Source organism: Arachis hypogaea, chromosome 9 (assembly GCF_003086295.3).
Source record: "Arachis hypogaea cultivar Tifrunner chromosome 9, arahy.Tifrunner.gnm2.J5K5, whole genome shotgun sequence".
Taxonomy (NCBI): Eukaryota; Viridiplantae; Streptophyta; class Magnoliopsida; order Fabales; family Fabaceae; genus Arachis; species Arachis hypogaea.
The window spans coordinates 108,725,275-108,796,060 of record NC_092044.1 but is presented as its reverse complement, the minus strand read 5'-3'; the positions used below and the strand labels follow the sequence as shown (position 1 = coordinate 108,796,060).

The 70,786-nt window shown below is 36.4% G+C and overlaps 6 protein-coding genes across 9 annotated transcripts; 4 read left to right on the top strand and 2 right to left on the bottom strand.

Annotated features, from left to right (window-relative positions):
• Positions 1–22,231: 22,231 nt before the first annotated feature.
• Positions 22,232–23,196, bottom strand: LOC140175207 (secreted RxLR effector protein 161-like). Its single transcript, XM_072202152.1, has 2 exons — positions 23,116–23,196; positions 22,232–22,648 (listed from the first exon to the last, which is right to left on the bottom strand). Exons 1-2 carry the CDS (start codon positions 23,194–23,196, stop codon positions 22,232–22,234), a joined length of 498 nt encoding a protein of 165 aa, XP_072058253.1.
• A 4,763-nt stretch (positions 23,197–27,959) lies between these two features.
• On the top strand, positions 27,960–29,791 carry LOC112711617 (uncharacterized). 2 transcript variants are annotated; one of them, XM_025764311.3, is made up of 5 exons: positions 27,960–28,182; positions 28,615–28,694; positions 28,789–29,190; positions 29,275–29,321; positions 29,403–29,791. In XM_025764311.3, the coding sequence occupies exons 2-5, from the start codon at positions 28,649–28,651 to the stop codon at positions 29,583–29,585; spliced, it is 678 nt and encodes a 225-aa protein (XP_025620096.1). In that variant the 5' UTR covers positions 27,960–28,182; positions 28,615–28,648; the 3' UTR covers positions 29,586–29,791. The 2 variants fall into 2 exon arrangements, with proteins under 2 accessions (XP_025620096.1, XP_025620097.1); XM_025764312.3 differs by having other exon boundaries at positions 28,040–28,182; positions 28,795–29,190.
• A 6,582-nt stretch (positions 29,792–36,373) lies between these two features.
• LOC112709483 (probable polygalacturonase) lies at positions 36,374–38,150 on the top strand. The gene is made up of 5 exons (XM_029289318.2): positions 36,374–36,780; positions 36,852–36,972; positions 37,053–37,227; positions 37,314–37,384; positions 37,462–38,150. Exons 1-5 carry the CDS (start codon positions 36,457–36,459, stop codon positions 38,148–38,150), a joined length of 1,380 nt encoding a protein of 459 aa, XP_029145151.1. The 5' UTR covers positions 36,374–36,456.
• Positions 38,151–38,626: 476 nt separating this feature from the next.
• LOC112711616 (heat shock protein 83-like) lies at positions 38,627–41,219 on the top strand. The gene is made up of 4 exons (XM_025764310.3): positions 38,627–38,836; positions 38,914–39,055; positions 39,150–39,430; positions 39,523–41,219. Exons 1-4 carry the CDS (start codon positions 38,693–38,695, stop codon positions 41,068–41,070), a joined length of 2,115 nt encoding a protein of 704 aa, XP_025620095.1. The 5' UTR covers positions 38,627–38,692; the 3' UTR covers positions 41,071–41,219.
• Positions 41,220–42,891: 1,672 nt separating this feature from the next.
• LOC112711614 (uncharacterized) lies at positions 42,892–44,256 on the top strand. The gene is made up of 2 exons (XM_025764309.3): positions 42,892–43,030; positions 43,142–44,256. The coding sequence occupies exon 2, from the start codon at positions 43,142–43,144 to the stop codon at positions 43,928–43,930; it is 789 nt and encodes a 262-aa protein (XP_025620094.2). The 5' UTR covers positions 42,892–43,030; the 3' UTR covers positions 43,931–44,256.
• A 398-nt stretch (positions 44,257–44,654) lies between these two features.
• On the bottom strand, positions 44,655–49,369 carry LOC112711613 (protein REVEILLE 6). Of its 3 annotated transcripts, XM_072203430.1 has the most exons (9): positions 49,174–49,281; positions 48,501–48,846; positions 47,488–47,545; positions 46,698–46,821; positions 46,453–46,623; positions 46,229–46,330; positions 45,758–45,867; positions 45,482–45,541; positions 44,655–45,141 (listed from the first exon to the last, which is right to left on the bottom strand). In XM_072203430.1, exons 2-9 carry the CDS (start codon positions 48,710–48,712, stop codon positions 45,043–45,045), a joined length of 936 nt encoding a protein of 311 aa, XP_072059531.1. In that variant the 5' UTR covers positions 48,713–48,846; positions 49,174–49,281; the 3' UTR covers positions 44,655–45,042. The 3 variants fall into 3 exon arrangements, with proteins under 3 accessions (XP_072059531.1, XP_025620090.1, XP_025620091.1); XM_025764305.3 differs by having other exon boundaries at positions 48,501–49,369; XM_025764306.3 differs by having other exon boundaries at positions 44,655–45,136; positions 48,501–49,369.
• Positions 49,370–70,786: the final 21,417 nt, after the last annotated feature.

Below are 70,786 nucleotides of genomic sequence, written 5' to 3'. Positions count from 1 at the left end.
GAAGTGCTCCGATTGTGCTTGGAAATGGCTTGTTTTGAAAATGGCACTTTGTGGTTTTGTATGAAAAACATGGTTTTAGGGATACTTTGATGGAACATAACTTGGACTACGGATCTCCGTTTTGTGCCAAATCTGTTTATAAATATAATTGGATCCGGGATGTCCATGACGTTCGAAGAACGGGTGAAAAATGATTTAAAATGAGAAAGTTATGTCCGTTGGAAGATTGGGGGTTGAATATGTGAATTCTGCAGATTTTAACTTAGAAAATTTTTAACAGAATGACCCCTCGCGCGTAGGCGCACTTGGCGCATACACGCCATTCTTTTAGAAAAGCGCCATCCATGCGTGCGCGGGCGCGCCGATGTGCTGCACCCAATCCCCAGCCATTTTCCAGAAAGTTGTGCCAGAATTGTGCCAGATTTGTGCCTAGGGCACGAGAGCACCCACACGTACGCGTGGCTGACGTGTGCGCGTCAATTGGCTAATTTTCAATCCATGCGTTAGCGTGCATGACGCATACGCGTCGATGAGTTTTGTGGCCATCCACGCATGGGCGTAGAGTGTACCTACGCGTGGCCCTGTCTGCATCTCAAAGTTGATTTTTGAGTTTTAAAAGCCGAATCTCATGCTTCTAAGCCTCTGATCTCACCACTTATGTCTTAAATCATTATGAATTGCCTAGCTATTAGAAAAGGAGCTAGGGGATGTGGTAACTTGCGAGTGAAGCAAGGGAAAAATGAATGAATAATGAGGATCAAAGATGATTATGTGAGAGGCGAAGGATGGTGGTGGAAGTGCTTGTTATGCCATGTGCCGAAAGGCCGTAATTGTTAATGAAATGGCTGGTTATGGATTTAACCGTGAGCCGGATGGCTAGATTATTGCCGTGTTACGGCAGAGCCATGATTATGGCTATGTATAAATGCATATATGATGTTGAATGAATTGTGAATGTTGCACTTCCATTATCGGAGATGAGAGTTTCCCTGGGAGGAAGCAGTGGCTAGCCACCACGTGCTCCAGGTCAAGACTCGAAGCTCTTTTGACCCTATGTCGTAAGGGTGGCCGGGCACTGTGAAAGCCCCGGATGAGCTCGCCCCCGTAAATATTCACCAGTGAAGGTGATGGATATAGATTATGATTATGATCAAGTTTATGATGAGTATAACTCGAGTTGGGGAGACGCGACAGAGGGACAGTCCAATGGTTAGCTACCAGGACTTGTCGGGTTGGCTCTATAACCGACAGATGATATCATCAGCCACTAGGGACAGGCATTCATCATATGCATACTATATGAATTGTTTGAGATTGCCTATTTGACTGCATATTACTTGCTAATTGTCTAAATGCCTTATTTGTTCCTATTTGTATATTCCTTGTTTGATATAACTGTGTTTGCTATATTATACTCCTGTTGGTGGTTGGGAGGTCTGAAGGAATTGGAAAGTGAAGTATTAGTTAGACTGAAAGATCTTTAGTCATATGCCCTTTATGGTTTAGCTTGTTTATAAGCTTTGAATTATCTGGAGGAAGTTCTAGGATTGCCTTCGGCTTTCCTCTATTATTATGTATTATATATGTGGAAGCTGTTACCATGCTGGGGACCTCTGGTTCTCACCCATGCGGATTTTGTGGTTTTCAGATGCAGGACGTGAGGTTTCTCGCTGAGGCCTGCTGGAGACTTCTGGATTAGCGAAGATCCTTTGTTCTCGGGACTATGTTTTGGTTTATATGTTTTGCTTAGATACTTTTATCTCCATTAAATAATACAAAACTGAGATGGCTCCTCTTATGGGAGATTTTGGAGAATAGGTTTTATGTATTTGTGTCCCTTTAGGTTTCCTTTGGGGTTTTCCTTATTTTATCATATGTATATATTGCTATGCTCGGATCGGTTATCTTCGCAGCCAGATTTTGAGTCTTGATATTCCTACTTTTGACACTCCTTTGTATATATATAATCTCGCGTTGATTTATCCCTTGTTCGTTACGTTATCGATCGGAGTGTTGCGCTTTCGAGTTGCGATTTTTGTTTACCCTTTTTTCTACAAAGGCTCCTAGTTATAATCAATCATTCATACTATTATACGTACTAAATTTTTATTTTAGAGGTCGTAATACCTTGTCATCTCTGAATTATGACTTAAGCATAAGACTCTGTATGGTAGGGTGTTACATTATGGTATCAGAGCAGTTCGTTCCTGTAGAGCCTGAGGGATGGACTGACTATGCTTCTGTGCATTCTCTGTGTGTGTGTTATGTGCTATTAGTATATCTGCTTGATATAATTGGCATAAACATTCATGAGCATGCATTTGGGACTTTGAGGCACTAGACTTCCGATATTGAGACTGATCAACTTAATATCGATTGTTGGGTGTGTATAGCGACCAGATGGCACCTCGTGGATGCGGTAGAGGCCATGGTAGAGGTCGTACGAATGCTCGTGCGCCAGAGAATAACTCTAATGACCCGGTGAACTTTATGACTGCGTTGGAGAACATGGCTGCTGCTATGCAAGCCACTGCTGAGCCTCTTGGTCAACAGATGAACAACCATGGTAATGATGGAGGTGGAGTTCAGAGCCCGATGACACTGGCAAACTTTTTGAAGGTTAATCCGCTTAAGTTCAAGGGAACTGCTAGCCCGACTGAGGCTGATACATGGTTTCAGGCTATAGAGCGAGCACTGCAAGCACAAGTGGTACCTGAAGGACAGCGTGTCGAGTTCGCTACCTATATGCTCACTGGTGAAGCGTCGCATTGGGGGCAAGGTATCCGACATCTTCTGCAGCAGGGTGATGACTATATCACCTGGGATGTCTTCCAAGAGGAGTTCTATAAGAAGTACTTTCTGACTTCTGCCAGGACGGGTAAGGAACTTGAGTTACTACAGCTGAAACAGGGTACCATGTCCGTATCAGAGTATACTGACAAGTTTGAAGAGCTGTTCAGGTTCTCTCGTATGTGTCAAGGGACTCCGGTGGAATATGAGGAATGGAAGTGTGTTAAGTATGAAGGAGGACTCCGGAGCGATATCTTCAGCTCAGTGTGACCAATGGAGATCAGAACTTTCTCCAAGTTGGTAAACAAGTGTAGTGTTGCTGAAGAGTGTGTAAAAAGGGCAACCGCTGAGAAAGGGAGTCACAAAGGATCATTCCCACAGAACCGAGGGAAGAGCTTTGCACCTAGAGGTCTGCCTTTCAAGAGGGGAAGCTCTTTCAGTTGGCCCAACAACAACAACTCCCAAGGGAAGAAGTTTGGGAAGCAGCCTCAGAATGATCAAGCTTGTACTAGATGTGGGAGTCACCATCCGGGAGCACCATGCAAGGCTGGATGGGGTTTGTGCTACAATTGTGGAAAGGCGGGGCATAAAGCCGCAAGTTGTCCGGAGAAACAGAAATAAGGTGCTGGGAAAGCACAACAGACTGGTCGGGTGTTCACCACCTGAGCTATAGGTGCCGAGGGATCTGAGACACTCATTCGAGGTAACTGTGAAATGGCTAGTCAAACTTTAAATGCTTTATTTGATTCAGGAGCATCGCATTCATTCATTGCATTTCAGAAAGCCCATGAGTTAGGATTGAAGATTGTAACTTTAGGTTATGACCTAAAAGTGTATAATGCTACCCATGAAGCCATGGTAATTAGGCTAGGATGCCCGAAAGTTTCCTTTAGATTCAAGCAGCGTGATTTTATTCATAATTTAATCTGCTTACCGATGATTGATCTTGATCTTATCTTGGGATTGGACTGGTTATCCGAGAACCATGTCCTGCTTGATTGTTCTACAAAGTCGGTGTACTTTATGTCGGAAGATACAGAAAGGCCGGTCGTGGTGAATAATTATTACTTGAATTCGATGATGGTGAACTGTTCTGGAATCGAATGTCAGGGTATCCTGTTGTTAACCACGGGCATTTCGGGTGATGATCAAAGGTTGGAGAAGATTTCGGTTGTGTGTGAGTTTCCGGAAGTGTTTATCGATGATATTGATGAGTTTCCACCTAACCGAGAGGTTGAGTTTGCTATTGAGTTGGTACCCAGGGCGGGACCAATCTCAAGCGCTCCTTATAGGATGTCACCGTTAGAGATAGACGAGCTAAAGTCTCAGTTAGAGGATTTGTTGGATAAGAATTTTATACGACCAAGTGTCTCTTCGTGGGGTGCGCCAGTGCTACTGGTAAAGAAGAAAGATGGGAGTATGCGGCTCTATGTGGATTACAGGCAGCTGAACAAGGTTACAATAAAGAATAAGTACCCATTGCCGAGAATTGATGATCTCATGGATCAGTTACAAGGAGCTGGGGTTTTCTCCAAGATCGATTTGAGATCCAGTTATCACCAGATAAGGGTGAGGGGTGAGGATATCCCTAAAACCGCTTTCAGGACTCGTTATGGTCATTACGAGTACACTGTAATGTCTTTTGGGTTGACAAACGCTCCAACAGTATTCATGGATTATATGAATAGAGTTTTCTGTCCGTTTCTAGATAAATTCGTTGTTGTCTTCATTGATGAGATACTGATTTATTCCAAGACTGAGGAAGAGCATACGGAACACTTGAGGACTGTGTTGCAGATTCTAAAGGAGAAGAAACTCTATGCAAAACTGTCTAAGTGTGAGTTTTGGAAGAGTGAGGTGAAGTTTTTGGGCCACGTGGTGAGTAAGAAGGGAATAGCCGTAGATCCAACTAAGGTGGAGGCTGTGATGGATTGGAAGCAACCAACCACCGTAACGGAGATAAGGAGTTTTCTGGGCTTAGCTGGCTATTACCGAAGGTTTATCAAAGGCTTTTCACAGATAGCTTTGCCAATGACAAAGTTAACCCGCAAAGACACTCCGTTTGTTTGGACTCTTGAGTGCGAGGAGAGCTTTCAGACATTGAAGGAAAAGTTGACCACTGCACCTGTGTTAGTGTTACCTGAGCTGAACGAGCCATTTGAGGTGTACTGTGATGCCTCATTAAAGGGTCTAGGGTGCGTGCTGATGCAGCATCATAATGTGGTGGCGTATGCCTCACGACAGTTGAGACCGCATGAAGTTAATTATCCTACGCACGATTTGGAGCTTGCTGCGGTCATGTTTGCGCTAAAGTTGTGGAGGCACTACCTCTATGGGGTTAAGTTCCAAGTTTTCTCTGATCATAAGAGCTTGAAGTACCTCTTTGATCAGAAAGAGCTTAATATGAGGCAGAGAAGGTGGATGGAATTATTGAAGGACTACGACTTTGAGCTGAATTACCATCCGGGAAAGGCGAATGTAGTGGCGGATGCGTTAAGTCGGAAGTCATTATATGCGGCTTGGATGATGCTTCAAGAGGAGAAGTTGCTCAAAGGATTCGAGAGTTTGAAAATTGGTGCTCGAGAAGTATCCGGAACTTTGTGTTTGAGCCGATTAGAAATCTCAAGTGATTTTAAGTCCGAACTCCTAAAGGCTCATCAAAATGATGAAGCGTTATGGAAGGTGTTATCGGCCATTGAGCAAGAAAAACAGTGGAGAGTGTCAGAAGAGAAAGATGGGTTATGGAGATTCAAAGGTAGGATCATTGGGCCAGATGTTGGCACTTTGAGGTAAGATATTTTAAAGGAGGCACACAAAAGCGGATTCTCCATTCACCCGGGAAGTACTAAGATGTACCATGATCTAAAGGCGATGTTCTGGTGGCCGGGTATGAAGAATGATGTGGCGGAATATGTTTCAAAGTGCCTAACTTGTCAAAAGGTAAAGATTGAACATCAAAGACCTTCCGAGATGTTACAACCTTTAGAGATTCCACAATGGAAGTGGGAAAGTATTACAATGGACTTTGTGTCAGGATTGCCAAGAACTAGGGCTGGTTTTGATGCTATCTGGGTGATTGTGGACCGACTGACGAAGTCAGCTCACTTTTTACCCATTTGGATGACTTACACCCTTGAGGAGCTAGCACGGTTATACATAGAGGAGATTGTGAGACTTCATGGTGTACCTGCTAATATAATCTCTGATAGAGATCCTCGTTTCACTTCAAGGTTTTGGGGTGCATTTCAGAAAGCTTTTGGAACCCGATTAAGCTTGAGCACGGCTTACCATCCTCAAATAGATGGTCAATCCGAGAGGACGATCCAAACACTAGAGGATATGTTGAGAGCTTGTGTTTTGGACCAATCGGCGAGTTGGGATCGGTATATGCCATTAGTGGAGTTTGCATACAATAATAGTTATCATGCGAGCATCGGAATGGCTCCGTATGAGGCCTTGTATGGGAGGAAATGTCAATCTCCGCTATGTTGGTATGAAGCTGGAGAGAAAGGCTTGTTGGGACCGGAGATGATAGTTGAGACAACTGAACAAGTCAAGAAAATCCGTGATAGGATGCTTACGGCGCAGAGTCGTCAAAAGAGTTACGCCGATCAGAGGTGAAACCCTTAGAATTTGAGGAAGGAGACCATGTTTTCCTTAAGGTTACTCCGACTATGGGAGTAGGTAGGGCGATTAAAGCAAAGAAGTTGAATCCTCGATACATTGGTCCATTTCAAATCCTGGAGAGGGTTGGACCGATGGCGTATCAGATGGCTCTACCACCTCATCTTTTGAACCTGCACGACGTGTTTCACGTGTCGCAGCTTCGGAAGTACACTCCTGATGCTAGCCATGTGTTAGAACCTGAGTCGGTTCAGTTAAGGGAAGATTTGACGCTTCCAGTGGCTCCAGTTAGAATTGATGATACTAGTATAAAACGGTTGCGTGGAAAGGAGGTTTCATTAGTCAAAGTAGCATGGAGTCGAGCTGGTGTTGAGGAACACACTTGGGAACTTGAGTCGGAGATGCGAACGGATTATCCGCATTTATTCTCAGGTAATTACATTTGAATTTTGTGGGCGAAATTCCCAATTAGGTAGGTAGAATGTAAAACCCGGTTAATTAACGGCTAATTAACCCATAAATGATAATTTATTCTAGAAAGCCCAAAATGTGATTTTTATGGCTAAATGTGATAGAGGAGATTGAGACGAGAATTTTGGTACTAATTTTATAGAATTCGGACCAAAATTGGACCAACGGGCCAAATTGGGCCAACCGGACCCAAAGTGGGCCCTTGGCCTAACTAAACAAAACAAAAATCCTAGTTTTCAGCACTCTCTCTCCTCATTAAACACACATACACACTGAAATGGTGGAGAGGAAGGGAAGAACACTCTCTCAAGTTCTCTCCCTTGGTTGATCGTCAAACCACCATAACTTTTGATCTAGAGCTCCGATTGCCGCACTGTTTGCGGCCACGTGTTCACCGCGAAGAGCTCTACAAAACCCATACAATCAATCTTGAGGTAAGCCACGTTTTTCTCTTCGAATGTCCAGCCTTATTTTCGAGTTTCATGAGCAAAAATGTTGAGATTTTGGGCTCTTTGATATTATAAGACCCAACTCTCTTGAAGGAGAAGGTTAATCTTGTCTCCTTAGATCTTGGGTGTGGTAAGATTCTCAACCCTAGTGTAATTTGTGGTTCTATGATGTTTGGGTTTTGAGATGTTGTGTATGGGTGTGATGATTGTGGCTTAGGTTGTGTATGTGTGAATGTTGGAGCTTGATTGGTGACTTTGAAAAGCTTGAAAAGGGATTTGGTGGTGAAAAATCTATTCTTGGAGGTATTGAGGCCTTGAGAGTTTGAGGAAAAAGTGGTTTGGAAGTGCTCCGGTTGAGCTTGGGAAATCGGCTAAGGTATGGTCTCGGTTTCTCGTATCTAATATGTAATGTAGTAGGAAATACTTAGGCTAGATGCCCTAAGATATGCATTGAATTGTTGATGTTGTTGAATGGTTGATATATATGATGTGGTCATATATGTGATGATGATTATTGATGCCTTGATGGTATGATGTATGAGAAATATGCATGTTGTGATATGTACTTGATGATTGATTATGGTTGAATTGTGGGTGAAACCATGTTGATGGTGAGTATGATATTGATTATGTACAATGATGGTTAATTGGAATTGGTGTTGTTGAAAATGGGCATGAGAAAGAGTATATGATATGTCAATGTGTTTGAGTTTGAGCCACTTGGGTGAAGTGGGTTAAAATGATGGGATAGTGATTTTTGTGAATTGTGGTAAAGTGTCAATGTGTGAGTTGAGGAGGCTTGATGTTGAAATTGATATATTTTGATTGATTTCAAAGAAAAGGGATGAAATTGGCATGTTTTGATTGATTTTGAAAAGAGTTGAAAATGGCTTGTTTTGAAAATGGCACTTTGTGATTTTGTATGAAAAACATGGTTTTGGGCATACTTTGATGGAATATAACTTGGACTACGGATCTCCGTTTTGTGCCAAATTTGTTTAGAAATGAAATTGGATCCGCGATGTCCATGCCGTTTGAAGAACGGGTGAAAAATGATTTAAAATGAGAAAGTTATGTCCGTTGGAAGATTGGGGGTTGAATATGTGAATTCTGCAGATTTTAACTTAGAAAATTTTTAACAAAATGACCCCTCGCACGTAGGCACACTTGGCGCGTACGCGCCGTTCTTTCAGAAAAGCGCCATCCACGCGTGCGCGTGGTGTGCACGGGCGCGCCGATGTGCTGCACCCAATGCCCAGCCATCTTCCACGCGTTAGCATATATGACGCATACACGTCGATGAGTTTTGTGGCCATCCACTCGTGGGCGTGGAGTGCGCGTACGCGTGGCCTTGTCTTCATCTCAAAGTTGATTTTTGAGTTTTAATAGCCAAATCTCATACTTCTAAGCCTCCGATCTCACCACTTATGTCTTAAATCATTATGAAATGCCTAGCTATTAGAAAAGGAGCTAGGGGATGTGGTAACTTGCGAGTGAAGCAAGGGAAAAATGAATGATCAATGAGGATCAAAGATGATTATGTGAGAGGCGGAGGATGGTGGTGGAAGTGCTTGTTATGCCATGGGCCGAAAGGCCGTAATTGTTAATGAAATGGCTGGTTATGGATTTAACCGTGAGCCGGATGGCTAGAATATTGCCGTGTTACGGTGGAGCCATGATTATGGCTATGTATAAATGCATATATGCTGTTGAATGAATTGTGAATGTTGCACTTCCACTGTTGGAGATGAGAGTTTCCCTGGAAGGAAGCAGTGGCTAGCCACCACGTGCTCTAAGTCGAGACTCGAAGCTCTTTTGACCCTATGTCGTAAGGGTGGTCGGGCACTGTGAAAGCCCCGGATGAGCTCGCCCCCGTAAATATTCACCAGTGAAGGTGATGGATATAGATCATGATTATGATCAAGTTTATGATGAGTATAACTCGAGTTGGGGATGCACGACAGAGGGACAGTCCAATGGTTAGCTACCAGGACTTGTCGGGTTGGCTCTATAACCGACAGATGATATCATCAGCCACTAGGGACAGGCATTCATCATATGCATACTATATGAATTGTTTGAGATTGCCTATTTGACTGCATATTACTTGCTAATTGTCTAAATGCCTTATTTGTTCCTATTTGTATATTCCTTGTTTGATATAACTGTGTTTGCTACATTATACTCCTGCTGGTGGTTGGGAGGTCTGAAGGAATTGGAAAGGGAAGTATTAGTTAGACTGAAGGATCTTTAGTCATATGCCCTTTATGGTTTAGCTTGTTTATAAGCTTTGAATTATCTGGAGGAAGTTCTAGGATTGCCTTCAGCTTTTTTCTATTATTATGTATTATATATGTGGAAGTTGTTACCATGCTGGGGACCTCTGGTTCTCACCCATGCGGATTTTGTGGTTTTCAGATGCAGGACGTGAGGTTTTTCGCTGAGGCCTGCTGGAGACTTCTGGATTAGCGAAGATCCTTTGTTCTCGGGACTATGTTTTGGTTTATATGTTTTGCTTAGATACTTTTATCTCCATTAAATAATACAAAACTGAGATGGCTCCTCTTATGGGAGATTTTGGAGAATAGGTTTTATGTATTTGTGTCCCTTTGGGTTTCCTTTGGGGTTTTCCTTATTTTATCATATGTATATATTGCTATGCTCGGACCGGTTATCTTCGCAGCCGGATTTTGAGTCTTGATATTCCTGTTTTTGACACTCCTTTGTATATATATAATCTCGCGTTGATTTATCCCTTGTTCGTTACGGTATCGATCGGAGTGTTGCGCTTTCGAGTTGCGATTTTTGTTTACCCCTTTTTCTACAAAGGCTCCTAGTTATAATCAATCATTCATACTATTATACGTACTAAATTTTTATTTTAGAAGTCGTAATACCTTGCTATCTCTGAATTATGACTTAAGCATAAGACTCTGTATGGTAGGGTGTTACACAATGTCAATAATTGACTGCAAAGTAGGGAGGCGTTGGAAGTATGGGCAAAGTAGTCGACAAAAGAGCATGGATAGTGGGCCTATTTTGGACTTTGTTTACGCCCATGTAACAGTGGGCTGATCAGGATCCAAGAGGTGCTCAGCAAACAGACGGTAAGAGGGGAGACGGGCCGAAGTCGAAGAGCTGAGGAGTTTTGGGCTTTGGGATATGCAAGGACACGTGTCCAAAACTCTATGTATGATTCCGTACGGAATGCATTAGCATATTCCTCACGCACATCCACAGAAGCTTCATGGTTTGGAGAACTTGGCTTACACACTACCACAATCCATTGCCACTAACATTTAGAATTTGAATACAGAATTATTTGGGTGCTTGTTAAAGCAAAAATTTTTCAGAACAATGATGTGCTTTAAAACACTTGATATAAAATAAGACCAAGGAGAATAAAATGGTATAGAAAAGATTCAGAATTCAGAAAAAGTTGTGGTTCATTCTACATGTAAATATTAGGCTAATTTTTTTAGTAATAAAAAAAATTATGTATAATCCAGTATCATAGTTAATTGATATTGTTTTCTTATATGAATTTTAATTATTTATTTCAAAATAAATAAATAAGACTCTCAGATTTTTTAAAATTGAAGATCAAATTTTCATAGTATACAAATTAAAAGGTTTAATTTGTAATGAAATAAAATTTTGTTCGATGTAAAGTAAATTGGAAAGTCTGATTTGCATGTTTTTAAATATTTTCAATGTTAAAGTACAAATCTAACCCTCAAATTTATATATTTAAAAATTTTAAAATAAAAAAAATCAAATCTAACTCTCAAATTTGTAAATTAAAAGAAAAAAAATAAGTGATATCCAAACAAAAAAAACCACCAAATATCCACATTATTAGAAGATATCAGCTGCATTTCAACACGCAAAAAATAAAAAGCGTAAATATTATAGTCTTTAATTTCGTATGCTTTATCAATTTTTAGGTCACTATATTAAAATTAAGCAGTCCCAAGTTAACTTGCGCCGTTTGAAGAAATTCAAGTTATCATCTGGTATTTATAAAAATGACGTTCTATTAATATATACTGATGAAACAATATACAAGTCTACGAAAAAAGGAGAAACAATGAATAACAAACTGGAATAAGGTATGGAAGCTAGGATGGGAGAACATGATGATTACCAGAACATGAAAACAATTTTTTGATCCGTCGAATCAATTTATTCTTCATTCCTTAGTTGTTGCTAAATAGGTTTTGAAACTTCGAACCCTTGGAAATGCAATTAGATTGCTATGTTAGTGAAGGAAGACTTGATACTGAATTCTTGATATATTATACATATGCAAATGAATTCAAGGATAGTTGTTTTTTATGTGGTGGGAAATTTTAGATGTTGAATTGGTCTTGCTTGCAAGAAAGAACTTTTGCAATGAATTAACATCTTGTAGTGTAAGTGAAGGTGGTAGGGTGTTGATTTGGAAGGAAGTTGTAGAATTATCTTCAAACTAAAGAATAAAGTGATGTGCCTAAAATCAGAATCTAAATGGATAGGTGAAATTGATCGGACGTACAACGCATATCATCATCAATCCAATTCCCTTTGAGTTCTTCTAAGATTTCACGATTTCACAATTTTTTATGTGCTATTAGCAAGATATAATTATCTGTCAAAGCTGTTAATAATATTAGAGACAAATTAAGATAAAATAGATGTAATTGTACATTCTGAAGCACCACTAAACCTTGGATGCATGCATGCAAGGGCAGGGAACCTATTGACATTGGTCAATTTGGATAAATGTTATAAAACTTTATATTGCACTAGTTTGTCCCGCAAGTATATGCAGTTGCTGCTATTTCTCCATTACAAAACTTAAACCCAAAACTTGATGACTTGGTTATCACTAGTTGACAATGGATGCAATTATAGGGTTGTTTATGGAATCACCGTCCAATCTGTGAACAAGGGAGCTCCAAAGGTCCCCAAATTAGCAGCCTAATACAAAAATGAAGCCTGAAAACCAAGCATGAAGTAACATGTGTTGAAATTAAGATTGATGGTCTCAGTTTGGATTTAATAGGGATTTAGATATCTCATTTAAGAATAATAAGGACCTAGTTGTCCCAACAAACATTCGATTTTTTTTTGCAAATCGAAGGTGGTTCCATATCTAATGGTCTGGGAGCGAAACTCATTTCTCTTCTGAGTACCAGTTTTATTTTGCATCAAAATTCATGCCTTTGACAATGAACAAGAAGAAAGAACCAAGCTTTGCAAAAATTTAAAGTGAATAATAAAATTTAAATGTCTTGAATAAAAGGAAAATCTAATTAAATAAAGGAAAAGTATTTGAAAAAATAAAGTACAAATTGAAAGGTAAAGACTGGAAAGGATAAAAGTTGCTGAATTTAAAGGAAAGGAAAGGACATTACAAGAAAGATAAATTGCATGCAAAGAAAGTTACAGGGAATTTAAATGAAAAGTAAAGATATGGAAGGAACTCTTCAAAGAAAAAGACTCTGACTCAAAAAGTCGCTCGAGATGTGAGTGAGTGTGAGTGCTTTCTCTGAAAAGATTCCAACCTTTGTTCCTTCGATCTTTCACGTATTTATAGAAGTCTTCAATCAAATTTAGATATAACTTCCACGTGCGTTAATCCCTGAATAACTGTTCCCGCTCTCCTTGAGTGCCGTCTGTAACTGCCACTAACCATCTTCACTTATTAACTTTTTTACTTCTTCGATGGTTCTGGTTCACTCTTTTTTTATGAGTCCTAGTCGATCAAAATCCTCTCCTTCATCGATTGACCATCTTTGATGAATCCTATGTAGTTAATCTTCATTTCTTTTTTCAACACCAGTAACCTCTTCTTCGATCAGCTAACCTCCGTCGAGTCTACCTCTTCGATTTTTATATTTGCGTCAATCGATTAATAGAAAGTACCTAACGGAGTACTTTATTGGCTCCAATCCAAAGTTAATTCTGACATATATTTGGAGGTTTATCGATTCTAATATTTTAGCACATGGCAATGATCGAAGTCTAACTTGTCGAATATTGGCTTGTCAAAGAATTCAATAAAATCTTTATTGAAAATATTATTTTCGATATAACAAATGCCCCCTAAATATTTTATTTTTTGACTAGAAGGAAGAAAATATAAATACTTACTATTATTTAATATTTTCGAGAGCGGTACCAGTTATTTCTTCATCTTCTTCCTCAAAATTTTTCGCGACATAGTTAATCCATTTTTAGGAATGGAGTTTCAACTGCTTTACCTCGATCAGTTGAAGTAGAAGGAACACGATGCAACTGTCGACCATTTTGGTTATCATCAATTCGATCTCAAAAAGATGGTATTTCTAACATGGCTTCGACCAAAATAACTACATCGAGCCTGTTGCGGTTGATATTCTCTCATTTTCTCCATCACCAAACTCTTGTCAATTCTTGATCCATCCACTTCAATAGCTCTTCTTTGTCGAAACTGATCTTCAATGGCTTGATCAATTTGAAACTGACCCCAAATAATTACTTGATCAATTTCATATATTGTACAAATTTTCACAAATAATTACTTGATCAATTTTCATATATTGGTTAAAAAATCAGTTAGAGGATTATAAATTGAAAATTAATAGTATACTTTTATTCTGTGACAATATGAGTGCAATAAACATTTCTAAAAATCCTGTTCTGCACTCTAGAACTAAGCACATTGAAGTTAGATATCATTTTATTAGAGAACATATGCAAAAAGGTACTATTGATATTCAATTTGTGAAATCCAAAGAATAACTCGCTGATATATTCACTAAACCTCTGTGTGAAGATAGGTTCTGTTTATTAAGGAACAATTTGGGTATGTTGGATTTAAGTTTTGTTTAAAATTTGTGATTTTGATAATTTTGTTTGATTTTTGTCTTGTAGGAAATAAGGAGACAAATCTGGGAAGGTAGTGAACAAGTCAAGAAACAGGGGGAGACTGATCACAGGCATTACTGAACATAAGGCCTACCAAACTCCTTTGGACTTACTCCTTGACTCTCGCCTATTTTCAGTTTTAAGGGGGAGTTCATGTCAAATCAAAATTTTTTCCCTTACTCTCTCCCTTGATTCAAGGAAAAGATCTTTCAGTTACTTTTTTAATTTTAAAATTTTTTTTTATGATAACCGCTCCATTAAATGACCATTATTCTAATAAGCCTCTCTGTACTCAGTATTTAATGCGGTTGTAACCTCTCTCCACACTTATCTCTTCGGTCTTCTCTTCATCTTCTCACTCTATACTTCTTCCACCTTCATCATGAGAAAGAAGTTGACTACAAGAAGAAGTAACCAAACCCCTTCCTTCAAAATTCTTCCATCCTCTTCTACTCCTCCAAACTCACACCCATATTCGTATACATTTTGTCTCATCTTCTTCACCATCCCCCTCTTCACATTCAACCGAAGCCACGAGAAAGAAAGTCATTCATCAATGTACCTCCTCACGCAAGAAAATTGGAAAAGAGAAAGGACCTATGGCCGAAAAAGAAGAAGTGTCACAATCCTCTCCACCTCCTTCACCCCCACGGCGATCAACTCCTCATCCATTTGGCCGAAGCTCTCAGTGTTCGAAGGGATACATTCTTCACAGCACTAGAGAACCATCAAACTTGGATTCTCTAGACTTCAAAAATAAGTTCGATAAGAATCACTCTCACTTTTATCTGGCTTGGTTCACCTCTTGCGCTGCCTACGAGTTTCATTCTCAAGTTCTTGTTAACCGCCATCTATGTGCCTCTCACATAGTGAATTTGGAGACTCTGAATGCAAAAGAAATTGACTTCACTGCTCTTTTTGACTATCTCAAGTGGACTCCACTATTTAAGATTCAAAAGTCAGTTTATCCAAATCTAGTTTGCGAGTTTTACGCGAACATGATGTATCATGATGGAGCGATCCATTCTTATGTCAAGAAGGTGCATCTGACTTTGAACAGAGAAACGATTAGTGCTGCCTTAGGGTATACAGATGAAGGAGCCACAGCATATATGTCAGAAAGTGGGACTCTCAAGTTGAAATTTCTTATCAGATTGCCCTAACTCAAGTCTATGAAAATTTCTTTGCACTTGATGGGACTGTTCTGACTCATAAGACTCTTGGTCCAGTGAGAGCACTACTTCACCACATTATCAACAACATTCTGATGCCACAAAGTGGTTCCTATCAGAGAGAAACAGTTTGTGATACCGTAGTTCTCTTTGCTATTCTTACTTCCTCATCTATTTCCTTTGCATACTTAATAGTGCGACACATGTGGGAGTGTGTTCGCATTGATAAAAAGGTAAATCTGCCTTATGGTATTTTTCTGACATGTGTTTTTGAATATTTCATTGTTGATTTAATGAATGAGCCTGTAGAAAACAGGGTGTCTACCATCAAAGGAGGCGGAGTTTCTGGAAACATGAAAGGAAATAAGGGAAAAAGCTCCATGCACACCATGTCATCAGATAGTGATCTTGAAAGTCGTCCTCCTGAGCCATCCAAGCTTGCTGAATCAATCAAGGACGTTCTAAATGAGCTTTCAAATATGTCCAATTTGATGGTGCGCTCTTCTAAAGAAGCTCACAAGCAGGCCTACGAAAATGAAAAGGCCTGGAAAAAGTGTAATGAAAGGATTAACCTGCTGCTTAAGAGCTTTGAAAAGGACATGGCTCACTCCGACAAAGATGATGATCTCTTCGACTCTGGTGTGAATTTTTCTGATGCCTAACTGATTAGGCTCACTGCTGCCCACTCTTTTGGACAATTTCTAGTTCTTTGCTCCTTGCATTTAGTACTGTTTTTTTAACTGGTTGTTGATGGATGATTGTACTCGGCTACTTTGAACTCCTTTGTTTCGTTTATTAAACAAACATTATGCATATTCATCATGATGTTTTTCTAACTATTTTGTAGGTTCCCCTCTTGATGACAAAAGGGGGAGAAAAATAGAAAAAGGGGCTAATCTGTTATTTATTGCTCTAATACTCTCTTTATTGCTCTAATACTCTGCTTTCAGTTTCTGATGTTTATTGCTGATGATTATTACTTGCCAATTTTGTTTAATTTAATTTGTGGGATGAACTTTATGTTGCTGGATATTCTTGTTTGGTTGAATGGTTTGACAGGAAATATTTTTTAACAGGAATTATATGTTTTGACAATGTTGAGTTAAAGTATGTTGAGTCTTGGTTGCAATGTACTTTGAAAAGTACTCAGTCATACTTTATGTTTAATTCTGTGAGCAGAAAGTTATCTAAAAGATAACAAATCAAGTTTTGATATCTTAATACATCTGCTCAAAAATCAAAGTGTTCAACACTTTTTAATATACCATATGTTGAATACATTTTGGAATGTATTAAGCTTATTACAGGTAATGCTCCCACTAATAAAATAGCACATATTAAGGGGGAGCTTTGTAACAAATGGAAAGGGGGAGGATTCAAATCTTTAAGGGAGTACTCTTAATCCTTACCCTTTTTCAATTTAATTTTTAATAATGTTTGTCATCAAGAGGGAGATTGTTGAGTTTGGAAAATTTCAAATTCTTATGATGATCAAACATTGTTAAAAATATTAGAAATTATTAATTTGATTTTAAAGCTTCAAATTATTTGGTTAATAATTTCTGTTTTGTGTGCAGATTTTGGTAATTGGGCATAAAGCAATTTAAGGCCCAAATATGTTAAGAAAATATATTCAGTCTTGCACAAAAATTCTACATGACATATGGCTGAATTATTCATATGTTGGTTGGGCCAGAAAATTATTGAGCAAGCCCAATTAATCTTTGTTAAAAGACCAACAAGGCATGGTCCAAAATTGGAAGAAGAAAGAAAGCAATGATGCATGCTTTCCTCGGTTACCCACTCCCCTCTTTGATGGAATTCAAATTTAAATTAACTTGATTTAATTGCATTGGTAACAGGAAAGAGAAAGTTGAAATTGATTTGATTGCTTTTATTGCCACACACGTTACTAGGCATGGGGGTTTGAAAAGTGGAAATTTAACTCATTTTAATTTCTTTCTTTACTTCCATTGAAAGCTCTTTTCTCTCTTCTCTCTATTCTCTCTCTATGTTTCGGTCACTTCATCTGTCAGGAAAGAAGATTGTAGAAGCAAGTAATCAGAAGAATGAAACAGAATCTATGCACAAGCAAGAGGCCAAGGTGATGATGACCCTTGCAAAAAGAAGATCTACAGTATGGCATGGTTGAGATCTTTACCACTAATGGCAAGATGTAGTGAAGAAGTCTCAAGATTTTCATACCTAAAAATGGTAGCAATCCAATTCGGTCAGAGAAGAAGATCCATGTGGTATGGCTCATTTCTACTATTTGTTCATCCATCACAGAAGGTAACTACTGTAGCTACGTGGAGGAGGAAGCAAAAGTGGAGCAGATAGATCTGTCAAGGATCAAGTGTTCATCAAGGGTCTGAAATCCTTCTTGGGGACCAAGTCAAGATGGAAGACTCAGATTGATGAAACTTGATGAGAAGGGATGAGAGAGAGGTAATTTCTTGTTGGTTTTGCTTTCGATTTCCCTCTCTCCTCTCTCTGTCCGAACCGGTTTTAATGTTAAGAAGAAAAAGTTAGCTCGGTTGAACCGTTTCAACCTTGGAAGCTTCCCCTTCTATAATAAGGGTGAACGGCCAAGGATTGAGATAAGGAGTGAAAGCACAGAGTTCTCATAGCTACCCAAGCTAACAGAAATTCTTCTCCTTCAATGTGTTCCATTTTGTATTTTCTTTAGTTTTGTCTATCTGAGCCTCATGGTAAAAAAGATAAACAGTATGAGGTTTGTAAGAAAAAGCCAATGAGTAGAAAAAGATATAGTGTACAAAATTAAAGAAAAAGTCATAGATGTTCTAGAGGTCCTTTGTACATCTGTGTTGTGTATCATGATTCTGTGGGAATCTCCTTGCAAGTTGGGTTAGCACTTTGCAGTTGAAAACTTGGTAGGTGACAAAGTAAAGTTCAGGATTGAGGATAGATTCTGGACTTATCCCAGATAGGAAGGGTAGTTCCTAGGGAGAATTGGTGTATGTAATCAAGATGATTATAGTGAAATTCCATCATTGTTGTGATAGAGACTGGATGTAGGCTGCATTGCACTTAGCAGCTGAACCAGGATACTTCTTGGTGTGATTTTCTCTCTCTCTCTCTCTCTTCTACTCTATTTCTGATTCTGTTGCATAGGAGACAAAATTAAAAAATATCTCCTGACTAATTACGAGATAAAAAGAAAATGTCTTTTGACTAGTTACGAGACAAAAAGAAAAAAAATCTCCTGAAGCTTTTTCAAAGGGCAAAAAATAACTCTCAACAAAAAGTGGGCTAAGATTCAACCCCTTCTTCTTTTAGCTACTGATAACCATCAGAAAGTTGCAGAGAATTTAAATGAAAAGTAAAGACATGGAAGGAACCCTTCAAAGAAAAAGACTCTTGACTGACTCAGAAAGTCGCTGGGGATGTGAGTGAGTGTGAGTGTTTTCTCTGAAAAGATTCTAACCTTTGTTCCTTCGATCTTTCATGTATTTATAGAAGTCTTTAATCAAATTTAGATATAACTTCCATGTGCGTTAATTCTTGAATAACTGTTCCCGCTCTCCTTGAGTACCGTCTGTAACTGCCACTAACCATCTTCACTTATTAACTTTCTCACTTCTTCGATTGCTTCACTCTTTCTTGATGAGTCCTAGTCGATTAAAATCCTCTCCTTCATCGATTGACCATCTTCGATGAATCCTATGTAGTTAATCTTCACTTCTTTTTTTGACACCAGTAACCTCTTCTTTGATCAGCTGACCTCCGTCGAGTCTGCCTCTTCGATTTTCACATTTGCATCAATCGATTAATAGAGAATACCTGATGGAGTACTTCATTGGCTCCAATCCAAAGTTAATTCTGACATATATTTGGAGGTTCATTGATTCTAATATTTTGGCACTTGGCAATGATCGAAGTCTAACTTGTCGAATATTTACTTGTCAAAGAATTCAATAACATCTTTCTCAAAAATATTATTTTCAATATAACAGAATGGTTTAGCAACACGTAAAATAATGTATCGTTAATAAAACTTGATAGAAGAACATGATTCTTTGGTGGAAATTATAATTAGATTTTTTTTAATTGTGAGAAACAAGTGATCCTTTCATGAAATGGACAGAACTCATAGTAGAATTTTATTTTTTTTGGACATTATATTATTATTATACATGTATATATTGAGTTTGGAAAATCAATAATTGATTAAAATTTATGAACAAACATTATTATCTAGTTATCAATTGCTTGTGTAATGTATTTGGTTTAGTGTGCAGGAAAATAAATTAAACATTTTGGCCCAAGAAATAAATCATCAAGCCCACACTAACACAAACTTTGGTCCACTACAAGCAAACCAAATATTATGATAGGTCTCTAAACAAAATAAGAGAAAAGAAATCAAAGATGGCCCAAACTTTCTTAACCCTATTCGATCACCAACACCCACACTCTAAGAAACTTCAATTTCAAGTTCAATTCATTTTAATCTCACTTAACTTTCACCGTAAGTCAAAACTCTCCTCTTTCTCTCTTCTCTTTCTTTTGGTCACGTCACTCAACGAAGAAGAAAGAAGGAAATGGAAATTACAGAAGCTAAGGTATGAAAAAAGGCAAAAAAAAATTGTTTTTGAAGCTAAGCAAAAAAAAAGGGCTACAACCAAGAAGCTACTCTCTTGGTCTGAGAATATCAAAAGGGTTCTTTCCCCTTTTATGCTTCAGTAAGGTACCATAAAGAAATCTACCAAGCCTCAAACTCAAATCAAGCTACCATGGAGACAGTGGAGTGAAATATGGTCAAAAACTCATCAATGCTCAGAAACAAAATTTGGGGCCAAAATCAAGATCAACGGATGAGATCAATGGAGCTTAAAAAAAGTAGAGAAGGTAAGTTGCATGTCTCAAATTTGGACTTCTCTCTCTCCTTTGACCAAGCCGCTACATGTTCTGAAGATTGGAGAAGAAGACAGCATTGGGTTGAACTTATTCAACCTTGGAAGCTTCACTCTTCTATGATAAGGGTGAACGGCCAATGGTTGAAGAAATGAGAGAAAAACAGAGCATTGAGTTTAGTTTTCATAGTTACCTAAATTGTTATGAGTTCTTCTCCTTCATGGTTTACATGTTGCATTTTTTTCTCAGTTTAGTCTGTCTAAGTCTCATTGAAAAAGGAAAACATGGTGAGGTTTGTAAAAAAAAGTCAATGAAAGCTAAAAGGCAACGATTTAAAACTTAGAGAAAAAGCCATAAAATGTCTCAGATATTCTTTGTACATCTTTCTATTTTGCAAGTTAGGTTAGCACTTGGCTATTGAAAGTTAGGTTGAGTCCTAGTCAAATTCAAATTGGGTTAGAATTTGGATTTGTCCCAGATAGGATTAGGTAGATCCTAGGGAATAATTGGTGTTTGTAATCTTGTAAAAAGATAGTGAAATTCTATCATAATTGTGATGGAGACTGGATGTAGGTTATATTGCACTTAGTAGCTAAACCATGATATATCTGGATGTCACATTTTTTTCTCTACTCTACTTCTGTTTTAGGAGACAAAAAGTGGAGTCTCTTTACTCAATAAGAGAAAAAAGTAAAAATATCTCCTAAGTTCTGTTAATAATACAAATTGTATATTCAGAAGCAAAGAAGACCAAAATTCAACTCCCCCTTTTCTTAGCCACTGATAACTATCAGTATATATTTGCAAAATCCATGAAAAGCACGAGATATGATATTTTACCTTATTTTTTAAGAATTATATTATTTTATTGACTAAATTCATAGAAAGTCTGAGATATGATATCCAAATAAGTTATGTAGCCGGTCAAGGAAATTACAAACTAAACTAAGTAATAATTAAGGAATTAAACCCCTTTTCTATTGTTATATTTTCAATTTAAACAGTTTGCACTTTATTGATTAAAATTTGAAAATTGACTTTTAAATTTTAGTTCTATTAGACACATCAACTCTTATGCAAACATTTTGAAAAATATATAACAGATTTTGCTAACATATCACGTTAGACTTCTGAATTAGACTGTACTTTGCTGAAGTGAATAGTAATGATTTGTTTAAGATAACTAAACTCTTGCCTAATAGTTAAAATAACATCACTTTACGGGGAGATGAAATGCGCAATTTGTCAAATTCATAGTTGGGAGACATTGAAAAGAGATATATACTTGAATGAAAGCTCTAAATGTGAAAGACCCACAAACCAGAGGAAGAGAGGGTGAAGTTGAGGGAACTAACAATTTTAGTTCTCACTCAGCTAATCTAATGACTTTTTGACTAACAATTGATTATATACACTAACCTTGTAACTAACTATCTGTACTACACTAGTATATGCGTATTACTGCTGTACTCACTCTTTGTATATGTATGTGCCTATTACTACTGTACTCACTCTTTGTATATGTATTAGCTTATTACCCAGGTGACATTCCCTTTAAGTTGTCAAGTCTGAAAAGTTGGCAACTTACAGTGAGAGTTATATAAACATGTCCTTGGGATTTACATAAACCTTCTCAAAGAAAAAAAAAATATAAACATACAGAGACTCATAAAATGAAAAGAAAAAAAACTATGTTCATACAAAGATCATACATTCCCCCTTAAGTTGGGATAAAAAATGTTGAGCAATCCCAACTTAGCATAACTTGATTTGAAGGGTCCTGGAGCAAGTGCCTTTGTGAAGATGTCCGCATTTTGGTCTTTGCTAGTGATAGGCAAAAGCTTGATGAGCCCATAATTTATTTTCTCTCTTACCACATGACAATCTACCTCAATATGTTTGGTACGCTCATGAAAGACTGGATTGGCAGCTATATACCTTGCAGACTGACTATCACATTAGATTGATGGATTTGGTGATTGGAACATGCAGGTCAGCTAGAATGAATGAGATCCAACGAGCTTCACATGTCGCAAGTGCTAGCGCTCTATACTCCACTGCAGATGAGGATCTAGCCACAATTGTTTGTTTTTTACTCTTCCATGAGATAAGCGAAGTGCCTATGTAGAAGCAGTATCCAGAGACTGATCTTCTACTATCTAGACATACTGCCCAATCTGCATTTGAGTAATCGGAAGGGAGCAAGTCTGAGGAGGCAGAAAAGAAGAGACCTGCTGCGGGGGTATTCTCCAGGTATTTGAGAATTCGGAGAGCTGCACTATAGTGGGCAGTGGTAGGGCAGTCTAAACAATGGCTTAACTTTCCACCGTGAACGAAATGTCTGGCCGTATTGTTGTGAGGTAGACAAGTCTGCCAATGAGGTGTCTAAAAGCCGAAACGTCTGAGAATGCTGGTGCTAAATCCTTGGCCAGTTTGGTTGGATAATCCATCGGAGTTGTGGCAAGCTTGCATTTGATCATTTTGTATTCAGTGAGCAAGTCCAAGACATATTTTCTTTGGTGAACCGCAGCACCAGTGCTTTATCTAGCTATCTCAAGTCTCAGGAAGTACTTTAAATTGCCAATATCTTTTATTTTGAATGCTGCATGCAATTGTTGCTTGATGATTTTGATCTCTAATTGGTCATTCCCTGTAAGGATTAGGTCATCTACATAAAAAAGAACATTAATAAAAGCACTATTGTTTGATTTAGTGAATAAGGAGTAATCATGTTTAGACTGTGAGTAGCCTAAGCTCAAGAGTAAAGAGGTCAGTTTGACATTCCATTGCCGACTGGCCCGTTTGAGGTCATAGAGTGACTTGGTTAATTTGCAAACCATGCCAGGTTTCTCCACGTTGAGGCCTGGAGGTAAACTCATGTAAACTTCTTCGTCTAGATCACCATGGAGGAAAGCCATATTGACGTCGAGTTGCTGAAGCAATCAACCCTTTGCTACTGCTAAGGCTAAGAGAATCTTGAGTGTAGTCATTTTTGCAATCGGGCTGTAAGTATCAAAGAAGTCAAATCCTTGTCTTTGATTGTACCCTTTTGCTACGAGCCTCGCTTTATGTCTCTCAATGCTGCCATCGGGTTTCAATTTCAATTTGAAGACCCATTTACAACCTATTGATTTCTTGCTTGGAGGTAAAGGAGTGATCACCCAAGTCTTATTTGTATTCAAGGCTTCCAGTTCAGCTGAAATAGCATCCCTCCAACAAGATTCGGTCACAGCTTCTTCATAATGTTTTGGCTCAACGGATGATATAATACTCACAGAAAAAAGTTCTATGTGTAGTTGAAAGATTATGATATGATAAATGGTTAGAAATAGGATACCTACAATTGGTTGTGGTTGCTGTCTCTTTGAAAGTTTGCATGCAATAAAAATTCTCTAAATGAGCTGGTTTTCTTTTTATTCTTTCAGATCTCCTAAGGGGTTGTTGTGAGTGAGCATGATGAGATGATGCAATGCTATTATTATTATGTGATGATACTACATGTGATTGGATGGGAGGGTTGAAAGAAATTGTGGCAGGGATATGAGGCAAAGTGGTTTGGGTATATGTGAATATGCCATCAAAGTTAAGTGATGCATGAGATTTGTTGTAAGTCGGATCTAATGATGCCAAAGGAGATGTTGCAGTATTACTTTCTTTAAAAGAAAAAATATTCTCATAAAAAACAACGTCTCTAGATACTAGCAATTTATTATTGGTGATGTCAAGTAATAAGAAACCTTTTGTGCCTTCTTTGAAACCAAGAAATACACACTTTTTGGCTCTAGCATCTAATTTAGTCCGATGAGCTGACAGTATGAAAATGTATGTAAGGCACCCAAACGCTTTGAAATTTTCAAAAATTGGGGTTTTGTGATAAAGAATCTCAAAGGGGCTCTTGTTATCTAGTAAATTGCTGGGAATTTGGTTGACAATTTGAGTGGCATATACCGCTGCCAAGTCCCAGTAGCAATGTGGAACACAAGACTCATACAAGATTGCTTTGGTGACTTAAAGCAAATGTTGATACTTTCTTTCAATAATCCCATTCTATTGAGGATTTTCAACACAAGAGGATTGATGCATAATTACCTTTGACTTGTAAAACTCATGCATTTGAAATTCTTTTCCATTATCAGATCTGATGCATTTAACTTTTTTTTCAAATTGAGTGTGAACAAAAATTACAAATTGTTGAATTAAAACTACTACATCAGATTTCAAATTCATTGAAAAAATCCATGTATATCTACTATAATCTTCTACTATTGTTAAAAAATATTTGTTTCCCTTGGTAGAAATAACATTGATAGGACCCCAAATATATACATGAATGAGTTCAAATGAAGATTGAATTTTAGAAAAAACTGTGAGAAAAAGGTTTTCTTTTATGCTTAGACAGGTGACATGAATCACAAGGAAGAGCAGCAACATCTTTATTAAATTTGAACTTTAAAACTGTGGGATACAACTGTTGTATGGAATACAATTTATTAAATGGAATATGACCTAGTCTAATATGCCAAAGTGCTTGATCAGTGTGGTGTGTGACTGGTGAAGCTGTTGCTGTTTGTATGGACATAGTTGTGTGAGTGTTCAATTTCTTGGTATCTGATTTTATTGCATAGAAACCCTCAGTGAATTTAGCTGCTCTAACATCTTCATTGTATGGTAGTCCTGTATCTCACAACCAAATTTGTTAAAAATAAATTGACAATCAATTGACTCTATTAATTTTGAGACTAAAATCAGATTTAATGCAAAAGATGGAATGTAAAGAACATCAGTGAGATACAATGTATTAGAAATTTTGACTATGCCAGAAATCAAAGTTGTGACGATGCTTTTGTTTGGGAGCCTAACTCTAACAGGATTGATTATTTAATGTGAATGAAATGCAGCAAAAGTATGTGAAACATGGACCGTGGCTCTTGTGTCAATAACCCAGGATTCACTATTCTGTGACAACACTATGTACATGATCACAGAATGAACTGCATCAGAGGACGTAGGGTCTGTGACATTGGAAAGGTTGTTCATATTATGAGAAGTGGTGGCTCCATGGTGTTGGAGCAGTGTTAGTAGAGCTTGCTTTTGTTCTGGTGTAAATGAGGCTTGGGAGATACTACTTTCTTCATTGTAGATATCAATAGTGTCACTGCTTTTCTCATCAGTTACCTCAGCAGTGATGTTGTTGATGTTATGGGCTGTATTGGCTTTGAGGTGCGAAGGAAAACCATGCTTTCGGTAGCAATTGTCCACTAAATGTCCCTCTCTGCCACAAAGTGAGCATTGCCTGGGGGTGTTTCTTCCTCCATAACCTCTTCCTTTGCCACCTCTACCATCTCTTCCACGACCTCTGTCTCTAAAGGAGGTGTGACTATTTTGATTGCTGATTGTATTGATTTGCAAGTTGAAATTCATGAGATCTGAACTGGAAGTTTGTCTCTCTTGTTGTAACAGCATCAAGAAAACTGTATCTATTGGTGGGAGGGGTTTCATCAGCATTATGTTGGATCTGACTGTGGTGTATTGTTCATTCAATCCACGCAAAAATCTAATAACAAATGTATCATCTCTATAGGTTCTGACAATGGAGGAGCAATTGCAATTCGAGACACAAATGCACGTGGAAAGAGGTCTATAATCCTCTAATTCTTCCCATATGCTTTTCAACTGTGTAAATTAAGGTGTTATGGATAGGTCACCTTGCTTAATCGAGAAAAGATCCTCTTCAAGTTTCGCAATCCGGAACACATCTCCTTGGTAAAATCTCTTCTTTAAATCTTCCCATAAATTGTTAGCCACACCATTTCAAATCACACTATTTTGAATATCTGGCTGAGAGACAAATTGATCCAAGAAACTACCATCGTATTACACCTTTTCCATGCTTCATAAGTTGGATCGGTTTCAATCGATTTTGGGAGAGAACCATCAACAAATGCGATCTTGTTCTTCAAAATTAAGGCTCGCAGCATCAATCTTGACCATGAATTATAATTCTTGTGATTTAATATTTCAGATATGAGGGGGTTACTTGGACTGTCACCAGGATGAAGAAAGAACGGGGATGAGGGATCCATGATAGGATTAGCTGGAGGATGAGAAGAATTTGCCTGAAAGGTGTTGATATGAGCTACCAGATAAGCTAGGGCATTGAGATCGATGCCACTGGGTGCTGGTTGTGTGTTAATCCATGGCTTGAAATTCAGAAATCAATGAATTTGAGAAATTAATGCATATTCGGACCTTCTTTTCTTGATCTCGTTGATCAGAAATGCTTCGTTTCAAGATGTGTGGTGTGTGAAACTAGACAAATCTCATCAATCTCTATGCTATGAGTTCAAGAAAGGAGGAGAAAATAAGAAGGGAGAAAAAAACTGAATAAAAAAAAGAAAAAAAATCAGAGAAAAATTGTGAAATTGTGAAGAGAAGAAACGGAACAGAAAGAGTGATCAAAGTGATTGCAAGCGGCACTCGCTCACCGCACCATGTCAAATTCATAGTTGGGAGAAATTGAAAAGAGAGATAAACTTGAATTGAAGCTCTGAATGTAAAAGACCCACAAACCAGAGAGGAGGGGAGGGTGAAGTTGAGGAAACTAACAATTCTAATTCTCACTCAGCTAATCTAATAATTTTTTGACTAACAATTGATTATATACACTAATCTTGTAACTAACTATTTGTACTACACTAGTATATATGTATTATTACTGTACTCACTCTTTGTATATGTATGTGCCTATTATTATTATACTCACTTTTTGTATATGTATTAGCTTATTACTTAAGTGACACAATTCAAAGGGCATTTAACCCATCTTCCATATGTATTTTCAAGTTTAAAAAGAACCCTTATTTCCCACACAAAATTACTAGAAACCCTAATTAATTGGTACGTTTTTCTCCAAAACGAACTAACAAAATTATGAAGTGAAGCGTTATTGGCAACATTGTAAGGTGTCAACAGAGTTATATTAATGGAGGTTCAAAGACAAAAATTGAATTGGTGTGGTCCTCTTTTCTCAAACTTTATTTTTTCATTTTTAAATTCGGCATTATTCTAAATTTATTGTATTATGATAGTTTTGATTATGTAAATTAGTCTTATAATATATAATTGGTAGTAGTAAAAATTAGTTTTTTAATTTTTCAAAATTACCCATAAATTTTGTTGTCTTTTTCCCTCTAGCACGTTACTAAGCAGTTAAAGATTGACTTATATCACTCATGATTTACTTTCTTGTCTTAAGATTAACTGTTTTTATTAGATTACGCAATGGGATCCATTTAAATGGTAACGTTGTTTTGATGATTAGGCAGAAATTTAATTATCCCAAACAAATTGTTATCATCTACTTCAATTAAGTACAGTCTAGTTTAAAAAACTAATGTAACGGTCGATGTGTCTAAGAGAGCTGAAATTTTGGGAGAGTTTTGTCATTTTTTAATCAAGAGAATGTAAATTATCTAAATTTAAAATAGATAAAAGTCAAAAAAAAATTTTATGCACAATTAAATCATAAATTTTAATATTACGATTAGGAGATATAATATATTATTTAAATAAATATATCAATTGTATATTAAAATTAATTACTAATATAAAATACATATTAAAAATAAAATATGTATTTGTATAAATATATACAATTATAAAGTAGCTCTCTAGCTGATTTTGGTAAACAGATTATTTAAAAGAAAATCAAAGGACAATAATGTAAAAGCGCTCATGTTACCGTTGAAACTCCATTGCTTCAAGACACCGCTTTCTTAAACCCTTCTTTCAGGTTTCAACTTTCACGAGTTCATCCAATCCCAACAATAACCACAGAATAGCGCAAGACAGAAAAGAAAAGACGAAATTCAAGAATCAGAGTCCTCTTTTTGACTATCAAATTTGTAAGTTTTCATCTTCTACTTACTTTTATGGCTATCTGCAAAAGGGGTTTCTTCTCAACTTAAGGGGCGTAAGCAGACGCAGAAAGCGTTTGGGATTCAAGATCTGGTGGCGATAGGTCAAGGATTCTAGTTCTGTTTGTAGCAATAATGATAAAATGAGGAATTTTCACTGTTTTATTTTAAATTGTACCATGGATAATGGATTGATACCAATGTCCAATTCTCTTGCTCTGATCTCAATACCGGAAGTAGAATAGGGTTTCTCCTTTCCTTTAAGGAAAACATTCTCCTCAAGCAACTTAAGGGCACTGATTTATTTTGCATTTCCAGTTTTAATACTTAAAAAGATTTCATCTGTGGTGTCAAATGATGGTTTGGTGTAGAAATGCATTATCTAAGATGGCTTAACCCCTCATCGACATATATATGCAGGAACTTTGATTGAAGATTGTTTAGAGTAACATAGATGGCAGCAAGAATTGAACGATTGGTTCAAGACCGGAACCTCAACGGTACTGTTATTGTTCCACTGGTTTCCAGAATGTTGCATTACAATCTCTATTGGTGTTTAACGTTTGTAGGCTAATCCTTGATGGTGGCATGCAGGAGCAGGAGCAGGAGCAGTTTCCGGAAAGGCCAAGAAATTTGGGGCTGGTGGTGGAAGAAAACCACTTGGTGATCTATCCAATGCAGGAAAGCCCATTAATCAGGCTGGTGGAAAGAAAGCCCTGGATGTCTCTTTTAATCGGCATTTGAAACAGATTAATGCTTCTGAGAAATCTCTCACCGCTAGAAGGAAGGCCCTTTCTGACATTTCAAACTCAGTGGTTGAGCCGCATGTTCGGGAGATAAGGGGTAAACACAGCCTGAAGCCACTGAGAGAAGAACCTCTTGACCATAATGCCATTGCTGAAGAACGGATGTCGCACAATCATAAGGAGTGTATCAAATCCAAGTCTGGAGCAATGGATGTGCATCATTTTTTGAAGATGGTTGGACTTGAGCACGGTAATTGTTATATATGTATTCTCATACTGTGCATTACTGGCTGTAACTTGGTTTATTTATTCTTTGATTTCATAATTTTATCAGATTCGGATGATGATTTGACAGTTTCCACTGAACTGCATAAAATGAAGGTTTGATTTTGAAGCCTCATAATTTTTTCCCCTCTACCATATCATGTTTCTCGCTAACTATATGTATTACCACCATTGCAGTCTGAAAGCGCTCGTATAGAACTAGAGGAGGTGCCTGAGGTGTTCCCTGGGCTTGACTGTGTCTCTGCTCATCCTGGCTCTCCAGAACATTGCAATACTCCAAAATTGTCAAGTTGCGGCACAATGTGGGATGAATTTGAAGTCGATTTCAAGTTAATAGAGTCACCTAAGCTGAAGCAATAGGTGTTCCTTTTCTGAGAAGATCTTAACTTTTGTTAAAAGTCTTGTTTGTTAAGAATTTGATATGTTTTCTTTCTTTTTGTCTTGTTATTTCAATGGCACTAACTAGTGACTATTGATTTTCATTCCTGAGAGAATGATGCTGTGTATCATCCAAGTCTTATTACAAAATTCTCAAGGCAAACCAGAACTAAGTTTTTACTCCATAATGAGTCCATATGATTATATCTTTCCAGTTTTTTCTATCATTCATTATATTTGGGTGAAGTGACAGTTAGGTCTTTGAAGTTTTCGATTAATTATTGTAACGTGTCTATATATGAAAGATTGCCCGATAACGATTTTTGGAATAAAAACTTCACCTGTTTTGATAGGATTAGTAATAAATAGAGTAGTTAATAAATGTTATACAAAATGAAAACTCAAAAGATAATAAATGTTTGATTATCCAAAATTTAATTGTTTTCATGCTTGTGGAAGACTTAGTGAGCCAACAAAGACGACGGGAGGCAGCATATAAAAATAAGGTTAAATATAATTTTGATCCTTAAGGTATAAGTCGAAAATTTTATTCGTCACCAATCTTTTTTTGCATATCAAAATCCTCCCTAAAGTTCAACTTGATTTTAAAATTACTTTTCGAACAATTATATTCCTATAGTCTTTAAGGGCCCGTTTGGTAAGTTTCAAAGGCTATTTTTTTGAGCTTTTGACTTATGAAAAATAGTAGTATTAATGTCTAGTATAATTTTCAAAACTAAATTGTAACTTTCTAAGAAGTTATTTAAGTACTTATAAAGAAGTTAAAAAAATGAATTCTCTCGTAATAAAAAGTTTTTTTTATCACACTTATTTTAAAATAAGTACTTTTAGAACTAAAAAACCAAATACAAAATAACTTATTCATATAAGTTACTTTTAATATAAATATTTAGTGTTTAAACTATTTTTTCAAAGAAACTTAATTAAACTGTTTATCCAAACTAGGCCTTAATGTCTGATGTTGACTTTTTAACAAATAATAATAATAATAATAATAATAATAATAATAAAGGGGCCTTGTTTGAAGAACATAACAACATCGTTTTCTTCGAATGCTCAAAGGAAAGAAGAAGAGCTAGGATTCAACAACGATGAGTCCATGCATCCCAGAGTTCAAGATCTTCACGATTTCGTTCTCCTGCACATAGTAAGGAGTTGCTATGTGGACATGAAGAGAGGACAGTTCTGCGAACTTCCTCAACAAATGAAAATTCAGGCCAAAGATTTCGAGGTTACGTCTACTATAAGGTACGTTCTTGATATTATTTTGTGAATTAGTGTTTGGGAATCTTAGTCTTTCTATTTATGGTGTTGGGCTGTCACATGTTCAGGATGGATGTGATTTTTTTTCGTTGGGTCGAAGCCTGGAGGAACACAACAAGATACTGAAAATTGCAAGGACTAAGAGAAAAATTACAAACTTAAAAGTAAGATTGAAGGATAGTGAATAAAAGCTTAAGGTTGTCGCTACTTTAGGGATAGTTGAGTGGATTGGTTTTATATTTTTGTTGCTGCAGAATCCATATAAGTTAAGGCAATCATATGGAGTGCACCTACATTTTTAATGATTAGTTAGGCTATTTTAGGAGATTGTTGTGTTGGATTGGTAAATTTTTAGGTAAATTTGAGATCTTATAATAGTTTCATGATGTATTGTTTGTGTCACTGTTTGAAGTTATGAATGAAATTGATGTTAACGTTTCTAAATTTAAATCAAAATCTCAATATAATAATATGTAAGCATGAGAATTATAAATCTAGTAATGACCCATTGGTCAATTTGAATTAAAAACAACTTAAAATTTCACAATTCAACACATAGTTTAAACAAATCTAAACCCAAACCATAATTTACACTGGTCCATGCCACTTAAACAAAAAACACAATTCAACACGACCAAAGACAGTTAAAGATACTTAAACACCTAAAATCAAATAACAGTAATCGAAACGTTGGACAAAATATTATTTCCTATTGAGTAACCAAATGATAACCAAAATAACATAACAAACAAAATCTAGAGATGTCTCCAAACTCTAAAAGGTAATTTTGCCATTAGATTGATCTTTAGTGGAAAAATATGTGGTGTACCAGTCTGGATCTCAGTTAGTTGACTTAATAATTGTTTCTTCTTGTAGGATCCTGTTGCTGCTACACTTTTGTTTTTGGTCAATGGATAGCTTGAAGGTGTTTTAGGGTTGGGCTGAGCTGCTATAGCACCTAATTTCTTGGATTGAATTGATGCATTATTGGGCTGAATTGCTAGAGTGTTGGCCTCTACTGCTGCATTAAGCCAGTTTTTTGTTGTCATTGGTTAAGTAAGTTGTGAGAAGACTTTATTTCTCTTGTTCTCTTTATTAGCTATTTGAGTAGGTGAGAATGATGTCTTTCTCTCTCTTTTAGAAGTTTTGGTAGTTTGTTGTTGTGTTGAGATTTGGGCTTATCAAGGTCATCAAATTTACAGAATCAAAATTAAATACATAAGCAAAAGGTGAAATATATACATATAAGCAAAGTAAACACTAGAAGATAGGCACATACATTCTCTTTAGACTTTATGCAGTCCCTCTTATTGTGTCTTACAGCATTACAATTAGAGCATTTTTAAATTTGACCCCTCTTTGATAAGTGATTTTGGCTTTTGCTCTCTCTTCTTCTATGACCTTGCTTCTTCTTCTTCTATGGTCTATGACTTGATCTCCTATACAGAAGTGGTATGACATCATCATATTGGGTTCTCTTCTATAGACCTAGTCCATTTAAAGAGTGTCTCACTTCTTAGTAAGAGTGTATCACTTCCTATTAGCATTTTAAGTAAGCATCCTTCTTGTGGTAGTCATCCACATAGAATTTCAAGTCCAATCCATTGAAGTTAATGTAACGAATGACATAAGGACATGGAATTTCACTTATTTGTCACTTCATGCAAGAACACTCGGAGGCAACAAGATCTACAATAAATTTATCTAATCCACACATGATCTCATATTTATTAGCAGCTGACCAATATGACCTCCAAACCCTAGCTATTCTTGCCCTTTTCTCTAGCTTCTTTTTAATTATAGGCATTATACTTTTTTGGTAATGCTGAATTTTATTCCTATTGACAGTTTATCTAGTAATGAGATACACTCTAATGTCCTCTAACATAGTTACAGTAGACTTTTCTTTAGTCTCTATTATCACAACATTAAAACTTTCACTCATGTTATTAATAAGGGTATTACATTTTGAATGAAATGTAAATCTATATCAGGGTTAAAACCTAATTTAAATGCTGTTAAAATGTCGAAATGCTCTCTCATTAACCGCTCTCATCATTTCGTTCTCCCACTCTCTCTAATGTGTTACTTTTGTACATTTTTACATTCTGTTCTTCAACTCCAAATCAAAAAAATTTTTCTTGAAATTGTTATACAAATGTCTCATGTAAAATTTGTTATCGACCCCTAATATGACATCTTCAAATGCTGGTAACAAAACCTATGAAACGGATGTGAGCAAGCATTTGGAAGCAGATAAATCATTGTAATTAGTTTGAAACTTTATTAGTTATGAAAGCACAACAAAAATATATTAAATTAAGTTGAACATTTTAAAAATATAAACTAATAATTTTTAAATAATAATTGAACTTTTTATATTACGAACATTTAAAGTATGTATCATCAACTATATTTTTTATTTATTTATAAAACAAAATATGCGATGATTGGTTTAAATTAGTCTTTGTCTCTTCCATTAAATGTATTGATCGACTAAATCCTCAAAGTGATCCCTCAGATTCATCGCTTTCATTATGTTAGTTTCTCGAATTTAAAATTATCTATACTGGTCCTTGAGATTTGGTCTTGGACACCATATTACTCGCTGAACCTTTTTTAGTAATGAATCAGCGAACTAAATGTTGAATTAGCTTTGACTTATCACGCTGGACACATGGCTAAGCAATGTTGTTTCATTTGCCACTTAAACAAAACAAAAACGAAAAGAAGAAGAATTTATCTGATATGCAAATCGTTATATCTCTCTTTATTTTCCAAAACGACTTTATTTTTACCTTATTTAAGAGTTAAAACGAAAAAATGCTATTTAGCTATATGTCTAACATGGCAAGTCAGAGCTAACTTAGTATTCTATTGGTTGACTCAACGTTAAAAAGGATTCAGAGACTAATATAGTGCCTAAAACTAAATTTTAAAAATCAGTATAATAAATTTTAAATATGAAGAACTAAAATAATAAAAGTCGTGAATCTCAAGTATCACTATGAGAATTTAATCGTATTGATTAGGTTTGATTAATTAGGGAATAAAACCCAAAATAGTCCCTGACAATTATCTCGAAAGACAACGAGGCCCTTAACAAAAAAAAACCCAACCCGGCTCTCCTGACAATTACCTCGAAAGGACAACGAGGCCCCTGTGCCAAAAAAATTTAGGTTATTTTTTTGGCACGGGACTAATCAGTCTCAAAAAAAATATCAGAGGCTGGATTAGGTGTTTTTTTTTCTTGGGAACCTCATTGTCCTTTCGAGATAATTGTTAGGAGTCGGATGGGATATTCATTCTTAATTAGGAGATTAACAGAATGAAGGTAACATTAGATGGATAACATTAATTTATATATTTTAATACATCATCCCAAAAAAGAGAAAAATATTAATTTATATATCTTATATTTGAGTCAATTCTAACTGCAATTAACAATATTCCTTTTAAAAATAAGTCTTAAAACAAGAAATATTCATTAACAACAATAAATGGATTTTATTTTCATACTTGATTGTATACTAAAAATATAAACCTTTTTTGTATATAAATAATTTTTATAATGACCTAAAAACATAGTCAAAAAATGGTTAAGTTCCTCCTAGAAGTATTGGGTAAAAGGATGGAACCCAAAAGAACACCTTGAAAAGTTGAATTTCTCTTCTATGAAATGAATTGGTTGGATTTAGAGTGTAAATGTGTCATCTAGTTAAAAGAAAACCAAACTAGATGTCCCTTCACTCATGTCACATACCATGAGCTTTAGTTTAACTTGTAAAAATCAACTTCTTACCTTTCCAGTTGACAAGACTTGAGGTGACACGAATACCTAAAGATATTTTGGAAAAAGCAGTAAACCAAATATCAGATTAAAAATTATTGGACAATAAATTTCCTCTTCATCATGGTTTTACACTATAAAAGGACCTCAAGTCATCTCTTCAAATCATCGTCTTTTTCTTCACAGACCTTCAACCAGACTTTCACCTTCACTTTCACTACTTTTCACTTTCACCTTCACCTTCTTCTAGTCTTTCTGACTTCTGAAACTAATAAGCTAAAAAATCCATCTTTTCCTCTACCCAAATTTTCTTTCATTGTTCTTCATTTCATTCACTACCTTCACGAGTAAAAACTGACGTTATGGTGTCCCACCAAAACACTCGAAACCATTAACCAACCCCTGTCCACTTTAAACAAAGCTCATTCATCCTCTTATGACATTAGTGGAGGTCTCAACACTTGTTTTTCACCTCTATTTTTCATCATTAATTCTTGTATTGTTTATTTGCCATTAATAGAAATATTTTTCTTCACAAATTTATTTACCCCGAATATCTTATCTTAACCATTATTTTTTACTTAATTTATTTTTCACGAAACTCACTCGAATCAATACTATTTAAGACTTTAGGAATAGATGAAACAAATATATTATGTATATACTAAAAATTAATTATTCATGTAAAAATATATTAAAATATAAAATATATATTAAAAATAAATTAAATAATATATATTTATACATAAATACATAATACTTAATTTAGTAATTGATTTTAAAATATAAATAGAATTGTTTTTGGAGTAAAATGATGCCGACTTGTAGTAACTTGTAAGTACCACCTTAAGGCAGATTGAGGTTTTCCTTCCTCCTATATCCCTAATTCAATGTCGTGTAACACCAAAAAAAAATCTGTAGATACATGTGATAAAAATGTTATTGAAAAAACGTTATAGGAATTATAAATAAATAGTTACTTTTAAATATTAAATTTTGTATTTTTTTCCAAATATATTAAAACATAGTAAGTAATATATTTAGTGTCACAGCTTGTTGTCACTCATGTTTATCTGATTGACGGATAATAATATATTTTTTGAAAGAAAACATTCATAAACAACTAGTTTTGACAACACATCTATCTTATTTTTGCATAGTATCGTGCATAATTATTCAAACTAATTATTCTTGTGTTGATGACAATAGAATGACTAGGTTTATGCATGTTTGATAGACAATTAATTAAGTCTATAAAAAATTAAATTTTGGTACATGAAATATTAATCATTATATATGTCTGAAAATCAGTTAAATTTTCTTCATAGCAAATACTAAAAATATTTGATATAATGAACAATGTAATTATTTCACGCACAAAAACGATATTTGCTATTGACCATAATTACTAATATTTTGTACCGTAAGCTTTTCAGACGAATATATCTGCTAACTGAAAAATTCAATTCTATATTTCTATACATAGTTTAAACTTGAAAGCTCATACTAAATAGTTAACGAATCTAAAAATTAATTCATTTAATTGTGATTTCATTCCATAATCACCCTCCAAGAATCTTTTCATCCCATTTCCGTTACATACATACTTATTACACACTCTCTCTTTCTGTATATATATATGTCTCTCTCTGATGGTGATCGCAGCACCATCCATAACATACACCATGAAGCACTCTCCAAAACCTTGCTACGTACGTCGCTAACACTTCCTTTTCACCCTCTCAGTGTTTCTGTTTCAGGATATTGATTGATGATTGTATGCTTGTTCAGGTGATTGGTGTGATATCCGTGGTTGTGATACTGGGATCAGTAGCAGAATGCAGAAGATTTAACGGCATTGAATATCCTGCAATCAACTGCAGAAAGCACAGTGCGGTATTGACTGATTTTGGTGGCGTTGGTGATGGAAAAACTTCCAACACAAAGGCATTTCAATATGCAATAAGCAACCTGAGCCACTATGCATCTGATGGTGGTGCACAGCTTGTTGTGCCACCTGGCAAATGGCTCACTGGAAGCTTTAATCTCACAAGCTATTTCACTCTCTTTCTCCAAAAGGGTGCTCTCATTCTTGCATCTCAGGTATATATAAATACATATACATGACCATTTAATTTTTATGTTCATAATATATGAATGATGCATATTGACAGGATGAATCAGAATGGCCTCCACTTCCTGTTCTACCGTCTTATGGAAGGGGAAGAGATGCTCCTGATGGAAGATTTAGCAGCCTCATCTTTGGAACTAACCTCACTGATGTTGTGATCACCGGTAACTATAAAAAATAATTATATATATTTAGTTGATCATTTTGAAGTCTACAAATTTGTAACTGTCTATGTATTTATAAGGTGCTAATGGCACAATTGACGGGCAAGGATCATATTGGTGGGCCAAGTTCAAACAGAACCAAACCAAACTGACTAGACCATACTTGATAGAGATCATGTACTCTGATCAAATCCAGATTTCAAATCTCACTCTGCTCAATTCTCCATCCTGGTTTGTTCATCCGATATACAGCAGGTTTGATAATTATCCTTAATATACGTACTGTGTATGTTTTCACTCTCAATTTGTGAGCACAAGTTTCATATGATATATGTTTCCAGTAATATAATAATTCAAGGGCTTACGATTGTTGCACCAGTTGACTCTCCCAACACAGATGGAATAAACCCAGGTAATGTTAATGTTTGAAGTTGCAGGTGGTATTTATATTGAGGAATAGTAGGAGTGAAGTGCATTGTTTGTTGACAGATTCATGCAGAAACACTAGGATTGAAGACTGCTACATTGTATCGGGAGATGACTGCATTGCAGTGAAGAGTGGGTGGGATGAATACGGAATCAAATTCGGGAAGCCAACGGAACACGTGATCATCAGGAGACTGACATGCATATCCCCCGACAGCGCCATGATTGCATTAGGCAGTGAAATGTCCGGTGGCATCCGAGATGTGAGGGCTGAAGACATCACGGCCATCAACACGCAATCGGCGGTTAGAATCAAGACAGCAATTGGCAGAGGAGGGTATGTTAAGGACATATTTGTCAAGGGAGCTCAATTGCACACCATGAAGTATGTCTTCTGGATCACCGGTTCATATGGCTCGCATCCTGATAATGGTTTTGATCCAAACGCGCTTCCTCAAATCACTGGGATAAACTACAGAGACTTCACTGCTGACAATGTCACATACTCAGCAAGACTCGAAGGCATCTCCAAGGACCCCTTTAGTGGAATATGCATTTCAAATGTCGATATTCGACTCAGTCAAGAGAAGAACAAGCTTCAATGGAATTGCACGGATGTCTCTGGAGTTACAAAAAATGTCACTCCTCAGCCTTGTGATTTGCTTCCTCTCAAGACAGAAGCCCATGACTGTCCTTATCCAACTGACAAACTCCCCATTGATAGACTTCAACTCCAGACTTGTTCACTTTAAATTTTCTCCTTTTTAATTTTAATAAATAAATAAATAATACAAATCTTGCAACTCCTTTTTTCTTCTTCTTCCCACTCAATGGCATGGTTTAAGTTTAATTATTCTGTTTGAGAACAACAAGAAGGTCTCTATACATGTTACTTGTGTTAGTTATTTTATAGAATCACTAATTTATATACTTCTAATCATAACCAATTTTTCATTCTCAAATCTAAAAGCTTAAACTTAAAAATAAGAAATAAAAGAGCTCCGAACAAAAACCGTTACAACTTACAAGGAGGAACAGGCTCGAGATGGAAAGTCCAGCGATTTGCTGACATGGCAACAACAGAACCCCTAAACGGCAGCGTTTGGCAGCTCCCGCCTTTTTTCCATTGGGTCGAGAGAAAGGTAGAAGAGTCGAGAACCTCTGTAACTGTTGGTTCCTCTGCTCATTTAAATTCCCTTCTTCTCCCTTCATTCTTCATCAGAACAAAGAAAGAAAAAGAAAAAGTACCTGTGCTAGTTTTGCGAGATTCAACCTTAGCGTTCTTCTTCGTGGTATGGCAATGGCGGATGTTCAGATGGGTGAAGTCGAGACCTTTGCATTTCAGGCTGAGATCAACCAGCTTCTCAGCCTCATCATCAACACCTTCTACTCCAACAAGGAGATCTTCCTTCGCGAACTCATCAGCAATGCCTCTGACGTACGTATTTTCCTCCTTTTTCACATGCTCTCTTTCTATTGAATTTTGGATTCTGACTTGTGCATTGTTATATTCAGGCATTGGATAAGATTCGATTCGAGAGCCTCACGGACAAGACCAAGCTGGACGCCAAGCCTGAGCTTTTCATCAGGCTCGTCCCTGACAAGACCAACAAGACCCTCTCCATTATCGACAGCGGCATTGGAATGACCAAAGCAGGTAATAATGCAACTGTTTAAAGATATCCTTTTTTTTTTTCAAACTTGCTATTTTATGCTCATATGATTCTTGTTTCTGTGCGTGGTTTTTTTAGATTTGGTGAACAATTTGGGCACCATTGCGAGGTCCGGGACGAAGGAATTCATGGAGGCGCTGCAGGCAGGTGCTGATGTCAGCATGATTGGCCAATTCGGTGTTGGTTTCTACTCTGCTTACTTGGTTGCAGAGAAGGTGATTGTCACCACCAAGCACAACGACGATGAGCAATACATTTGGGAATCTCAGGCCGGTGGATCATTCACTGTTACTAGGGATGTCAATGGTGAACCACTTGGAAGGGGTACTAAGATTACCTTGTTCCTCAAGGAAGACCAGGTAACCACAAATAGAGTACATTTGTCAATTGATTCATAACATGGTTGAATTGTAGAACTATATGAATGATGAATGATTGATTTTATGACCAGTTGGAATATTTGGAGGAGAGGAGGATTAAGGATCTTGTGAGGAAACACTCGGAGTTCATTAGCTACCCTATCTACCTTTGGACTGAGAAGACAACTGAGAAGGAGATCAGCGACGATGAAGATGACGAGCCTAAGAAGGTGGAGGAAGGAGACGTTGAGGAAGTTGATGAAGAGAAGGAGAAGGACTCCAAGAAGAAGAAGAAGATCAAGGAAGTCTCCCACGAGTGGCAACTCATTAACAAGCAGAAACCTATTTGGCTCCGAAAGCCTGAGGAGATTACCAAGGAGGAGTATGCTTCCTTCTACAAGAGCCTCACCAACGACTGGGAAGACCATTTAGCTGTGAAGCATTTCTCAGTGGAGGGTCAGCTTGAGTTTAAGGCCATTCTATTTGTTCCAAGAAGGGCACCTTTTGATCTGTTTGACACTAGGAAGAAGATGAACAATATGAAGCTCTATGTGAGGAGGGTGTTCATCACGGACAACTGTGAGGAGCTCATCCCTGAGTACCTTGGATTTGTCAAGGGTGTTGTTGACTCTGATGACTTGCCCCTCAACATCTCTCGTGAGATGCTGCAGCAGAACAAAATCTTGAAGGTGATCAGGAAGAATCTAGTGAAGAAGTGCATTGAGATGTTCAATGAAATCGCAGAGAACAAGGAAGACTACAACAGGTTCTATGATGCTTTCTCCAAGAACTTGAAGTTGGGTATCCATGAGGATAGCCAGAACAGAGCCAAGCTGGCTGATTTGCTTAGGTACCATTCTACTAAGAGTGGAGATGAGATGACAAGCTTGAAGGATTATGTTACGAGGATGAAGGAAGGTCAGAAGGAGATTTACTACATCACTGGAGAGAGCAAGAAGGCTGTTGAGAACTCCCCGTTCTTGGAGAGGCTAAAGAAGAAGGGGTATGAGGTTCTGTTCATGGTGGATGCCATTGACGAGTATGCTGTTGGACAATTGAAGGAGTACGACGGGAAGAAGATGGTGTCTGCTACAAAGGAAGGATTGAAGCTTGATGATGACAGCGAGGAAGAGAAGAAGAAAAAAGAGGAGAAGAAGAAGTCGTTTGAGGAGCTCTGCAAGGTGATGAAGGAGATGTTGGGGGACAAAGTAGAGAAGGTGGTTGTCTCAGATAGGATTGTGGAGTCGCCATGCTGTGTGGTGACAGGTGAATATGGTTGGAGTGCAAACATGGAGAGGATCATGAAGGCTCAGGCACTGAGGGATAACAACATGAGTGGGTACATGTCCAGCAAGAAGACCATGGAGATCAATCCAGACAATGGAATCATGGAAGAGCTGAGGAAGAGGGCTGAAGCTGACAAGAACGACAAATCAGTGAAGGACCTCGTGTTGCTTCTGTTTGAGACAGCACTCTTGACTTCTGGCTTCAGCCTTGATGATCCCAACATTTTCGCTGCCAGAATCCACAGGATGCTCAAGCTGGGTCTCAGTATTGATGAGGACACTGGTGTGGACGAAGAAATGCCGGCATTGGACGACGAGGATGCTGAGGAGAGCAAGATGGAGGAAGTGGACTAAGCGCAATATTTTCTAAACGGTGGTGGATGTACATTTCATATTTTTGCTTTTGTAGTTATCAACTATCCATTCCTCGCTGGATGAAGGATATCTTTTGACACGAAAATAAAATAATAAAAAATAAAAAATAGATCAACATTTTTATTAAATTCTAGCTAACATATAACTAGTAAAAAAAGTAAGTCATTAGATAAAATTTTATACTAATCTCATACTATTAAAATTATTATTAATAATTATTTGATGGCTACAAATCACAAAAGTTGCTAATTTTTTAGCACTCCTCTAAAAAAAATTATAAATAATTGTTCATAATTTAATTACCTATTGAATTAAAATTTCTTCAAATTATTAAGTAAAAATCCATGCTTCTTGCTGATACTACATATGCTAGTGAGAGTAATGGTTGCTGTATAGCGGGTCTTCACTCCGCACTTTCACATGCTGTTTTTGTTTTACGTATTTCCTCTCTCTACTGCCTTTCTTCCTACCCAAGTTTCTTCCTCTCTCTTTCTTGTTATTCCAATTTCCAAAACCATATTTTCACGCTAGACCTCCGCATCAGTTAGTAGAACGAAGATATACCTGCCGCTCCGTTCCCTTCACGAGTGAGATTAACCGATTTCTTGATTTCTTTAGCTGCATTGTTGTGTAGTGTGTATCCACGTCTTTTCGCTTCGGCAACCTACGCTAGCTAGATTCTTTCTTTCTCTAATCTCTAGAAGGAAAAAGAAAACAGATTTCAATTTTGAGTCAATGACTCGTTGACGTTGGCCGAATATTTTCCCCAAAAATGAACGAAGAAAGTGGTACTGCGGTATTCTCGGCGTCTTCTCCCTCTGAAAGGTACACTTTTTTGCTCTCTATTCTTATGTGTTGTCTCAACGTGAATGGTGTTCTTTTGATTTGGCATGCAGGCGCTCGAAAATTTCATATTCAAGAGAGTTTCTTCTCTCCTTAGCCAAAGCGGATGGTACGGTAAAATTGCCAAGGGAGGTTAAGCTCTCATCTCCATGGTAAAAAAAAAATTAGATAAAGAAGGGAAAAAACTTTTCTGCTTTTATGTTTTGAAAGATTACTCTGACGCCTTCCGTTGATTGCTTGATTTGTGTGTATTTATTGAACAGTTTTTTAGAAGATGCATCGGGTCTTCTATCGCCGCCTTTCTGTGTTCCTGGTATTTTGATGCTTATATCATATTATTATGGATGATTGTTGCAATACTGTGGTTTTACATTGACAAGATCGGCTTCGTAAATTTATGTTTTGATACAAATTCTGGATGTCATGAACGTCTGACCCTAAGTTACTCTCAACATTCTGGATAAAGCTAATCATCTACTGCATCGGAATAATGAACCCTATCGGCCTCCTTGCATCTACAAGGTATGGTTTCAGCTATAGTATTTTTTTTTTTCCTGCTCAGAAAATTAATTTGTCTACGAGGAATTTATTTAATGCGTGGAAACTTCTTTGTTTCTTCTTTGTTTTTTCAGGCATTCCTTCCTTCAAGTAGCGATGGTAAGGACTTGCTTAATAGTGATACACCCGGATCTGCTGAGAGCACAAATCAAGATAAAGCAAAAGCAGAAGGCGAAAGATGGAGAAAAGGTACAATCCTGTCATTTGGTGCTTCATTGCAGTCGTCATAGGTTGTCAACTTGCTGATTCTGATAAGCTTTACACATTTTGATAAGATACACACGACAAAACTTGTTATGGAACTGTGTATTATACAATATATATGCAATACCTGAAGATGAATTAAAATGCAGTTACAGTCAGACTGCCAAAGGAGGAAATTTGGTATTCAAGCAAAAACACTGATTCTGAAGAATATTCAGGCACAACTCTGGTGTCTCCAGCAACCAGACACTTGAATGTTTCACAAAGAGAAAGTCTGATTCAACCATCCAAAGTACCAAAGGCTACCAAAGGTTGTTGTCTCCAGCACCACCAGGTGAGTTTGTTCCACAAGTCCATGAACCATATACATACAACTCTGAACGTTCTATCCATGTTGGATGATAGTATGCACTTTATGGACTTTGAAACACATTCAAAATTTCAGATGGTGAATCCACCAGGAACTCCTCTTGTCATGGAACCGCTACAGGGAAGCAAACCACCAAATTTCTTAAGCCAGGAGAACTGTGGGAATAACCAAAAGAATCATGGTGAAGTGGAATATGAAACCCTTATCCAGGAGATGAAACTAAGTAATATACCAGTTTGTGTCCATGTTTCTCCACCAGCAATCGAAATATGTGATCTCTCAGAGTCGGACACTTCTACTACTTCTCCTGTAGAAGGTGACAAACAGTCAAGTTCTTACAGCAGCAGCATAGATGGAAGATCAAATTCTAGCTTTGAACTTTGTTTGCCTGATGAGGAGAGTTTGATTTGCTTTGATGGACCATTCTTGATGTCTGATGTGGAAAAATTGACAATGGTTGATGATTCAATGTCTAGTAGCGCCCCAAGCTCACCTCGCGATATGATTGAGAAGCTAGTAGAATCTTTACTCAATGATGAAAGCTGTCCTGCACCACATCTGAACGATCGTATAGTGCATCATGGAGCTGGATTGGAAGGCTTTGGTTATCTTCCGCATGCACAGCATTCTTACACAGAGTTCTGTTCCAATCAACTGAATCTGCAAAGGGATGAACAAATGCATAGTAGTTTCCAGAAAAACTCCATCTATTCAGCAATGTCTTCTTCTGCAGCATCGCACTCTCACCCATCCAGCACAGCTTGTCAACCCTTCGCTCTATCTCACGATGAGCTGAGAAGAGTTCATGATCAGCTGAAAAGGGCTGATAATCGAATTGGTCAATTAAGCTCCAGCAGAAGATAAATACAGGAAAACGTCAACTCAGCACCTAAAGTGTATCACATGTTGCAATGACACCACTTCAGAACCTGAACTCAATGCAGAGTTGTACCTTGGGAGTTTTTTGTAGGAAGTTATGATTTCAGTTGCTGATTTTTTTTCCATTCATGGTTAGATTCTCATAGTGATAGCAACATCAATCATGAATTTGCACACAAGGCAGTGGCACCCGTACTTCAAATTTCGTGAATGACAAGTAGCCAGATATGTTGTCCAAACTGGAACCAAAAGGACAATTGTCCGCTTGAATGTTTCACATTTTTCAGTCAAATACTAATAGTTGCGAAATCTATATACAGTAACTAGCATCAGAAAAAGTTTACGCAATAAATGGGTACACGTATATTTAGCTGCTTGAAATACCGTATTACATCAAAGGGAATGTTTACTAGTGATCACAGATAATGGCACAGCAGCTAAAGAATAAAGTGGTAACTTTAGCAGAACTATGCAGTTGCCTTCCATCAAACTTGGCATTCTGTTTGATTTGATCACCAGTCAGGATAAGATATAGTTCGATTGAAGTTTTCGAAAAGTCGACACTTAAAATTTTGGTTTTATTCCTTGATTTGGCTACCTTTTCCTTAAACATATTAAGCTCAAGGGAAATGTACATGGTTGATGAACCAATTGAGATTAGGTCATAAATAAATAGTAAGTATATTTGATTCTATTTTGAAAACATTGATTTCAAGTAAACCAGGCCCGATGGCCTTCCATTATTTATAAACCAGATCAAAAATTTTATACTGTCAATGTCTATACTTTTGTGCTGCCTAAAAACTGCCTTGCTAGTTGCTAGATATTAAACCAAAAAGTCTGAAACACATATTCGGTCCTGTACATACATACACAGAACTAGGAAAGCTATACATAGGGGCTTTATTGTATTCTTTTCTAACAAGTTGATTGATATATACATGATCTAAATGAATGCGGGGAATTGAAACCCTTGCTTAGTCTGGAACCTCTCAGCTTGCTGCCCTTCCGTGGCATCTTCATCTCATCACGCAAAATCCTAATCAATGACAACATCTAATTTGTGAAAATGAAGTCATTTTCTGCCTCTGCTGCATCTAAGTAGCTGTCTTCAACTGCCCACCAGTCATAGGTCTATCTGCATTGATGTAGCTGTCTGTTTCAAGTTCCACCTCATACGAGGCAAGCAACCTTCTCTGCATGAACATATATGAATCTCATTATCATTCCTTCTATCCTTGAGCATACAATTTAATGTCGACCATAGTAGTCAGTTCAAGTTTCTACAGAGATGAGAATTTCAACATGTATGTGATGCTTTTGTAGGAATGTGGCACGACTTAGACAGTTTCAAATAAACGAGGAACATCAGCATACCACTTCAAGCTATGTATCCTCAGGAAATAAATTCATTATAAAGATCAAGCACTTAGATGCCAAAATATAACAGTGGGGTGAGCCTCAAGCAGGAAATATTCTGCTCATCATTACATATTTAGTTATAGCAATATAAAGATCAATGACACAAATACTTACATGATCCTCAAAATCTGGGCTCCTTAAATTGATAGACAGATTTCTCATCAGTAGTAGCACCTAAACAGAGTATGATTTGGTAAGTACTTCTCTAACATAAATTTATAACTCACATTTCTAATATTCGTCCAAAGTCAATATTTCAAAGCCTTTGTAGAAATAAAGTTTCAATATCTTAACTCCATTTAAGGAGTAGGAATTATTTGTTTGAAGCAAATGGAAATGGACTGTCAAAAGAAATTATTCATTGGACAGTAAGAACACAGGCAAACATACCGTTTCAACATCTATAGGATCCATCCTTTTTAGTTTCTGTAGATGCCCAGTTATGCTTGGGTCAAATACACTGCCAATGAACCGGTACACTTGAGTGAAATCCGGAAGAACTGAATGAAAGGGGAAAACGTTAGATTGACAATTGAAACAACAATAAATATTAAACAAATTGTAACATAGCCTGATTATGTGTGTATTTTTACCATCGATCATGAAAGGCCAAGTTTGGCACTCATGATAGTATCTAATCAATGGTGAAAAATCTACACATGCCCAGGTCATACGACACTGTCACATTAGAGGATACATCTCCCCATAATTACTTCTTATGCCAAATATTCTTTAGTTATAAAGCACAATGTGTACAGACTATGCTTATAACAGCAATATACAACCTTGTCATGCATACAGTATAATGTGATGTAACAATCAAAAACGAAAAAATAGAAAATTAAATATTTAAAGGCTTGCCTCTCAAAGGATGGCTATTATTCCCTTGAACATTAGATTCACCAGGTGCTTGTGCTCTGGGAGTGCTTTCGCTGCTACTACAACAGTTATTTACTTTTTGCCCTAAATACATGATATTGCAAACACAAGAAATTAGTCAATAACTTTAACAAATCATATAAACAACTTCCATTAACTATTTGTCATGTATTTTTCCAAGTATAGAAAATCGCAGCTTTTAATACCATGCAATACATTGGTTTTTTGCTGCAGGGTGTTGTTTGACCAGGAAGACACCGCAGTGCTAACAATAGGTGTTTTAAGCATTGCTGAAGAATCAGGCTGCAGGACATGTCCACATTCAAGCAAAGCAGATGAAGACTGAAATGATCCAGATACTTGCGCGAGTACTGGTGCTGTGATATATCACTTATAATTATTAGATAAAACTGAATTGTGTTTCCAAAAAGTGTATGGCAAAGATTACAACCATTTTTAGAAGCTTTCTGAGGATATGGATGAGCGGCTTTTCGTTTTGGTCTGGGTGGAGGAAGATGTTCACTTGTCCCGCTCTTCTGAACTTTTAGAAAGTATTTCTGTGCATGGCTACGTATCTGCAAACTCAGTAAAAAATAATTTTCAGAACTTAAATGGGAATAGAGGCATCTGACATCTGTTATCTGTAAGTCAATTTAATAAGATACACACCAACTCTTATAAAATTTCAGATACTTTCAGATCTGTCAATCCATCAACTCTAAAAGATATTCTTTTAACCTATTTCTTACACATAAATTCCATATACAGTCATATCCATCAATTCATTGAATCTGCAACTTTCTATAGTTCAAATTTCAATACATTTTAATCCTTCTATAGCAGGCACATGGAACTCACATAATACATCAATTAATCTACAGTTGATGCTCTTCAAACTTTCAGCAAATGATCAGCACGTTGATATGCTAAATGGTTTCACAACTTTTGTCTCTCACTCTCACCGCAGAAGAAAATTTTAATGAACAGAGGTTTCACAGAAACGCCTACCAGCACAGGCGCATCAAAAGTCAGAGAGAATGACATGGGAATCCAAGGAGATCATGACCTAGTAACACACAACGACCAAAAGGAGAGGGAGTGCAGAAAAGGGAAAAAAAGTTACATAATTTCATTCTGGACATCCTCTAATTCCTCAAGCAAGTGGCAAAAGCTATAATCTAACGATCAATTTAGGGAAACAGCATATTTCCCTTCCAGTCTAAAATTGCATCTGAAATTACCTGGATAACTGTCTTCGATCCAACAAATGCTTCAATCTTTTTCCAGTCACGGTCAAACCTAAATACAGAATAAAAAGAACAAGCATCATCAGATGATGTAAAATGGTAGCAGCAGGACGAGAAAAAAATAAAAAAAATAAATATAAAAAACCAACAGAGATAGGAACTACAAATTAACTTGCATTCGAATGATAAATTTAATTTAGTGAATTTAATAGTCTGTATCAAGTTTTTAACATAAATATGATTCTTCAGTACTAATTAAAATTTAAATTTAACGCTTCATTTTGCTACTAATTTCGTACTGAATTAGTTCTTTTTATGTGCTTCTCCCACATGAATTTACTCTAGTTGACAAGTGAGTTAAAACCTATATTTAAATGCGACTTTAGTACATAAAGGCTAAAGCTATTGCCTATTGTTCCTAATTCCCATTCTCTCGCTGGACAAGTGACAATACAACTCTGCTCTATCCCAGCTACATCATTTGCCCAGTTGATATCTAATCTTCAATTCGTTCGTTCATACAAGATTATCAGACTAAAAAATAATTTCAGCATCTGATGAAAATATTTTGATGTTATAAAGTAACTAGCGAACAAAGGTTTTCTTCCTTCCCAATAGGAGTGAAAAAAGAAATCCACAAAATTGAAAGAACTCATTACACTAAAAAACGGATAACAAAGTAAAAGCAGCCACAGAATCCAGCAACACACAACCATTCACAGTGAGAAGCGCTAGCTTGGCTATCATTTTTTTTTTATCTTACATTGTCAATTCATCACTACTCCAGGTAGAATTTGAAATTTACCCCTCCCAACATCTTCAAACTCACCAAATTCACCATAGATCCCAAGATTTTAAAATTCAAACCTTCACAATCACATGTAATTGTACCAATTCCTCAGAAGCAATTCTCCACAAATGCATGTCACATTTGAACTTCATAATTCACACATTACATCATATTTCAGAATAAATAAATTGGAAAGATAAAAAGATTGAGACTTTACAGTTGAAGAGCTTCGAGGAACTTGTCGTGCTCGGGTTCGGTCCAGCTCTCTCTAGATTTAGTTATAGTGTATGGCTTCCGCGTCTTCTTGGCGGGGTCCTCCGCCGAGTTGGCGGTGGACGTCCCCGGGGTTGCGGCCAACGGAACGAGGCTGGGGAGCGCACTGGGATCGAGGTAGAATCCCTCTGAGGGGTTCGGGTTCTTCGATACCATTTCTGTGAGTTTTAAGCAGAGAGAGAGAGATGCGGCTGTTATAGCTGCGAGTAACAGAAATTTATAGGGAATTGATTCGAGGTTGTTTCTTCATACAGTTCGCTTTCAGTTAGGTGCATGACCAAGACCAATGCCTGTTCACCACGTCATCATTTAAAATCTTATAGAGACACAGATTGAGCAGTTTACATTTTACAATGCACTTAATTAAGCCAAACACTAATTAATCAGTATTCTTTTCTCAGTTTTGTGCATATTTTTATTGTTTATGACTTGTTAATAAAGAACCATAAAGTTGTAGCAGTTCATTTATAAAGTATTTTGTTAACATTTTTGTATGATTAATTAATTATAGTCCACTACTTTGGTTTGGAATGGGGATTGGGGAAAGAGGAAAAGTCGAAAATATATATCAAAAGTGAAAAGCACAAGAAATTTCAGGAGGTAGTTGTTTGCAATACATGGTCATGGTGTGTCCCAATTCCTCTCAGCCCATGTGCTCATTTATTATTGTTATGCCTCTCGAACTACTTTGCGCTTTGCTTTGGTTGTCTACAGAACTAGAGCTCGGCTTATAGAGTTGGTGAAAACTTGGATTTAACAGAACAAGTAAGAAGAGAAAAGTGGCATTGGATTTCGATGGTTAAGAACTAAGACGGTTATACACTTATACGTGTCAGTGAAAGGGTGTGTTGGGTCCAAAGAAGATGGGCCCACAAACCATGCAGTCCAGAAGATATCCAACAAGATATTTTGTGGTAGGCCCACGATTGTACGGTATGGACCAAAGCCCCTTTGCTTGGATTTCCCTTTCCATCTTTGTGTCATAAGGCATAACCATCAGACATTTGTTGTAGAAATAGATCTTTTCAATTTTTTTAACAATTTAGTGGATAAAGTATAATTTTTTATTTTTTATTTTTTTAAATATATATTTTTTTAATTTTACTTATAAAATTAATGATTTATCAAATTTTATTTTTTTAATTGTTAAAAAAAATTGAGATGATTTATTTTCATTTGTTATTACTGCACTTTCATATCTTTATTGGATTTTATTGGTGGTGTAAAAAAGGGCAATTGCATTTCAGTTATTGATATTGTGTGTAAGTAATAAACGGTAATTGCTACAGTGTTTAAAGTTTAATGTTTATTACTTTAATTTGTTAAAAAAACTAAAATTAATATTTAATTTAAAAAGCATAAAAATAAATACTTTTTAAATACTTAATATTTATTTAAGAAGATAAATTTGACAAACTCAAAATCAAAATAAAAGGTGCCAAGTCACCAAAAAAAATAAAAGGTGCCAGAGAATTGAACATAATAAATTCATAGTGAGCATTATTTTTTAATAAAAATAACACTTTTAATTTATATCATATATCAAAAATTTGATATATGTTAATGTATTTAATTGACAAAATTAAATATCTTTATTTAAAGGTAGATATTTCTATAAAAATACGTAAAATATTTTTTATAAAGACGTTTATGTGTTGTATTATTATTAGATGTATTAGTAAATCGATTATTTTTTAATTTTTTAATTAATTAAAATAAAATCGATTTTTTTATAACAATAACAATAAATATAATTATCAGATCCGGTCGAACTAAGGAATTTACGTAACCCACTGAACTTAGTGAGATTAGTGAAGCATTGGGCTTGAATTTGAGTTTGGACAAGGATAAGAGGTTAGGATTGCAGCCGAGGCCTTGGATCAGTGGCAGCATCATCTGCCTCGCTGGGAGCTGCACCCGGGTTCGAATCCTCAGTGAGGAATATAGAACCCATGTTAGTAATACCCATGTAGTGTGTGTGAGTGTGTTGTGTGAGTGTGTAATACATGGGTGTAATGCCTAGGATTGGGGTTGTCCAATCCACTTGACCAAAAAAAAAAAAAAAAAAGAGGTTAGGATTAGGATTAGAATTTTTTTTTTCTAAGGATCTAATTGTATTTTTAAATTATTAGAGATTTAAATGTTCGCAAAACAAAAAATTAGGAATATATTTGTTTTTTATCAAAAATTTTAAATATGATTCGGTTCAAATTGTACAAATTAATCAGATCAAACCGGATCTAATAATTATAATGTGGACAGTTGAATTTATTATTGTTGCTATAATAAATCGATTTTATTTTGATTTATTAAAAAATAAATTATTAACTAATTTAATAAAAATATTTAATAATAATATAATACATATAAATATCTTTAAAAAGATATTTTTAATATCTTTATTAAAGTAGTATCCTTATTTAAATGGCTCCTAGCGTGTGTCAATTTGCGCATGTATGTATTTAGTTTTTATCCCAACTCAAGTTGTACTAATCCCTTGTTTCCTGTTTTTTGATTCCGAAATGAATATACATGTTCTATCATTTCAAACCAGTGACCCACTCCACTCCAATCCAGTAAAATATTCCTTTAGGAAAGATGACCACACTATACTACATACATCCTTCAACTAATTAGCTTCTAGACTTTCGAGTTCTTACTTCTTATTTCCACGAGACCTGAATCCTGAATTGAACGTGTTATATATCACAAATGCCTTATTTAAGCAACCAATTGTTGAATCAGTATTAATGGACATTGACTCGGTACACGTACATGTTGGAGAAGCTGTTGGGCCAACAAAAGAAGCCACCATAATGAGATGCTCTTAGCAGAATTCGTAGATTGTGGCAGAGGCATTGTACCAAACTACCAATGGCCAATATGTTTCTCTTATAATAATCACATCTCAATTCCCAACTTAAATTGGGTTGTAACTTGTAAGTCTTGTAATAAAACCTTTTGTGTGTGTATGAAACATTGGCTTTCAAATTTTACTTTAGCATTCACCATTTGCTAGTACGTGTTTTTTTTAACAAAATCGCCCATGATGCGTGTAAAATAAATTTATCAAATAAATTTATCTTTTTAGATGACTATTCATGCGGTTAATTGATACAGTTAATGTAAAAAGTAATTATATTTATTAATATAACATTACGTAATTAGATATACGTGTAAAATTATTTTATACTAATAATGCATTAAAGTTAAATTCTTATTATTTGTTAAATGGACATAGACTACTTTTGAAATGTATTTTTGTGAGAAATAAAAGTTGAAATAATAACTTGGGCCATGGAATAAAATAGGAAAAATATAGATAGATGATGGTTTCGGTGGCTAAGAGAATGGAGGTTGAATTTTAGCCCTTTTTTCACTTAATAACACTTGCTGGTCTTTGAAAAAAACTTCTGGAGACTTTTTGATTTTTGTCTCGTACCTAGCCACAAGACTTTTTCTTTTTATCTCGTGACCCGACACGAGATATTTTTAGTTTTATCTCCTGTGCAGCAGAAACAGAAATGGAGTAGAAGAGAGAGAAAATTACATTCAGATATATCCTGGTTCAGTTGCTAAGTGCAGTGCAGCCTACATCCAGTCTCCATCACAACAATGATGGAATTTCACTATAATCATCTTTGATTACAAACACCAATTCTCCCTAGGAACTACCCTTCCTATCTGGGACAAGTCCAGAATCTAAACCCAATCCTGAACTTGACTTGGTCACTGCCAAGCTTTCAACTGTAAAGTGCTAACCCAACTTATAAGGGGATTCCCACAGAATCATGATACACAACACAGATGTACAAAGGAACTCTAAGAACATATATGACTTTTTTCTTTTAATTTTGCACTCTCTGCCTTTTTCCGCTCTATGACTTTTTCATACAAATCTCACTGTTTGCCTTTTTTCCATGAAACTCAAGACAGACAAAATTAAACTGAAAAATACAAAATAGAATACATTGAAGGAGAAAATTTTCTGTTAGCTTAGGTAGCTCTGAGAACTCTGTGCCTTGCACTCTCACTCCTTGCTTCAAGCCCTGACTATTCTCCCTTATTTATAGAGGGAGAAGCCTCCACGGTTGAACCCAAAAGAATCAAGCTAAACTTCTTCTTCTTCATGCAAATTGGTTCGGCCAGAGAGAGGGGAGAAGTAACCGAATGCAATAACTAACATGCAATTACCTTTGGTTCTTCTTTGGTCACCAATAATCATCAATCCGAGCCTTCCATCTTGCCTTGCACTCCAAGATGGACTCCTAGCCCTTGATGCTTCATGATGATGACAGCTTCATCTGCTCCATCCTCTGCCTCTTCTATCACGTATCCACTGTAGCTACCTCTTGTGGTGTTTGAGCAGAATCAGAGACAAGCCATCCTTCCGAGGATCTTCTTCCTCTGACCAAGAACTTCTTCTTTCATTTTTGGTATGGAGAGGCTGAGATCTCTTTACCAAATATTACTTTTCTTGGTTGAAGATCTTAGCCACAACATACTTTTTGTTTTCTTTTTCTTGCCATAATTACAATGGTCTTTAGCTTGCTTCTAGCTTCTTCTTGATAGCTTGCAAAAGCTTCCATGGTTGCTGTGATGGAAGTGACCAAAAGTGAGAAGCAAGTAGAGAGAGAAGAAAGATAAATTTAAAAAGCATCGAATTAGGAAAGAGAATAAAATAAATGAATTTGTTTCTTCCCTTTGCTGAGTAGCATGTAGCATTAAAGGCAACAATCAAATCAACTACAATTTCTCTCTCATGGTTCCAAGGTCTGCATTAACTCATCTTAATAAAATTTGAATTCCATCACATGATGAAAAATGAGATCCGTTGGAAGCAATGAAACTTTGCTTTCTTTGCTTAATGGTTTCGGACCATGCAAGCTTTGGTCTTGGTAGCAAAGTTTTAATTGGGCTAGTAGTAATAGCAATCCATTTTGGCCCAAACAGAAATAGCTTGCTTAAGCCAAAATAATTAACACAATTTGTTTCAAGGCTTAGTTACAAGAAACACATTTGGGCTTGCCAATTTTCTTTTCTTTCGGCCCAACGCAAAAACTGCAATACAAAATTATTAATCAACATATGTTAAATGAAAAACTAATTAATATTTTTGTAATTAATTATTTCAATAATGTTTGTTCATCATCCAAAAAAATAGAGTTTTTCAAACTCATCAATCTCCCCCTTGATGACAAACATTATTAAAAATTGAAATGGAAAGAGATTCAAAATTTAGAGCACTCCCTTTTGAATACTTGGATTCCTTCCTTTCCAAATGTCACAAGGCTCCCCCTAAATATGTGCTATTTTACCAAGGGAAGCTTTACCTGTAACTTTTGAAGTCAAGCTTAAGGCAACTATGTTATTCAACATATAAAATTTTGTAATGTTGAATGCTTGATTTATAAGTAGAATTGGAGTGATAAGCAAAACTCATTTCTTATCATAAAATTGATTTTCTGCTAAAGCATACAAAGGAATTGAGTACATATCAACCAGAACTAATTTTTTGATGCTTCAAGAAGTTGATATTGAAAATATTTTTCAATCAACATATCAGATCAAAGTAATCAGAGCATGGGAAATATTTTTAATCAAGCATGATCATATGACAACCATCAGAATTTATTTACATATCACAACTTTAAAGGAACTTCCAAAAATAAAATATTCTTAATTCAAAACACAGCAAACATATTTACCAAGGTAAATCTAATGCCTCCACAAGATAAATCAAAAGCATATTTCTAATCCAGAACACAGCAGGCATATTTACAAAAATAAAACAAATGCATCACAAGCATCAAGCAGATCATCACAACAAGTAATTGAAACAAGGGTGATCATAAATCCACAAAGGATTTCATCCCCTGTTTTCTTAATTTCAATTTTTTAGCCATTTCTCCCCTTTTTGTCATCAAAGGGGCACCTGCAAAAAATGACATTGGAAGCAAAATGTCCCAAAATATAACCAAAATATCAAGAGTTTATCACAGTGTCATAGGTCTAAAGTATCCAAGCAGACTACTACAGTATCAAATTGAGCCATAACAAGCCAATATCAATATAAAAGAAAACAGTGATCAATCATCAGATAAATTGTAGTCAGAGCCATCTGCCTCATCATCACTGGCAGCACTCATTTCCTCCTCAAAACTCTGCAGTATTAGACCCACCATGTCATTGCATTTTACCCAAGCCCTTTCGTTTTCATAAGCTAGCTTGCGGGCTTCCTTGTATGATTGCACCATGAGCTTGGACATGTTGGAGAATTCAGTAAGAATTTCCTTAATCGATTCTGCCGTCTTAGAGGACTCAGGTGGCCGACTCTCAAACTCACTGTCTGAGGGTACATATTTCTTTCCTTTGGTACCCTTCACAGCTCCTCCTCCTTTAATCATTGAGACCTTATTCTCTACAGCTTCATTTGTTAAATCAACTTTAAAATATTCAAAAATACTGGTGAGAAACATGCCATAAGGTAAATTTTCCTTTTTGGTACTTTTGACAGATTCCCACATGTGCCTAATCATAAGATATCCAAATGAAATAGGAGTAGAAGTAACAAGAGCAAAAAGTACAAGAGAGTCAGAAATAGTTACTCTGTTATGTGAACCACTTTGAGGAGTTAGGATATGAGTGATGATCCTGTGTAGTAATGAATTTGTAGGACCGAGTGCCTTGTGAGTAGGAATAGAGCCATCTAAGCCATATAAGTTAGCACAAATGTGTTGCAGGGCAATCTTGTGTGTGAATCCAACCTGGGAATCCCATTTCTCAGTCATGTACACTCTTGGTTCCTCATCTGTATAGCCTAGGGCAGCACTGATGGTCTCAGAATTCAGAGTCATGTATACCCGCTTCACATAAGAGTGAATGGTACCATCGATCAGTCTCATATTAGCATAGAATTCTCGTACCAATCCAGGGTAAACATGTTTCTGAATGTGGAGCAGAAGAGTCCATTGCAGAAGTTCAAACAGAGGAGAGACATTGATTCTTTTTGCCGAGAGTGAGTCCAGATTCACTAGGTAGGTGGGACAAAGGTGGCGTTTCTCCAACACTTCCTTGTGGAATTTATAGGAGGCACATGAATTGAATCTGGCTGGGTCATAGTGTGAGTGAGGTTTGTTGAACTTAGTTTTGAATTCCAATGATTCCAAGTTTGCTGGCTCCCTCGTGTTGTGTAACACAAAGCTCTTGGTCTTTTGTGAATTGTGTCCAGGTGATGTCTTCTTTGGTGGTGATGGCGGCGGTGATGGAAGAGGTGAGGTGTGGGATTCTTCTTTCTCTTCAGCCACGAGCTCCTTCTCATTCTTTTTTCTTGAAGAAGTCTTCGTTGCTATTACCTTTCTTCTCATGGTGTCCGTGTGCTTGGATGGTGGTGAGAGAGAAGATGAAGAAGTAGAATGAATGTGTATATGAGTGTGGGTTTAAGGAGTGGAAGGTTTTTGGGAGAGGAAGATTCGTTCACTTTTCCATGGAGCAGTTTTCTTTTTCATGATAATGAAAATGGAGAAGTGGGCGGGGGAAGATGAAAAGAGAACCGAATTGAGTGGAGAAATGTGGGAGGTTAGGGGCGCATTAAATGTTGAGTGGTGAGAGAATTTGAGGGAGTTAAAGACCATTAATGAGCGGTTATTAACCAAGGGAGGTTTCCTATTATTTGAAATTAAAACTGAAAAGTTGTTTCTTAGAATCAAGGGATGAGAAGAGGGAAAAGATTTAATTTGACAATAACCTTTTCCAACAAGATTTGATGAGATAACAAAAAGGAATTGTGATTTACACAAAGAGGAACTAACAAAACGGTCAGAGTGGGGTCAAAGGAATTTGGTGGGGCCCAAAAGAATTAATGTCTGCGCAGTCTCTCCCTTGATCATAGCGCTTTCAACACATCCTGATTTTTATCTCCTACTTTCCTGCAAGACAAAACTGAACAGAATAAAAAATTTCACAAGTTATCAATAGAGCTGAAATTTATCATTCCCAAACTTTTTCTCAAAGTGCAGAATCTGTCCTCACAGAGGGGTTTTGTAAAAATGTCAGCAAGTTGGTCTTCAGATTTGACAAATTGAATATCAATAGTACCCTTTTACACATGTTCTCTAATAAGATAATATTTAATTTCTATATGCTTTGTTTTTGAGTGAAGAACATGATTTTTAGAGATGTTTATGGCACTCATATTATCACAAAATAAGGGTATACTATTGATCTTTAATTTGTAATCTTCCAACTGCGTTTCTAACCAAATTAGTTGTGAACAACATGCAAATGCAGAAATATATTTAGCTTCAACTATAGATAGAGCCACCGTGGGTAGCTTTTTACTTGAACACATGTTGAGTGAGTTTCCAAAGAAGCAACACATGCCGGATGTGCACCTTCTATCCACCCTATCTCCCGCATAATCTGCATCACAAAACCCTACTGCACAAAATCATTAGATTTTGGATACAATAAGTCATAATCACTAGTTCTCTTAATGTATCTAATGATGCGCTTAACAGCTGAAAGATGGGATTCTTTTGGGAGAGATTGAAATCTTGAACATACACCCACACATTGAACAATATCCGGTCTAGAGGAGGTAAGGTACATGAGTGAACCTATCATTCCTTTATACCTGGTTTCATCCACATCTTTTCTATTATCATCTTTTTCAAGTTTAGTGTTAGGATGCATTGTGTTCCCATTGGTTTAGAATTTTCTAGGCCAAATTTCTTAATTAGTTCTAGTACATACTTTCCTTGGTGAATAAAGGTGCCACTAGGAGTTTGTTTAATTTGGAGACCAAGAAAGAAAGTTAGCTCTCCCATTATACTCATTTCAAACTCACTAGTCATGAGTTTTCCAAACTCTTCACACAAGGACTCATTGGCCGATCCAAACACAATGCCATCCACATAAACTTGAACTAAGAGAATATCATCATTAGATGCTTTGATAAATAAAGTAGTATCCGTGGTTACCCCTTTGAAATTGATTTTCCAACAAGAAGGCACTAAGCCTTTCATACCAAGCTCTTGGAGCTTGTCTAAGGCCATAAAGAGCCTTAGAGATTTTGAAAACATGGTTTGGAAATTTTTAATCTTCAAAATTGGGGGGTTGTACCACAAACACTTCTCTATCAATAAAACCATTAAGGAAAGCACATTTAACATCCATTTGAAATATTTTGAAACCCTTATGGGCAGCATAGGCAAGAAGCAACCTAATTGCTTCCATTCTAGCTACCGGAGCAAAAGACTCATCAAAATCTATACCCTCTTCTTGATCGTAACATTGGGCCACTGATCTAGCCTTGTTACGAACAACTTGTCCATCCTCACCAAGTTTATTTTTAAAGACCCACTTAGTACCCGTTAAAAAAGAGAGAATTTTTCTAATTTATTAGAAAAAAATATGCAAGGGGGAGGTCATAAGCGTCTACACCGTAAAATCGATTTTTGCCGGAATGAAAAAGACATATATGGTAGAATCGTAACCATAGAATACGACCCTAATCGAAATGCATAGAAGATTTTTTATTCTATAAATGACTCAATAGATAACTTTTTTCAATGTTTCAAAAAAGTCCATTTCAATTTTTTTTAATGTTTTTTTAAAATGAACTTTATTTTTTGATTAAAAAAAGTCTTTTCCAGAGGAAAATTTCTTTCAATTTAAGTTGAAAGAAAAGTAAAAAAAGAATAAAAGGGGAATCATTTGATTTACTTTTTCTTACCATTCGGATGAGGTACTAGTGTCCAAACCTCATTCTTGTCAAATTGAGCAAGCTCTTCTTGCATAGCTTTGACCATGATGGATCTTCAAGAGCTTGTTTTACATTGTTGGGCTCCATTTATGACAAGAGGGCAAAATTGCTAGGTTCGGATAGCCTTTTTGTTGTGGATCTTGTTGTTACCCCTTGAGAGGGATCACCAATGATAAAGTCATGAGGATAACCCCTCATGGACTTCCATTCTCTTGGCTTTCAGAGTGGTGTTGAGCTTTGATGAGCTTCTGTGGGTTGCTCTGTTCCGGATTCTCTTGCTGGCTCAAGAGACAAAATGGAAATGTCTCTTCCATTCTGACGAGACAAAACTGGACGGACAGATTCTTCATTTTGAACAGACTTGGGATTTTTTTATTGGTTTCTTTATTTACAACATCTTCATAATCTAAAACATTATCTATCACAGCATTGGGAATTGAATTAGAATCATAAAATGATACATGTTTGGATTCTTCTATGGTTCTATGCTCTTTGAGGTAAATTCTATAAGTTTTGCTAGTAGTGGAGTATCCAACAAACATTCCCTCATAAGATTTTGGATCAAATTTACCAAGATTTTCTTTGTTGTTAAGCACAAAATATTTGCATCCAAAACATTGAAAATACTTAAGATTAGGAGGGGTTCCTTTCCATAGCTCATAAGGATTTTTCTTCAACCCTTTTCTAATTATGGTCCTTTTCAAAATATAACAAGCTGTATTCATAGCTTCAGCCCATAGAAATTTTAGAACCTCATTTTCACACAACATAGCCCTAGTCATCCTTGAAAGCTTCTATTCCTTCTTTCAACAACCCCATTTTGTTAAGGTGTTCTAGGGCATGAAAAATTATGAGCAATTCCAAAATCATCACAGAATTTTTCAAAGTCTTGGTTTTCAAATTCCTTTTCGTGATCACTTCTCAAATGAGCAACTTTTAAATCTTTTTCATTTTGAATTCTTTTGGATAGGGTTGAAAAGGCATGAAAAGCATCATTTTTATGAGTAAGAAAAAGTACCCAACCGAATCTAGAGTAATCATCCACCACCACTAAGTCATAGTGTTTACCTCCTAAACTTTGAGTTTTTGTTGGTCCAAAAAGATCAATATGTAACATCTCTAATGGCTCTTGGTTGAAATTCCATCTTTTGTTTTAAAAGAGGATTTTACTTTTTTTCCTAATTGACAAGTATCACAAGTAAGATCCTTATCAAATTTAATATTGGAATTCCTTTTACCATGTTTTTCTTAACTAGCTTAGAAATTTGGTACATGCTAGCATGACCCAATTTCTTATGCCATAGCCATTTTTCAGATTCAAGAGAGGTAAAACATATTATTTTTTTATCCTTCAAGTCCTCAAGAGTTAATCCATACACGTTATTACACCATTTAGCCTCAAACAAAATATCCCCAGATTTTTTACATACAACCAAACACACAAACTTTCTAAAAACAACTTCAAAGCCAAGATCACACAATTGGCTAACACTAAATAAATTATGTTTCAAACCATCAACAAGAAGAACATCATTTATACAAGAAGAAAAACTTTTACCAACTTTTCCAATGGCCATTATTTTTCCTTTACCATCATCACCAAAAGTGACAAACCCTCCATCATATTCATCAAGCTTTATGAAAAAGGTTGCCTTTCCGGTCATTTGCCTAGAACATCCGCTGTCCATTTACCACATATTGTCTTTCCGCTTGGATGCTAGGCAAACCTATAAAATGAGCTCAAATGACCTTAGGTATCCAAATCTTCTTGGATCCTTTCACGTTAAACCATCTCCTATGTCCCAAGCCATTGTAGTCAAAAACAACTTTGTAAATTTTGTCACCAATCATTCTTTCACCAAAAAAACATTGAATGGGAAAGTGGCCATTTTGGTTGCATAGTCTATAAAACCTTGGAGTTGCTGTTTTGTTAAAGCTTGTTGGGTTTTGAAATATTGTATCATTTGAAGATGATGCTATGTTTTCAAAATAAGGTTTTTCAACAGATTTAAAATTCTTGTGAAACTCCAAACCAGCTTTATCATACAATGGTTTTTGACTAGCCAAGATATGATTTAAATTTTCATAACTTTGAGTAAACTTGGCTAAGTCATTTTCAAGATTTTTAATCTTTTTCAACAACTCTTCATTTTCTTTAAAGCAGTTTACATATGGAACAACAGAATGGTCACTTTCACAGCTTCTAAGTTGGGCTTTTAACTGCTTATTTTCTTTAACAAGATCACAAGCAGTTTCGGCCTCCCTTAGCTTGTCTTTGAGAACACCATTTTCTGCCTTAAGAATGGTGATTCGTTGTTCAAGATCTTGGTTATCAAGTAGGAAACATCTAATTTTTTCAGAAAGGTGATCTATCATAAGATGGAGATCTTTAGTGTCATGGTTGTGGAAGATTACCTGATCAATATGATCTGCCATGAGACTTGGTCTCGGATTCTTCATCATCCTCTGAGTCATTTTCCAAGTCCTCCCATGAAGCCATCGGTCCCTTTTTCTTTCCTCTCTTTGGCTTATTCTCCTTCTTCAATTTAGGGCAATCAGATTTAAAATGCCCAGTCTCTTTGTAGTTGTAGCATGTCACCTTGCTGAAATCTTTCTTTTGTTTTCTTGAGCTGCTTCCCTTGCCTCTTTTCTTGAACTTCACCATTTTCCTGAATTTTTTGGCAAACAACACAAATTCATTTTCAGATGAGTTATAACTGGATTCATCATACAGGTGGTTAGTAACAGATGTAAAAGCAATTCCTTTCTTTTTTGAATCTTTTTTCAAATAAGTGTTTTCAAAAGCAAGTAGGTTTCCTCTCAAGTCATCATATGTCATGGAGTCTAAACTAATGCTCTCAGAAATGATTAATGCTTTAGTTTCCCACTCTTTAGTGAGACATCTCAACACTCTTCTCACAAGCACAGAATCAGGATACGTAATTCCCATAGCATCCAAGCCAACAATGATGATGTTGACTTTCGAACAACTCATCAATAGATTCTCCTTCCTTCATTGCAAACATTTCATACTCTCTGTTCAATATATCTATCCGGGTCTTCTTTACTATGGTGGTTCCTTCATGGGTGATTTGAAGTTTGTCCCAGATTTCCTTTGTCATTGTGTATCGTGATACCCGTCAGTATTCCTCGAAGCTGATAGCACAGTTGAGCAGATTAATAGCCTTGGCATTGAGCTCCACCTTCTTTCTATCTTCCTCGGTCCAGCTTGCTTCGGGTTAAGAGAGACTACTCCTTCAGCACTTGTGGTGGTTGGGAATTGGGGACCCTTAGGATGATCTTCCAAAGTCTGTAGTCTACTACTTGCACAAAAATCTTCATTTTCTCCTTCTAATAGGTGTAGTTTTTTCCATTGAAAAGAGAATGTCTGTAGCTTGATTGTCCCTCTGTCAGGTTGTAGGAAACCATATTTGAGTCACTATTTTCTGCCATCTAGATCTTTTCTCCAAGCTAAAAAGCTTGATCTCTTTGAGACCAAGCTCTGATACCAATTGATGGTTTCAGTGGCTAAGAGAAGGGGGGTTGAATCTTAGCTCCTTTTTCACTTAATAACACTTGCTGGTCTTTGAAACAACTTTTGGGGACTTTTTTATTTTTGTCTCGTACCTAGCCATGAGACTTTTTCTTTTTATCTCGTGACCCGGCACGAGATATTTTTAGTTTTATCTCCTGTGCAGCAGAAACAGAAATGGAATAGAAGAAAGAGAAAATTACACCCAGATATATCCTGGTTCAGCTGCTAAGTACAGTGCAGCCTACATCCAGTCTCTATAACAACAATGATAGAATTTCACTATAATCATCTTTGATTACAAACACCAATTCTCCCTAAGAACTACCCTTCCTATCTGGGACAAGTCCAGAATCTAAACCCAATCCTGAACTTGACTTGGTCACTGCCAAGCTTTCAACTGTAAAGTGCTAACCCAACTTACAAGGGGATTCCCACAAAATCATGATACACAACACAGATGTACAAAGGAACTCTAAGGATATCTGACTTTTTTCTTTTAATTTTGCACTCTCTGCCTTTTTCCGCTCTATGACTTTTTCATACAAACCTCACTGTTTGCCTTTTTTCCATGAAACTCAAGACAGACAAAATTAAACAGAAAAATACAAAATAGAATACGTTGAAGGAGAAAAATTTCTGTTACCTCAGGTACCTCTGAGAACTCTGTGCCTTGCACTCTCACTCCTTGCTTCAAGCCCTGGCTGTTCTCCCTTATTTATAGAGGGAGAAGCCTCCACGGTTGAACCCAAAAGAACCAAGCTAAACTTCTTTTTCTTCATGCAAACCAATTCGGCCAGAGAGAGGGGAGAAGTAACCGAATACAATAACCAACATACAATTACATCTAGTTCTTCCTTGGTCACCAATAATCATCAATCCGAGCCTTCCATCTTGCCTTGCACTCTAAGATGGACTCCTAGCCCTTGATGCTTCATGATGATGACAGTTTCATCTACTCCATCCTCTACCTCTTGTATCACGTAGCCACTGTAGCTACCTCCTGTGGTGGTTGAGCAAAATCAGAGACAAGCCATCCCTCCAAGGATCTTTTTTCTCTGACCGAGATCTTCTTCTTCCATTTTTGATATGGAGAGGTTAAGATCTCTTCACCAAATCTTACCTTTCTTGGTTGAAGATCTTAGCCACAACATACTTTTTATTTTATTTTTCTTGCCATCATTACAATGGTCTTTAGCTTGCTTCTAGCTTGCTTCTAGCTTCTTCTTGATAGCTTGCAAAAGCTTCCATGGTTGCTGTGATGGAAGTGACCGAAAGTGAGAAGCAAATAGAGAGAGAAGAGAGATAAATTGGAAAAGCATTGAATTAGGAAAGAGAATGAAATTAAATGAATTTGTTTCTTCTCTTTGCTGAGTAGCGTGTAGTATTAAAGGCAGCAATCAAATCAACTACAATTTCTCTCTCATGGTTCCAAGGTTTGCATTAACTCATCTTAATAAAATTTAAATTCCATCACATGATGAAAAATGAGATTCGTTGGAAGCAATGAAACTTTGCTTTCTTTGTTTAATGGTTTCGGACCATGCAAGCTTTGTTCTTGGTAGCAAAGTTTTAATTGGGCTAGTAGTAATAGCAATCCATTTCGGCCCAAACAGAAACAGCTTGTTTTAGCCAAAATAATTAACACAATTTGTTTCAAGGCTTAGTTACAAGAAACACATTTGGGCTTGCCAATTTTCTTTTCTTTCGGCCCAACGCAAAAACTGCAATACAAAATTACTAATCAACATATGTTAAATGAAAAACTAATTAATAATTTTGTAATTAATTATTTCAATAATGTTTGTTCATCATCCAAATAAATTAGAGTTTTCCAAACTCATCAATAGATAATGAGAATATTAAATAATGTAAATAATGAATATGTTAGATGCTCAATTCAATAGGTATGTAGATGATTATGTTCATTATTTTCAATTGAATAATTATTTCTTTTGATTCGATTTACTCATGCACAGTTAACAATGGCTGGATGTTCAATTCACTAGGTGTGCAAATGGTTATCCTAATGTTAAGATTTATGAGATAATATGGGATGGAGTGATAAGCAAAACTCATTTGTTATCATAAAATTGATTTTCTGCTCAAGCATAAAAAGCAATTGAGTACATATCAACCAAAAATATTTTTTTGATGCTTCAAGAAGTTGCTATTGAAAATATTTTCCAATCAACATATCAAAGCAAAGTAATCAGAGCATGAAAAATATTTTTAATCAAGCATGATCATATGCAACTATCAGAATTTATTTACATATCACAACTTTAAAGGAACTGCCAAAAATAAAATATTCTTAATTCAAAATACAACAAACATATTTAACAAGGTAAATCTAATGCCTCCACAAGATAAATCAAATGCATATTTCTAATCCAGAATATAGCAGGCATATTTACAAAGATAAAACAAATGCATCACAAGCATCAAGCAGATCACCACAACAAGTAATTGAAATAAGGGTGATCATAAATCCACAAAGGATTTCATCTCCTATTTTCTTAATTTCAATTTTTCAGCCATTTCTCCCTCTTTTGTCATCAAAGGGACACCTGCAAAAAATGACATTGAAAGCAAAATGTCCCAAAATATAACCAAAATATCAAGAGTTTATCACAGTGTCATAGGTCTAAAGTATCCAAGCAGACTACTACAGTATCAAATTGAGCTATAACAAGCCAATATCAATATAAAAGAAAACAGTGATCAATCATAAGATAAATTATAATCAGAGCCATCTGCCTCATCATCACTGGCAGCACCCATTTCCTCCTCAAAACTCTGCAGTATTAGACCCACCATGTATTTGCATTTTACCCAAGTCCTTTTGTTTTCATAAGCTAGCTTGCGGGCTTCCTTGTATGATTGCACCATGAGCTTGGACATGTTGGAGAATTCAGTAAGAATTTCCTTAATCGATTCTGCCGTCTTAGAGGACTTAGGTGGCCGACTCTCAAACTCACTGTCCGAGGGTACAGATTTCTTTCCTTTGGTACCCTTCACAGCTCCTCCTCCTTTAATCATTGAGACCTTATTCTCTACAGCTTTATTTGTTAAATCAACTTTAAAATATTCAAAAATACTGGTGAGAAACATGCCATAAGGTAAATTTGCCTTTTTGGTACTTTTGACAGATTCTCACATGTGCCTAATCATAAGATATCCAAATGAAATAGGAGTAGAAGTAACAAGAGCAAAAAGTATAAGAGAGTCAGAAACAGTTACTCTGTTATGTGAACCACTTTGAGGAGTTAGGATATGATGATGATCCTGTGTAGTAATGAATTTGTAGGACCGAGTGCCTTGTGAGTAGGAATAAAGCCATCTAAGCCAGATAAGTTAGCACAAATGTGTTGCAGGGCAATCTTGTGTGTGACTCCAACCTGGGAATCCCATTTCTCAGTCATGTACGCTCTTGGTCCCTCATCTGTATAGCCTAGGGCAGCGTTGATGGTCTCAGAATTCAGAGTCATGTATACCCGCTTCACATATTAGCATAGAATTCTCGTACCAATCCAGGGTAAACATGTTTCTGGATGTGGAGCAGAGGAGTCCATTGCAGAAGTTCAAACAGAGGAGAGACGTTGATTCCTTTTGCCGAGAGTGAGTCCAGATTCACTAGGTAGGTGGGACAAAGGTGGCGTTTCTCCAACACTTCCTTGTGGAATTCATAGGAGACACATGAATTGAATCTGGCTGGGTCATAGTGTGAGTAAGGTTTGTTGAACTTAGTTTTGAATCCCAAGCTCCCTCGTGTTGTATAACACGAAGCTCTTGGTCTTTTGTGAACTGTGTCCAGGTATTGTCTTCTTATGTGGTGATGGCGGCGGTAATGGAAGAGGTGAGGTGTGGGATTCTTCTTCCTCTTCAGTCACGGGCTCCTTCTCCTTCTTTTTCCTTGAAGAAGTCTTCGTTGCTATTACCTTTCTTCTCATGGTGTCCGTGTGCTTGGATGGTGGTGAGAGAGAAGATGAAGAAGTAAAATGAATGTGTATATGAGTGTGGGTTTGAGGAGTGAAAGGTTTTTTGGAGAGGAGGATTCGTTCACTTTTCCTTGGAGCAGTTTTCTTTTTCATGATAATGAAAATGGAGAAATGGAAGGGGGAAGATATAGAGAGAAACAAATTGAGTGGAGAGATGTGGGAGGTTAGGGGTGTATTAAATATTGAGTGGTGAGAGAATTTGAAGGAGTTAAAGACCATTAATGAGCGGTTATTAACCAAGGGAGGTTTCCTATTATTTGAAATTAAAACTGAAAAGTTGTTTCCTAGAATCAAGGGATGAGAAGAGGGAAAAGATTTGATTTGACAATAACCTCTTCCAACAAGATTTGATGAGACAACAAAAAGGAATTGTGATTTACACAAAGAGCAACTAACAAAACGGTCAAAGTGGGGTCAAAGAAATTTGGTGGGGCCCAAAAGAATTAATGCCTGCGCAGTCTCCCCCTTGATCATAGCCCTTTCAACACATCCTGATTTTTATCTCCTACTTTCCTACAAGACAAAACTGAACAGAATCAAAAATTTCACAAGTTATCAATAGAGATGAAATTTATCATTCCCAAACTTTTTCTCAAAGTGCAGAATCTGTCTTCACAGAGGGGTTTTGTAAAAATATCAGCAAGTTGGTCTTCAGATTTGACAAATTGAATATCAATAGTACCCTTTTACACATGTTCTCTAATAAAATAATATTTAATTTCTATATGCTTGGTTCTTGAGTGAAGAACAGGATTTTTAGAGATGTTTATGGCACTCATATTATCACAAAATAAGGGTATACTATTGATCTTTAATTTGTAATCTTCCAACTGAATTTTTAACCAAATTGGTTGTGAAAAACATGCAGATGCAGAAATATATTCTACTTCAGCTGTTGATAGAGCCACTGTGGGTTGCTTTTTACTTGACCACATATTGAGTGAGCTTCCAAGGAAGCAACACATGCCGGATGTGCACCTTCTATCCACCCTATTTCCCGCATAATCTGCCATCACAAAACCCTACTGCATAAAAATCATCAGATTTTGGATACCATAAGCCATAATCACTAGTTCCCTTAATGTATCTAATGATGCGCTTAACGACTGAAAGATGGGATTCTTTTGGGTGAGATTGAAATCTTGAACATACACCCACACTTTGAACAATATTCAGTCTAGAGGAGGTAAGGTACGTGAGTGAACCTATCATTCCTTTATACCTTGTTTCATCCACATCTTTTCCATTATCATCTTTTTCAAGTTTAGTGTTAGGATGCATTGGTGTTCCCATTGGTTTAGAATTTTCTAGGCCAAATTTCTTGATTAGTTCTAGTGCATACTTTCCTTGGTGAATAAAGGTGCCACTAGGAGTTTGTTTAATTTGGAGACCAATAAAGAAAGTTGGCTCTCCCATTAGACTCATTTCAAACTCACTAGTCATGAGTTTTCCAAACTCTTCACACAAGGACTCATTGGCCAATCCAAACACAATGCCATCCACATAAACTTGAACTAAGAGAATATCATCATTAGATGCTTTGATAAATAAAGTAGTATCCGTGGTACCCCTTTGAAATTGATTTTCCAACAAGAAAGCACTAAGCCTTTCATACCAAGCTCTTGGAGCTTGTCTAAAGCCATAAAGAGCCTTAGAGATTTTGAAAACATGGTTTGGAAATTTTTAATCTTCAAAATTGGGGGGGTTGTGCCACAAACACTTCTCTATCAATAAAACCATTAAGGAAAGCACATTTAACATCCATTTGAAATATTTTGAAACCCTTATAGGCAGCATAGGCAAGAAGCAACATAATTGCTTCCATTCTAGCTACCGGAGCAAAAGACTCATCAAAATCTATATCCTCTCCTTGATCGTAACCTTGGGCCACTAATCTAGCCTTGTTACGAACAACTTGTCCATCCTCACCAAGTTTATTTTTAAAGACTCACTTAGTACCCGTTACCTTCTTACCATTCGGATGAGGTAATATTGTCCAAACCTCATTCTTGTCAAATTGAGCAAGCTCTTCTTGCATAGCTTTGACCATGATGGATCTTCAAGAGCTTGTTTTATATTGTTGGGCTCCATTTATGACAAGAGGGCAAAATTGCTAGGTTCGGATAGCCTTTTTGTTGTGGATCTTGTTGTTACCCCTTGAGAGGGATCACCAATGATAAAGTCATGAGGATAACCCCTCATCGACTTCCATTCTCTTGGCTTTCAGAGTGGTGTTGAGCTTTGATGAGCTTCTGTGGGTTGCTCTGTTCCGGATTCTCTTGCTGGCTCAGGAGACAAAATGGAAATGTCTCTTCCATTCTGACGAGACAAAACTGGACGGACAGATTCTTCATTTTGAACAGACTTGGGATTTTTTTATTGGTTTCTTTATTAACAACATCTTCATAATCTAAAACATTATCTATCACAGCACTGGGAATTGAATTATAATCATAAAATGATACATGTTTGGATTCTTCTATGGTTTTATGCTCTTTGAGGTAAATTCTATAAGCTTTGCTAGTGGTGGAGTATCCAACAAACATTCCCTCATAAGATTTTGGATCAAATTTACCAAGATTTTCTTTGTTGTTAATCACAAAATAATTGCATCCAAAAATATGAAAATACTTAAGATTAGGAGGGGTTCCTTTATATAGCTCATAAGGATTTCTCTTCAATCCTTTTCTAATTATGGTCCTATTCAAAATATAACAAGCTGTATTCATAGCTTCAGCCCATAGAAATTTTAGAACCTCATTTTCACACAACATAGCCCTAGTCATCTCTTGAAGGCTTCTATTCCTTCTTTCAACAATCCTATTTTTTTGAGGTGTTCTAGGGTATGAAAAATTATGAGCAATTCTAAAATCATCATAGAATTTTTCAGTCTCGGTTTTCAAATTTCTTTCCGTGATCACTTCTCAAATGAGCAACTTTTAAATCTTTTTCATTTTGAATTCTTTTGCATAGGGTTGAAAAGGCATGAAAAGCATCATTTTTATGAGTAAAAAAAAGTACCCAACCGAATCTAGAGTAATCATCCACCACCACTAAGCCATAGTGTTTACCTCCTAAACTTTGAGTTCTTATTAGTCCAAAAAGATCAATGTGTAACATCTCCAATGGCTCTTGGTTGAAATTCCATATTTTGTTTTAAAAGAGGATTTAACTTGTTTGCCTAATTGACAAGTATCACAAGTAAGATCCTTATCAAATTTAATATTTGGAATTCCTCTTACCAAGTTTTTCTTAACTAGCTTAGAAATTTGGTACATGCTAGCATGACCCAATTTCTTATGCCATAGCCATTTTTCATATTCAAGAGAGGTAAAACATATTATTTTTTTATCCTTCAAGTCCTCAAGAGTTAATCCATACACGTTATTACACCTTTTAGCCTCAAACAAAATATTCCCAGATTTTTCACATACAACCAAACACACAAACTTTCTAAAAATAACTTCAAAGCCAAGATCACACAATTGGCTAACACTAAGTAAATTATGTTTCAAACAATCAACAAGAAGAACATCATTTATACAAGAAGAAAAACTTTTACCAACTTTTCCAATGGCCATTATTTTTCCTTTACCATCATCACCAAAAGTGACAAACCCTCCATCATATTCATCAAGATTTATGAAAAAGGTTGTCTTTCCGGTCATATGCCTAGAACATTCGCTGTCCATATACCACGTATTGTCTTTCCGCTTGGATGCTAGGCAAACCTACAAAATGAGCTCAAGTGACCTTAGGTATCCAAATCTTCTTGGATCCATTCATGTTAAACCATCTCCTATGTCCCAAGCCATTGTAGTAAAAAACAACTTTGTAAATTTTGTCACTAATCATTCTTTCACCAAAAAAACATTGAATGAGAAAGTGGCCATTTTGGTTGCATAGTCTATAAAACCTTGGAGTTGCTGTTTTGTTAAAGCTTGTTGGGTTTTGAAATCTTGTATCATTTGAAGATGATGCTATGTTTTCAAAATAAGGTTTTTCAACAGATTTGAAATTCTTGTGAAACTCCAAACCAGCTTTATCATACAATGGTTTTTGACTAGCCAAGATTTGATTGAAATTTTCAGAACTTTGAGTAAACTTGGCTAAGTCATTTTCAAGATTTTTAATCTTTTTCAGCAATTCTTCATTTTCTTTAAAGCAGTTTACATAAGGAACAACAGAATGGTCACTTTCATAGCTTCTAAGTTGGGCTTTTAACTGCTTATTTTCTTCAACAAGATCACAAGCAGTTTCGGCCTCCCTTAGCTTGTCTTTGAGAACACCATTTTCTGCCTTAAGAATTGTGATTTGTTGTTCAAGATATTGGTTATCAAGTAGGAAACATCTAATTTTTTCATAAAGGTGGTCTATCATAAGATGGAGATCTTCAGTGTCAGGGTTGTGGAAGATTACCTGATCAATATGATCTGCCATGAGACATGGTTGTGACTTGGTCTTGGATTATTCATCATCCTCTGAGTCATTTTCCAAGTCCTCCCATGAAGCCATCAGTCCCTTTTTCTTTCCTCTCTTTGGCTTCACCTCCTTCTTCAATTTAGGGCAATCAGATTTAAAATGCCCAGTCTCTTGGCAGTTGTAGCATGTCACCTTGTTGAAATCTTTCTTTTGTTTTCTTGAGCTGCTTCCCTTGCCTCTTTCCTTGAACTTCACCATTTTTCTGAATTTTTTGGCAAACAACACAAATTCATTTTCAGAGGAGTTATCACTGGATTCATCATCCAGGGGGTTAGTAACAGATGTAAAAGCAATTCCTTTCTTTTTTGAATCTTTTTTCAAATAAGTGTTTTCAAAAGCAAGTAGGTTTCCTCTCAAGTCATCATATGTCATGGAATCTAAACTACTGCTCTCAGAAATGGTTAATGCTTTAGTTTTCCACTCTTTAGTGAGACATCTCAACACTCTTC

What these genes read in the sequence shown, in the direction of transcription:
- LOC140175207 (XM_072202152.1), bottom strand. Translation starts at nt 23,196, where the DNA reads ATGGCTTTCCTCCATGGTGATCTAGACGAAGAAGTTTACATGAGTTTA. An exon ending in ACGTGGAGAAACCTGGCATG is followed by an intron (nt 22,649 to 23,115) that starts GTTTGCAAATTA and finishes CCTCATTGGCAG; the next exon opens with ACTTGTCTACCTCACAACAA.
- LOC112711617 (XM_025764311.3), top strand. Translation starts at nt 28,649, where the DNA reads ATGGCAGCAAGAATTGAACGATTGGTTCAAGACCGGAACCTCAACG. An exon ending in GATGGTTGGACTTGAGCACG is followed by an intron (nt 29,191 to 29,274) that starts GTAATTGTTATA and finishes TAATTTTATCAG; the next exon opens with ATTCGGATGATGATTTGACA. An exon ending in CTGAACTGCATAAAATGAAG is followed by an intron (nt 29,322 to 29,402) that starts GTTTGATTTTGA and finishes CCACCATTGCAG; the next exon opens with TCTGAAAGCGCTCGTATAGA.
- LOC112709483 (XM_029289318.2), top strand. Translation starts at nt 36,457, where the DNA reads ATGCTTGTTCAGGTGATTGGTGTGATATCCGTGGTTGTGATACTGGGA. An exon ending in GTTCATCCGATATACAGCAG is followed by an intron (nt 37,228 to 37,313) that starts GTTTGATAATTA and finishes ATATGTTTCCAG; the next exon opens with TAATATAATAATTCAAGGGC. An exon ending in CACAGATGGAATAAACCCAG is followed by an intron (nt 37,385 to 37,461) that starts GTAATGTTAATG and finishes GTTTGTTGACAG; the next exon opens with ATTCATGCAGAAACACTAGG.
- LOC112711616 (XM_025764310.3), top strand. Translation starts at nt 38,693, where the DNA reads ATGGCAATGGCGGATGTTCAGATGGGTGAAGTCGAGACCTTTGCATTT. An exon ending in CATTGGAATGACCAAAGCAG is followed by an intron (nt 39,056 to 39,149) that starts GTAATAATGCAA and finishes TGGTTTTTTTAG; the next exon opens with ATTTGGTGAACAATTTGGGC. An exon ending in TGTTCCTCAAGGAAGACCAG is followed by an intron (nt 39,431 to 39,522) that starts GTAACCACAAAT and finishes TTTTATGACCAG; the next exon opens with TTGGAATATTTGGAGGAGAG.
- LOC112711614 (XM_025764309.3), top strand. Translation starts at nt 43,142, where the DNA reads ATGGTGAATCCACCAGGAACTCCTCTTGTCATGGAACCGCTACAGGGA.
- LOC112711613 (XM_025764305.3), bottom strand. Translation starts at nt 48,712, where the DNA reads ATGGTATCGAAGAACCCGAACCCCTCAGAGGGATTCTACCTCGATCCC. An exon ending in AAAAACCAATGTATTGCATG is followed by an intron (nt 46,331 to 46,452) that starts GTATTAAAAGCT and finishes TCATGTATTTAG; the next exon opens with GGCAAAAAGTAAATAACTGT. An exon ending in TAATAGCCATCCTTTGAGAG is followed by an intron (nt 45,868 to 46,228) that starts GCAAGCCTTTAA and finishes CCTTTCATTCAG; the next exon opens with TTCTTCCGGATTTCACTCAA.